Source organism: Taudactylus pleione, unplaced genomic scaffold (assembly GCF_031769625.1).
Source record: "Taudactylus pleione unplaced genomic scaffold, aTauple2 ptg000400l, whole genome shotgun sequence".
Classification (NCBI taxonomy): Eukaryota; Metazoa; Chordata; class Amphibia; order Anura; family Myobatrachidae; genus Taudactylus; species Taudactylus pleione.
The window spans coordinates 4,351,690-4,423,778 of record NW_028284802.1 but is presented as its reverse complement, the minus strand read 5'-3'; the positions used below and the strand labels follow the sequence as shown (position 1 = coordinate 4,423,778).

At 43.8% G+C, this 72,089-nt stretch overlaps 1 protein-coding gene across 1 annotated transcript; it reads left to right on the top strand.

The window, feature by feature from the left end:
- Positions 1-13,455: 13,455 nt before the first annotated feature.
- Positions 13,456-43,036, top strand: LOC148506580 (major histocompatibility complex class I-related protein 1-like). The gene is made up of 3 exons (XM_088446532.1): positions 13,456-13,552; positions 36,599-36,868; positions 42,717-43,036. The coding sequence occupies exons 1-3, from the start codon at positions 13,456-13,458 to the stop codon at positions 43,034-43,036; spliced, it is 687 nt and encodes a 228-aa protein (XP_088302658.1).
- The last annotated feature ends 29,053 nt before the right edge of the window (positions 43,037-72,089 follow it).

Below are 72,089 nucleotides of genomic sequence, written 5' to 3'. Positions count from 1 at the left end.
ACACTAAGAAAACTTTTGTGTTAAAGCACTCCACTCTGCTAAAGACAAAGTTCCAGCACATAAGATATAAATGCCTCGTTCCAACTGTAATAATTCCCAGGTCAATACAGGTGGATTCTGTACACATCAGGGTCCATTCAATTAAATAGGGGCATATTCAATAGGCTGCGAGAATAGCAAGAAACCAGCACCTACGAGGTTTTTCCAGCAGGTGCAGGTTTTTTGCTATTCTATTAGGTGCATGTTTTGTTTTAAAACACGCGCCGAGAGGTATTTTTTTACGCACCTCCTGAGCAAGCGTGATTTTTCCTAAAATCGTTGATTTTAGGAGAAATCACCGGGACTTGCTCTGACCCCCCGGCGGCAACCCCCCTGAGGACTAATTAAGCAATTAGCTTAATTAGTCCTTAAGTACTCACCTTCTGCAGCGCTGCCTTCTGCATCTTCTTCTGCATCCAGCGTCGGGAGCCGGCTCTTCTGCAGCAGCGGTATGGCAGTGTGTGTGCTGTATGTAAGTGCGTATGACTGTGTGTGTGTGTATGAGTGTTGTGTGCGTGTGTCCCGGTGTCAGTGTGCCCCCCCCCCAGTCTCACTGTGTTCCCCCCGGAATGGGCGCTGAGAGAACTACATCTCCCAGAAGCCCTTGCCCCTCCTACCGTCCCCCGGGACTCCCAGCAGCCCCCTCTCCAGTAAGAAGAGAGAGGGGGAGCTACCAGGAGCCGTGGAGAATCCCACGCAGGTAAGTGTTTTTTTTTTTGTAAATTTACGCTGCGCGTGGTTTTCAATGTTGAAAACCCCGCATCCACTATTTTTTAAATTGAATCCTGTGGGTATCGGGAGCGCGCATACCCACGGGATTCCAAAATTGGGCGTGAGGGGCGCGAGGATTTAGCCTCTCTATACCTCGCGCCCAATTGAATATATCCAATAGAGTGTTCAAATATGCATGGAAATACAAAGAAAAGAGCCTCCGATAATGTGTATATGTGTTTAAACATATCACACTAATAAAAAATACAATATAGACTCTTACAATGTTGAAATAAAAATACAGCTTATCTGCCCAGTAGTATGGAGATGCCCATAGGAGGTCCAGCTCAATGCGTTTCGTCCCGCTGTTGTTTCTGGGGACTTCTTCAGGAGTGAAATCAGCAATAGGGTGAACTGTAGTTCTACATCTCCACCATGATTGTTTACTCTTTTGTAGTAGATTGCTTCTGTAGCTGAGCCGGCAGATTGTGAGTGACCGTACTTTGTTCGAGATGCTGTATTCCTTAAGCCCCGCTCCTGCATCTACCGCAACAAATGCTTCAAAGTGCACCGTGCTTGTGTAAAAATCACCATATAACCCTCAACGCGTTTCATCGGCTAGCTCTGTAGCAGAACTTCTTCAGGAGGATATTAGGACGACATTGAAAAAGTCCGCTGGTATGAGCACTAGCACTTTATTTGCGGTTTAAAAGGACTATTGGTATTGTGGAGTTTTTACACAAGCATGGTGCACTTTGAAGCATTTGCTGCGGTATTTTTTTGCACTAGCACGGTGCACTTTATATAGGTTGCTGTTATATACATATTTTTTATATTTTTTTCTTTTTTTTGCACATTTAGACTTTTATATGTTTGAAGTGTGACAATAGTGCACTTTATATACATAAGTTTACAGAGCTGCTGGATGAAGAAGTCATCACTTGTGGGTGATGGTTTTTTGGATAAAAAAAAATATACTTTTTTTATTAATACACATTTATTTATTTTTTTCTTTGTTCGCTGCTATACTGGAGTTCTTCTTGATAAGAGAAAAAAACCTGAATTACAATACGGTGGTGTATTGGACACACTAGAGGGCACTAAAGTCTCACAACTACTAATCATATATATATATATATATATATATATATATAAGGTTTTTTTGCTCTAGCTGGCACGTCAATCAGGAGGGCGTACCCCACTTACTCTTTATATCTGTGATGTAATACACAAAAGGGTTTCTTTAAACTCCCCCTTAAGAACACGGTGCTAGGCCTACCCCAACCCACGGTATAGAGGCAAGTAAGACTCCTATAAAGGTCTCTTTAACTTCACGTCCACAACCATTCACATACGTCCTCTATGGATAATGTGCAAAACCCAACTCACAGTGTCTGGGTGGATGGAACTATTAAGGTATACTGTGCTAATACACAGGGACGCCAAGACCTGCCCACAGTCCTGGGTAATCATGGGAGGTGTGTCCATGCCCACATAAGGGAAAAAAATACTATTTGCAGGGAGAGGGGTGCTGTGAGCCCTTTATCAAGGTGCAAATCCAGGGGAGGGGGGTGATCAGTGTGATAACTCCTCCCACAGGCAGATGAGATCAGACTGCTGCTCAGCGCCAACAGTCTCCCTGCTCCCACCCTGCTGGGCTGCTGACAGGTAAGAGGTAGGGTGTGGTGTCAAACCCAGGACCCTCTAGCAAGCCCGGCCCCAGATATTTAGTACCTGCCCCCCACCCCCTCTCGGCGCCCCTGCTAATACAGTACATAGCCATCCATAGACAAGTTAACTTTGTTCTTTATCAACTTGCCCAGTACTCTGCTAGAGAAAAGCACAGGACCATATGGCTTATATCTTACAGAGTTATAGGACCAGGTAAATGACTGTAGCTACTGCATTCAGTAACAATACAAATCCACTGTGAATAGTTCATCATTAGACACAGTGTTACCCACAAATGTACAGTAATATCAGTGGCATCACTAGGGGGGGGGGGTGCTGCTCTGCTATTCTGGTGTCACCAAGCAGTGGTCACGGGTGAGTGCATCAGCCACACTGTGTCTAGTGAGACTTAAGCTGGGTACGCACTGGCCCATATAATAGCCGATCAATTGATCGGCCAATGTATCTGCTGCACGTCGGCCAGTGTGTACCCGCGATATGTCGGTGAACGTCGTCGTTCACCGACATATCATATTGGCTGTGCTGCACAGCCAATGGACAGATATGTCTGCAGACATATCTGTCCATCGGGAATGAGGTATGGTGTTCGCGCTCTGAGGTCCTATTCTATCATTTTCAATGTTATAGTATATGGACTATGAGGTTGGTATATATGGTATATTGTGTCTACTTGTGTTAGACTTGTGTCTAGATCCTGTTGCCAAAGTCCTGGTGTTAACCACCTGAAACAAACTGTGGGGTGGGTGTTCTTAAAATTTCAGTCCTGGTATTCAGTCACTGGTTTTCAAAAACTCTAGGCAGTTGTGTTCATCTGTATCTCAATTTAGGGTTGTGGTAGGTAATAGTCAATAAGGCACTGATATGCAACAACGTAGTGTAGAAATCTCTTTCCCTCTCCAACTGGTATCTGCGTCGGTAAACTGCCACTTCCACCTCAAAGAATTCTCATAAATCAAACCAGAGTATCAGGTGCTGGTGGACACTATTGTACAGAAAGGTGGGTAAACTGTTACGACTTACCCAGGTCTCGACGCCGTCCTGCTGGTTCACCAGATGCACTCTCTCTGCGCGGTTGTTGTGTGTGGCTGTGGGGAGCAGGGGACACTAGGTCCAATATAACCTTGCAATACACTAGGCCCGGGGAAGGGTTAAAATAGAAACATATATTGCTCTGTCCACATGTCTTGCTATGGCTAAATGTGGTGACAGAGAGTAGCAAAAAAACATACAGGTATAGCTTCAAATTATTTGCATGACAGACATCATGGTCAGATTGGTATGGGTTAAATGATTCAAGAGACCAAAGTTACAAAGTGGTGTTCCTGTGTCTCCCAATGCGATTCATCCCATGTGTGGACTTTTTCAAGGGTAGATATCCATTGGCAGGTGTATAAGGGCAGTTGGCAGACCGCCCGTACACACATAGCGGCAGCCGTGATCCATGGGCACAAGCAGATGATGGCCGTATGTATTCACCTTTATACGCAGTCACACCCCAAATGCCATTCAATAGGGCGTGACCACATCCCTTTCACAAGCACACGCAATGTGGCCATTACAAGGGGGTGGCAATGTGGGTTACACCAAGAGCAGTAATGCACTGAGCAATACATCAATATACTTAGATGAAATTGACAATACACAATACTATAGGATTCAAAGGTGGTTGGGTAAAACACTTAGAGCTCATGCTGAAGCTGTTACATACCTCCCAGCCATACCTTTCTGCTACCGCCTGACGTTATATGGAGACACTGGGCCTGATTCATTACGGAATGCAACTGCGACAGCGTACGCAGAACGGCCGATGGTTCGTACTGCACATGCACCGCAGCGTGCGTGAGTTAGCATTGCAATCGCACCTGCGATCACTTATGTGAATACAAAACCATCGCAGATGGAGGGAAGAGATGTCAGCATTTGGGGGTGGTGACAGGGGATAGGATTAGGCTTCGAAGGGAATGGTTAAGTTTAGGGGTAGGGTTAGGATACTTACCTGCAGATGTTGGTATCCTAACCCAGTTGGGATCCTGAGTGCTGGAATCAGGGCCGCCAACAGGTAGGGACTGCCAGGAGTCTAGTCCTGGGCCCGGTCAGAGAGGGGGACCTGGGAGGCAGCGGCGATGGATACACAGACAGCAGGCACTGGCAGGGAGAAGGAGCAGCGGCATTAGAAATATGGAGCCAGCCGCGAACCAATCACAGCTCGAGGAATGGCAGCCAATCAGGAGTGCCTGCTGTTCCGTGAGCTGTGATTGGCTCGCAGCTGGCTCCATATTTCAAATGCCACGTTGTGCCGATGCTCCTTCTCCCTGCCACCTGTGTATTCCTTGCCGCTGCCACCTGGGCCCCCTCTCGCTAAGAAAATGCCAGAGCCTGTGTTTGTTTTTAAGAAAAGAACAGGTATGCTGACCCTGCCCTGCACCCCCCCTCTAGTCCAGCCAGCCTTTCCTGCACCCACCCTACCCCAGCTAGCCAGCCTACTAGTACAGCAAGCCTGTCTTCCCTGCGCCTTGCCATAGTCCAGTCAGCCTTCCCTGCCCCAGTCCAGCCAGCCTTCCCTGCGCCCCTCCAGTCCAGCCAGCCTTCCCTGCGCCCTACCCTTAGTCCAGCCAGCCTATCTTCCTTGCCCTGCCCTGCCCCAGTCCAGCCAGCCAGCCTTCCCTCTGCACTCCCCCCAGTCCAGCCAGCCCAGCCTGTCTTCCTTGCCCAAGTCCAGCCAGTCTTATCTGCACCACCCCTAGTCCAGCCTGCCTGCCCCTTGCCCAGCCTAGCTGGCTTTCCCTTCCCTTTGCCCCCCCCCTCCTCCCCCAGTCCAACCAGCCTTCCCTAACAACTGCCCCCACAGCCCAAATTTTGAGAATTGTTAAACTGGTTTATGCACCAATTGATGCCCCACCCCCAAATAGCTCCACCCACATTATCCACAGCTCCGCCCACCTCTCCCACATACCTCCGGGGTGGAGGGTTGGGCCCTACCTATTTTGTCAGTACTGGGCCTCATAATTACTGATGGCAGCCCTGGCCAGCATCCCGTACCCGGTTTATGGCAGGTCCCTTCAGACTACTGCCCCCACAGCCGGCCACTCTGCCCCCACCCAGCCGTAGCACCGTCCTTTGTGTTGCTCAATGAAGTGGGTCACTTCAGACTATACTCCAAGTTCCCGATTGCTAGGGAAGAGGAGCAGAGGGAGTGAAGGACAGGCGTCATGGGATTATGTGAAGTCCGCAGTCTGTAATCTGGAAGAGGTTATTCATTCATTCCCCCGGTGACAGCTGTCAGATACACAATGACTGATAGGGCTGAGCATTGCAAGCTCCACTGAAGACAAATGGGGCCGCTGCCTGCCTGCACCAGCCAATGTCAGTGGTGAATTTGCAGGAGATCAACATTTTAGTAACAAGTAATAGTTTCATCTTTTGGTAAGTATTTTATTGAAAGATACTCATACAAATAGAGCACATTTCAAAAATATTTCCAAGGTTTGCGAGTAAGAGGGATAAAAAGAGACAAGGACATAAGAGAGAACAACACAAATTAATAGTCAAAAGTAGGTCAGAGGTTAAGAATAAATTATCAGCAGTTCTATACACAGTGTAATAACAGTAATAAACAATCAGGAAAGATGATAACATACATAACAAATATCTCTTACATTATGTTCAGGAACTGCTTTATTACCCCATCCAATCAAGCTAAAATGAGGGAGCGAAAAATGGGACCCTTTGCCCCAGAAAGTAGGAGGGAGGAGATGGAAGACCACTGAGAATGCTCGGCTACAAAGAGAAGTGACAAAGTGTAGGTGAAAATGATATACCTTATACATCTGAGTTATACGAAGAGTCAGGTGGAAACCATTCTGCAGAGAATCTTTCATGGTGCGGATATAGGTATTAAAGAATTTTTCTGCCAGGCCTTTCTTATTCACCACGGTCACAGTCCAATACATTATAGAGAGGAAATAGAACCTGGGGAACAACAAAACTAGTTTGGGGGGACCCAGGAAAAATCCAGTGGAATTTTGTGAATAGTCTCAGTCAGGAAGAGTCTGTGTAAATATTCCAAAAGGCCCATTCTTTAGTTCTGATAAAAGGATTTAGTGATATAGTGTTGGAGTTTGTTCCAAAGGATTCCAACCTAGGGCAGGACCATAAGCCATACATAATGAAATATGTTTGTACCAGGAGTTGCACATTTATAGCAGTTAGAAGTGGGAGAGGCACCCATAAAGTGATTTAGTTTGGGTGTGTAATATGCTCTATGGAGTATTTCAAGATGCATATCAGCATACGTAGATATCAATTTTGCAGCACCGACATTGCAACCAGCTTGTTATCCACCTACTGTTGTCAATTGCTGATGGACAGCATTTTACCTACAGTATATTAATTCATATTCCAGAACTCACTTAGCTTTGTGCCATATAAAGTTATCTCTCTCATTGAACCTTCGTTTTCATGACGTCTGTAAAGCCGTCCATATATCACATGCAGATGTTTTCACGTAGATAATGGAAAACATATGCTGCTCTCCAGCTAAGCTAAGGCTATGAGCCCCAGGGCCCTATTTACATCATCTGGGTTAGGAATCTCCTCAGGGTCGCTAGTAACCTTCCATAACTTTTCCCAATTTTTCTTCTCCATGTTGAATTTCCATGTACAGGTAGCATACTTTTCTGAGCCTGTTAACTTTGTGAAACTCATACTAGTCCTTATACTGTACAGTATGAATAAAGGACTTTTTCTGTTATTCACAGCTTCCTTTTATCCTTTGCTGCTGCAGCTGTTCTCCCGATATCATTATTCTTCACATGCTGGTTCCTGGGCCCATAGCCTATGGATGTTGATAGGTGTCAGTGGTGTGCAATGGATGTCAGTCCACACTATGAGTAACTTACTCAGGGTGTGGTTTATTAAATGGCAGATCACAGGTTAGCACGGTGGTTATTAGAGGTATGTGCAGTACGCTTGGCAAACAGTGTACACAGCAGTTGCAGCCATGAGTATATATGGTTAATGATAGTGTGCACAGTATCGTACCACACTTATATATCTAGTGGTGACAGTGCCACATGTATATAATACCAGTGGTGGTGGTTTATACCCCTTTTCCACTGACAGCAATAACCCGGGTTTTTGCATGTGAGAGCACAGCAACCACTGCGCAGTGTGAAAGGGCAGGATTGGCCACAAGCAGGGTTGAACATGGGTTAAACCTAGCTCATGAAGCAGTGTGAATGGGTAACCCAGGTCAATGCGACCCGGGTCCGATCCTATGCACAGGGAGAGCCAACGCTTGGAGATGAGATTATCTCCAAGCGCCAGCTCATCTTGTGACCCCTATGGCATCAACGACCTGACATTAGTGCCGGGTCTTGCTGCCTGTCTGAAAGGGGTCTCAGCCGGGTAGCTCCTAGGATGGATGCATGAACATCATCCTGGGTGTGACCCGGCATAGCAGTGGAAAAGGGGTATTAGTGTCAATAGCAGGGTGTCTAACTGTATTCAGCCACCGCACAGGGAGCCACTCCGGGACATGTCTTCTTATAATTTTAAACACCGATGGTTTTGCCATCAGTGGTGGAGATCCAATGGTTTTCCGCCATCGATGGCAGAGAGCCCTGCAATGGTTTTGATTTTTATTTCTCTCTAGCACTGAGATACAGAACCTAACTCCACCCCCAATGCAACCCCCAAAGCCACACCCCCACCTCTGATTGGTTTGCTGTTCAGTGAGTAATAGAGCAGGGATGACCATCGGTGGGTGAAACCATTGAAGGTTCTCCATTGATGGTTTCATACCATCGAGGTTAACTACCAACGATTCCATCAATGGTTAACCCATCGATGGCCATCACTAGAATGAAAGAAGAAGCTGCAAATGTGCAGTAGTGTTTTCAGGTGTGTGGTTGGAGGTTATGCTGTGACGTAACTCCAGCAGTGCTCGGATGACTTACAGGCAGGAGCCAGCATGTAGAGCAAACTCCCTATCCAACATCCCTGACGATACAGGCCAAGATCTGGAAACCTAAACTGCAATCCCTGATATTCTGTGCCCTCCCCCCCTTAATACTTCCTCCTGGCACCTTGCGGATAACTGTTCTATTGCCTCTAGGGGTTACACCACTATCTGGAGATCTGTGGAATACAGGGTATGATTCAGAATTGTATGATATTACATTTGCAGCTGTGATCACGCTCTCAAATTAAGTGCGAAAATATACTATTGCCGGCTAGCAGCCTCCCCGCCTGACATAGTGTGCGACGGACTAAGTAAACGCTGCTACACCCACTTCCCCTATCTGCGGTATGTGCTGATCCTCCGGGAACTGAGCACACTCCTCCACTGACGGAACATCTGGCGCACACTGACTCCTCGAGCTGCGCAGAATCTGGAATTAACTCTCTCCTACAAATGGCCTCTGAGACAGTGGTTCTGCAATTGGGATTGCAGTCACGAGCGCAGACACATCCCTGGAGCTCCCATAACACGCCCACGGACCGGCCCCCTTTTGCAAACACTTTTCAGCCGCCTCCCTGACTCAGGGCCTGATTCAGAGCCGGACGCTATTTGCGGCCGCTCGTTCAGAAAAAGGGGCTGGCTATTTAAATAGAGCGCTCGCTCTTTGCGGTCTGTTGACGCCTCTATGTCTGACCGAGCGAACGAAACATGCGCTCACTATTTTGGAAAAAACGCCCCCTGGCCGCTCGCATCATACGTCATCTCCGCTATTTATTTGATTAATCGAGTACATCGAAAGACGTCTGAACTGCTCGCAGTGCTTGTGGTTGGATTTTCCTACCGCAATCATGCGAGCAGTTCAGGCTAAATTACAACCAAGTGACGTGATCGATGACGCTGCTTTGTTAATTATGCACACCCTTAAAACGCCCGTTTTGACCGTTTGGCACGCCTGTGTTCGGATCTCCACTCCCCGTTTTCAAGCACCTTCCCCTGTTACCACCCACAAACGCCTCATTCTGTCACTCAAATTAGCAGGCATTCGCTATTTTGCGAGCACACGATTTTCGACCGCAATGACTGGTTCGCGCATGCGTACTAAAACCCATATGCATGCGCAGTTGTGCAAACATCGCTCGGAGTGAACGAGCGGCCGCTTACGAGCGGCTCTGAATCAGGCCCTCAGCCAGGAACGCCCATGGATCGCGATGGTCTGCTCAGATCCTTGCCATCAGAGACATTGCAAATGCTCGGTAAAAATAAAAACTCACGTGTGAGAATTTCCTGGCACTTTGCGCATGTGCAGTAACAAAAAACGCTTAACTGCGTGAACATCAGCGCAGCATACAGCTCTGAATAAGGCTCATTGTCCTTCTAGGATAGCTCCAGATCTATATTCATGAATAGGCAATTAGTTATCTCAAATACCCCAAATAAATCATTGTGAAATCCAGCACTATGTATTTTAATCTATTAAGTTACAAATCTATACAGTCTGTATGAGAACTCTGTAGCTGGTAATATTTAATTTTTTTTGCCTTAGGAACAGTTCCAGCCCCTCCGCCAGAAATATGAGCAACATAACTTTCCCTAGCACTGTGCTGTCACTGTGCTCTGAGACATAGGGATGGGAATCATTTGATGTTTCATCGGAAACATCGGTCAGATGCATACATGCCTACCCTCCCGGTTTTCACGGGAGGCTCCCAATTTTTTGGGTAACCCCCCGGCACCCCTGGAAGGGTAGGCATTTCTCCCGCATTCTACCCACTTCCTAGTGAAGTGGGCAGCATGGGGAGAATCTCTGCAGCGATCGGGGGTCCCCGAGTAGGGGGCAGGGCTTAATGACGCGATTCACCATGAATTGCATCATTTAGCCATGCCCCCTATTTCAATTTAAGCCAATGGCGGCAATTTGCAGTGAAGGGGCGGGGCTTAATGATGCAATCAGTCAGGCCCCGCCCCCATCACAGCCCAGTTGTTCCTCCTCCCCAGGCTTCTCCTGAGGAGGAGAAGCAAAAGGTAGGCAAGTATGGTCAGATGGTCCCGATGGTCGATGTTTAACTCTGCAATGTTTAAAATCCAATGGGCAGATGTATGAAGCTCAGGAAAGTGATAAAGTGTAGAGTGATAAACGACCAGCCACTCAGCTCCCAACTGTCATTTTTCAAACACGGCCTGCAACATGACAGTTGGGAGCTGATTGGTTGGACGCTTATCACTCTGCACTTTATCACTTTCCAGAGCTTCATACAGGGGCGTATTAAGAGAGGAGGGGGCCCGTGTGTGTTCCCTGTCCAGGGCCCCCTCCTCTCTTCGGCAGCCTGCAGCTGACTGACTGGCGAGCGCAGCATCACTAGACTCTGGGCAATAGTCTGTGCCCAGAGTCTACTGTGCTTGCGCCATTTTCACGGCAATTTCCTCACTGCATATACGCAAAACGCCAGAAAAATGGCCCTGGTGGCCATTTCCGGCATTTTGTGCAGGATTGAGATACCCGTCATGAGACCCTGGAGTGGTAAGTATTAGATAATATGGGTGCAGGGTGTGCGGTGCGAGACCTCCCTGGACCCAGGGGCCCGTGTGCCCCGCACACCCTGCACCCATCATAGATCTACCCCTGGCTTCATACATCTACCCCAATGATTCATTACCATCCAGGGGTGTATCTATAATGGGTGCAGGGTGTGCGGGGAACACGGGCCCTGCACCGCACACCCTGCACCCATAATATCACTTACCTCTCCGGAGTCCCACGTTGGCGCTGGCGTCCGGCGCTGTAAAACGACTGGAAAATGGCCGCGGCGGCCATTTTCCTGTCATTTGCGCATGCGCAGTACAGGGAAAATGGCCGCCGCGGCCGTTTTCCCGGTGACCTATGCATACACTATAGACTCTGGGCACACTCTAGTACAAAGAGTCTATAACTCCGGCACTGGCCGCACACAGCTCAGTGCGCTGCCGGCCGCCGGGCAGAGAGGAGGGGGCCCATGTCAAAGACTGCACACGGGCCCCCTCCTCTCTAGAAACGCCCCTGTCACCATCGCAGGATTTCTCCCCCCAATGTTTTTCCCTACTTTTCCAATGGGTTTTTTTTCTTCGTGACACTGCGTGGTGCTGTCACTGCTTTGGGCTGCCAGCTGGCTCTCTCCATGTTTGTTTTATAGTCAATTATAATTTAAGATTAGAGTACAAATCAGGCTTACCGACATTTAGCTCCCTCCATGTAGTGGTGTGGCTTGGCCGTTTTCGATTGTGCAGAGGAACCAGTTCCCGGAGAAGTCCTTGGAGACGTCCGGGTTACAGACCGGGTTATTGCCTCTGCTCAATATTGTGCTGTTTACGCTAGCGGTGGCTCTGACCACTTGTTCTGGTACGCACATTGTCATTTTTAAAGATTGCAATAAAATATTGTTATACTTTTAAGCACGATGTGGCCCCCCTATCTATGTTTTCTTTTTAATATATATATATATATATATATATATATATACTGTTTGCCTCCATGAAGAAGGACATAGTATAAGATTATTTTAAAAGGTTATTAGTCTATTACAGAAGTTCTCAAACTCTGGGCCTGAATCAGAGCGTTTTTTTTTTTTTTTGGTGTGGCCTCCTGGCCGCTCACATAGCTGTGGGTGACAACCCACAGCTATTGCGAGCGGCCAGGTGATGGTCGTAATGGTCTCGACCATTGCCACCATCAGGGCTTGCGAAGAGACCCTTGTGGTAGGGTCTCGTTCCCGCAAGCCCCAGTGAGCTTTTGGCTCTTAATAGAGCCGGAATCTCTCCACTGACATCACTCGTTATGTCAGTGGGGCCGCCCCCAAACGGCAGGCATTCAGTCGGGAACGCCTCCGTTTGGCCAGCCACCCCCCCCTGCCCACCTCCAAAACGGGGTGAGGTGTCAATCAACATCGACTGCCGCCCCCTTTTGGTGCGAGTCCCGGAGCGACGGAGCGCCCGTCGCTAGCCGGGTCTCGCACATGCGCACGTCGGAGCCGGCTCCGGCATGCGCAGTGGCCAAACATTGACCTGCTCGCGAGCGCATATCGCTTGCGAGCGGGTCTGACTTAGGCCCTCTGTCCTCAGTTCACACAGTTCACGTTTTTCAGGTCACCTATCAGGTGCACAGGTGTGTTCATTACTCACTGACACTTTTTAAATATCCATAGATGGAGATAATTATTTAACTTGTGATTCTGTGAGGAGACCTGGAAAACATGCACTGTTTGCGGTCCAGAGGAACGAGTTTGAGAACTTGTGGTCTATTATATGTTTAAGTACAGAGGGCCTGATTCAGACCCGCTTGCGAGTGCTATGCACTCGCAAGCGGGTCGATGGTGGCCCAGTGTGCATGCGCACGATGGAGCCGGCTCCGTTGTGCGCATGCGCGAGACTCGGATAGCGATGGGCAATCCGTCGCTCCGGGTCTCTTACCAAAGGGGGCGTGCTATCGATGTTGAGTGACAGCACGCCCCTTTGGTGGGCGGGCCTGGGGCGTGGCTGCCCAGACGGAGCCGTTCCCATCACAAGTGATGTCAGTGGGAGTGCTTTCAGCTCTGTTAGAGCCGAAAGCACTCTGAGGCTTGCGGCAACGAGACCCTACCACAAGGGTCTCATCGCAAGCCCGATGGTCGCGATGGTCTTGACCATCGCGACCATCTTCCTGGCCGCTCGCTATAGCTGTGGGTGGTCACCCACAGCTATGCGAGCGGCCAGGAGGCCACTCTAAAAAACAAGAAGGCCGGCCCTGATTCAGAGCAATCGCTCTGTCAGAGTGGCCGGCTCTGAATCAGGGCCAGAGTTTGCTTAAAAAACAGAAAAATCTGTTTTGTATTCAATGTTAAAAACATCGGTACTTCCAATGTTTTCTATCTATGTCCTAGTGAGACACAAGACAAAACTGAAAGTTAGAGACTAGAATAACAGAAATTGAAAGCTAGTAGCACTGGCCCTCCTACCAGCTGCTTGTCAGACACTGAACACCATTAAGGGGCAGGACTGCAGACTGATAAAACAGGAACGGTACAGATTAAACTCTGCAAGTCATGTTAAAAACAAATCTGCGGCGATTGCTGAATTGCACTAAGACTCTGCTGATTTTATTTGCTATCTGTCTTCTGTTATCAACAGTAAATGCAGCAGGTAAGTGATTACTTTGCAATCTAATATATAAAAGCGAAAATTTGTCCTTCTGTCCTTCTGTCTTTCTATACAAATCCACAGTTTACAAGCAAAGTTCGTGAAATTTTACATACGACCGTATTAAAACACGGCCGTGGCAACTAAAAAAATTCCAAATCGAAATTAATTACTGTTCATTTTGAATTAATTAACAACCATAATTTTTGCTGTACGCTCATTGTGGGGCCTCACGGCATATGGGTAGGGCCTCGGAGCGAGCGTTTTGTGTTGTCATGATCTTAATGTTTATTATCGGAGAGCTTTAGCAGGCTTTGCCAGCATTCTCAGCTCTCTGACTATACCAAATGACGCTTCGCGATTGGAGGTTGTATGTATACTAACTTTGTTTGTTGCCAATATTACTTCACAAATGATTTTTAGTGTAGGTGCACAGGAGAAATAGAGCATAGAAAATCCTTATCCACAACTGATCCACCATGATGGGTTGTATATGGATGTGAGCTGTGATGGGGAGAGTGCTGGAGGCAGCACTTTTATTAAGTATGTATTAAAAGCGTATATGGTCCCTCTATGGTCCTTGATGAAGCCGCAGGCGAAATGCACATCGGGTCTATGCTAGGGGCCCCGCTCACTGCATGTTAAAGAAATTATGCAGACTACGGCTTAGATAATGTACACATGCTGGGCAACAACCTCCTGTATTTAAAAGACAAATCAACTTCTGCTCTGTATAATTATAGCATCTGCAAAGAGTGTGGCATCCATGAGCACTGATGTAATGTGCTTTGGAAGCATGCATGCTGTCTGATGTTAACAAATGTGACCATAATCAATTGACTCAAAAAATCCTTTAATAAATGTGAGATATTAAGTGGTAACACTATGGGCCTGATTCAGAGCCGGACACTCTGACAGAGCGCTCGCTCTGAATCAGGGCCGGGCTTTTGTTTTTTTAGAATGGCCTCCTGGCCGCTCGCATAGCTGTGGGTGACCACCCACAGCTATTGCGAGCGGCCATGATGATGGTCGCGATAGTCAAGACCATCGGGCTTGCGACGAGACCCTTGTGGTAGGGTCTCGTGGCCGCAAGCCCCAGAGAGATTTCGGCTCTAACAAAGCCGGAATCTCTCCACTGACATCACTAGTGATGTCGGTGGGGCAGCCCCCAAACGGGAGGCGTTCTCATGAAAACGCCTCCGTCTGGCCGGCCACGCCCCCGGCCCGCCTACCAAAGGGGGCAAGCTGTCACTCACCATCGACAGCTCACCCCCTTTGTTGCGAGTCCTGGAGCGACGGAGCGTCCGTCGCTATCCTGGTCTCGCGCAAGCGCACGACGGAGCCGGCTCCGTCGTGTGTATGCCCAGTGGGCCACCATCGACCCGGTTGCGAGCGCTCAGCACTTGCGACCGGGTCTGAATCAGGCCCTATATACACTATCAATTGTTATGAACACATGAAAAAGAATTAAATTGAGTTTATTATCAGTGTCATTAAGTGGTGAATCATCTATGAATAAATCCTCAGATACCAAGGCAGTATAATAACACTGCACTAATTAATATGTGAAATTAATGTCATATATGGCATAATTTATATCAATTTATATTCCCTGTATGGGAATGTTATATATGATATAATCCATATCAGCTCACATCCCTTGTTGGCACATTATGAGTGCAGTAATATAAACAGCAGACACAGATTGATATATCAGCGCTAGGAAGCGATAAATCATTGATGAATAAAGATCAGATGTCAAAGCAAATTAATAGCACTGAATTGACTATCATGTGAACAATGAGGAATATGTCACATATGATATAATGTGTACCAGTTTATAATCTGTGTTGGGGAATATCACATATGAGATAATATGCATCAGCCTATATCCTTGGCCAGCACATTAAAAGTGCAGTAATATAAATAGCAAAGATATACTGACACATTATTGCTGACACTGCAGGGTGAATCTAAACTGCGACAATTGGATACAATTATACCACTTTTCCACCAAAATTCCGGGTCTGACCCGGAGTTGGAACAAAGGGCCTGATTCAGAGCCGCTCGCAATTTGCGGTCGTTCGTTCAGGAAAAGGGGGTGGCTATTCAAATGAAGCATTCGCTCTTTGCGGTCTGTTGACGCCTCCATGTCTGAACGAGCGAACAAAATCAGCGTCCGCTATTTTGATAAAAACGCCCCCCTGGCCGCTCGCATCATACGTCATGTCCGCTATTTAACAGATTAATCGAGTACATCGAACAGCGTATGAACTGCTCACTATTCTTGTGGCTGGTTTTTCCTATCACTATATTGCGAGCAGTTTTGACTATAAAACAACCAGGTGACGTGGTCAATGACGCTGCTGTTTTAATTATGCACACCCATAAAATGCCCGTTTTGACCTTTAAGCACGCCTGCGTTCTTAATTCCACTCCCCGTTTTCAAGCACCTTCCCCTGTTACCACCCACATACGCCTCCTCCTGTCACTCAAAATAGCAGGCACTCGCTATATAGCGAACAAACGATTTCTGGCCGCACTGACTGGTTCGCGCATGCGTACTAAAATCCGTACGCATGCGCAGAAGTGAAAACATCGCTCCGAACGAGCGAACGGCCGCTTACGAGCGGCTCTGAATCAGGCCCAAAGTTCCTATACGGATCAGACCCAGAATTTAGCCGGCGCCGACTCGGGATATTCCTGAGCTGGCGCCGCTCACACCGCAGTTGGGTCTGCATAGACCCGGCTTTTCCGGTGTGAAAGTGGACGCTTGGAGATTACGTCATCTCCAAGCGCCACTGAAGCCGGACCAATCGGCCGGCTTGCGGCGCACTGCAGGTCATCAAGACCCGGAGTGCGCCGTACACACAGCAGGGTTTCACGGATTACTCCCGTGTTAAACCCTGCTATTTACCTGGGTTGGATTGCCGGGTCACTTGACCCGGCGATCCAACCCTCACCCCTTTTACACCAGGGAGCTGCCCGGGTTAACCCTGCAATAACCCGCGTTTTAGCTCCGGTGTAAAAGGGGTATTATACACCAACAAGTTTGCTATCATTTATTTAGCTGCACTGTGCTGGCAATTACAGTATGATGAGCAACTGAATACTAATCTCATATATTCACTCTTCTTGTATTATTGATGACACTGCAGAGTGAATCCAAATTGCAACAATTCTAGATACCACCAAGGTTGTTCTTCTTCATCTAGCTGCACTGTGCTGGCAATCACAGTATGAGGAATAACTGAATACTTATCTCATATATCCACTTCTGTTGTATTGACAATCTATGCAAAGGATGAATCATTGGTGCAGTATCTGAGAAAAATAACCAGCTTCATACATAAAAGAAGCTTTATTATACTATATATAATATCCACCTACAGCATATGGTCATTATTGTATCTGCTGATCTAAGGATATAAATAAACAAGACAACTAAGAATCTGGGTAATATTTATTCATATGAGCTACACATATAAGTAAGAGACTTTATACTCCAGATAACACAAACGCACAATTAATCATTTCCTATAGACATAATAGTTGATTCTGGGAGCGGTGAATACTAATATAAGTCTGCCCAATTAAGTGACATAAACCTTAGCATATTATTTTAATTCTATTTTCTTTCTTTAATCTTTATTTTAATACTTCGCCGTTCATGAATCTTTAGAGGGACCATATACACTTTTAATACATACTTAATAAAGGTACATTTTTAGTAATTCATTATAAACCACCTGTCTGGTGCACCTATATACTACTCCTTCCTTTTGTTGTACCTATGATCAATGGTAGTAGGTAGCATAGGTAGCATAGGTAGCACAGCGCCTCAACAAATTATCAAGACACAATATTTATTTCATATTTACAAGGTGGTTGTCGAGCAGAATCTTGGCCTGATTCAGACACGCTCGCAAGCGGGTTGATGGTGGCCCAGTGCGCACGCGCGGCGTGTGCACTGCGAGTGCGCGAGCCCCCGAGCGAGCACAAAAAGCACTCGCTCTGTGGCTCACTACAAAAGGGGCGGCTGTCGATGTCGATCGACAGCTCGCCCCGTTTTGTAGGCGTGGCGGGGGGGTGGCTTCACAAACGGAGGTGTTCCCATGCGAACACCTGTGGTTTGTGGGCGGCCCCAATGACATCACCCGTGATGTCAGTGAGAGAGCTTCCGGCTCTATTAGAGCCAGAAGCTCTCTGGAGCTTGCGGCCATGAGACCCTACCACAAGGGTCTCGTCGCAAGCCCAATGGTCGCGATGGTCTTGACCATCACGACCATCATCCTGGCCGCTCGCAATAGCTGTGGGAGGCCGCAACTAAAAAAAACAGCTCCCGTCCTGATTCAGAGCGAGCGCTCGCTTTTTGCGGGCGCCTCTGAATCAGGCCCTCTGTGCGGTGTTTCAAATCTCTATACACCAAGGATTTGGGCATAAATAGGGTGGTAAAATCTGGTGCCTGCACCCGCTTTGTCATTTTGAATAAGTAGCTGTAGTTGTTCAAGGGTTAATAGCAACACATTTGACACATGGGGGTGTCAAAGTCAAATAATTGGATATGATCGCTTTAGAATTATTATCTGATGATATAGTTGTCTATAGTCTGATGGCATCACTAGGACGCTACTTTGCGTCGGTGCAATCCAATGCGCACAACTGTGAATTCACAACACACATACACTGACACATATCGCATACATATATTCACATACATACACATAGACGTTCATTTGCGTATTCACATACACACATACAGATGCACATTTGCTACTTCAATACACAGACGCACATATGCGAACGCATACATATAAATGGTTACCACACATTATAGTTAATAACCAGAGTTAGTAAAGGTTTTGTTATCTAATAATTATGATGTGAGATGTACTTAAAAGAGATCTAAGGTTCAGAATACCGTGGACATGTCATGTTTGGTATCATACTAAATCCCTGTTTATTTGCAGACATCCGTTTCTATCGGCAAAGATGTCGCATCATGCGTCCACTAGTTATGGATGATAGGGAGTTATTGAATAGAATGTTATTTCTTGTATGCAGTGTTGTAGCCAGTTTTAACCAGTTGTTTGGCGGGAAAGATACACAATGTAACTGTTAGAGAACTAATCCATACCCCTGATGACACCGTATGAACTGACCAATGACCGGATTGACCAGAAGCAAGAACCAATGAAAACCTGTCAATTTGTCCCTTTGTTAACTCTGAAACCTGTAAGGTATATAGGCTGGTGTCCTGACCTCAGTGCACAGACATCTTCTTGCGACCGCAGACTTCTGGATTGATGACTGTTGTCAAAACCGGATAATTGGCGAAGACAGAATCTGTTTGCAATTGGAATCTGCGCAATGCTATCTTGTAAAGGGCGTCAAGACTCCATCTTAGAAATAAAATCTCACAGCACTATTTTGTAAACAAAATGTTACACCCCTATTCAGCTAATACGCAAGACTGGGATTTCTTGGTTCTCTTCTTGTTTACAGAGAGGTAAAGAGGTAAGTATGCAATAGATTTAGGGCAAGGTATGATGTCATTTATTGCAGTAAAAGAAGTCACAACACTTCGCTATACATTTACAAGATAAGAATTACAAGTTCCAATACAATTTCAACTGCAGTTACAATTCACAAGAATCGCACAATGAAACAAGTATTATTATGTCAGGAACACAGCCGTCTTGCCAACGGGCAGTATAACGCGGCTCCTGTTGATGCAAAGATTATGACATGCAATACGGTATAAACATAGCTTATCTTAAATACTATACTAATTATCAATGACAATGAATTACAGTCTATCAACACTCTATCAATATACTAACAATTCCTAAACTTTTCTGGCCAGAAAACTAGTAGTCCCCAAGTACCGGTAATACCACGTCCCTATAGTGTGCACAACGTTGCCCGGGTGAATGCTAGTCACTACTGACTATAGCTGTCCTTGCTTATATGCCTCCACCGAGTTTACAGTATGAGATAGGCTTTTGTCTCCCAGCAACTTTCTCTCACTAAGTCCCGGCTGCCAACCTCAGCTATTCTGTTAGTTTCCAGTAACGTAGTTTATTTTATATGGCAACTGTATCACTTTCTGTTCTGGTCAGATGCAACAACTTGTCTATATGCTTTAGGTTAAAACTGCAGCAATCCTTAAGACTTTCCCTATGACGAATCACAGTCTATTACTTTAGTTCCTTTTCCTAGGATTATGGGTTGTAATTATTCTAGATCAGATCTAGTCCTGACACAGCTGACAGCTAGGCTTTGGTACTGTATTTCTCCTGTACTACAAGGTCTCTAAGCCAAGTCTTTTCTTAGTAAGGAAACCTTCCTTTATTTAAATAGGCTGTGTAATGTGGCAAACAGGGATGATGCGCAACGGGCGGGCTGCTGTCACTCTCTTTTGTATTAAGGCTTATGTGAGTAAGGCAACTATGTATCCGATTGTCCAGATAGACTGCGACGAGACAGGCCTTTAATCGATGCTGTGGGGACCCATTACTGTCAATGACTATTGGTGAATAGGTGCAGTGGAGATGCGGAGCAATCGCTTACCACCCGGACCTCTTCCCTCGCTTTCTCTCCCGACTCTGCAGAGCCTGTCACTCTTTACAGCCAGACGGATTGAACTCATCTCCACCTCCACTATGAGCTACGAAGCTTCCTTCAGACGGAGCATCCGCTTCCTGCCGCCAGCCAGCTCTGCTCACCGCGATGTCTCCCGACTGTAATGTCGTGCTCCCGGCGAGTCCCCGAACAGACCCCAGCCACCTCAGGTAACAGCAGCGTCTTTTTCTTGTCTCCTCTAACCACCGTTGCCTCTCTCCAACCGCGCCACCGCTCACGCGTGCGGGCCCTTTTTAAAGCCGATCAGCCCCCCTCGTGCTCCTCTCAATGGGCCTCCCCAAGTACACGTGCTGCCCCTGCACTCCTCACAGTACAAACGGGGCATCTTCCTCCCTGCTCAATGCCCCTTGGTAGCTTCCTATCCTCGTGCCCCCCCCCCATAGTTCTCAGGGTATTCCAACTGGACAGTACCAAGTTCTTCCCCGATTTAGGGGTAGTTCAGGCAGGCATATTTCGGTCACTAGTATCTCTAACCTATTTTCCTTACACTATAGACTAGGCGATACTACACATGCTGGCACACTGCTTGGTTTCCCTATAGTGGAGTCCCCTAACTTTTCGGGGTATCACAAAAAGGTACATAGTCAGCCTTCCTCAAACACAGGCAAAAACACTAGCTTATTAGCATTTGGAACCCTATACAAAGCCCATCTTCAACCCAAAACAGGCAGAATAAACAGGGAGGCTCCGACAGCACAGCTGGAAGCCTCCTTCCTGTATGAGGATTAAATTCACTGTATAAACACATTTTTACAATTGCAGTTTAAAAACATCAGAAAAATACATGTGTGCTTGTGTGTGTGTATATATATGTATATATATTGTGACACAGTCAGGTCAGGGGGTCCCTCTCCTGGGTAGAAGGACTCCTTTCTTACACACACCCACAGCAGCAGGGAAGCAGCACACCAGTCTGGATGCAAGTACAAGCTGGTCGGCGCCAGTCTTTATTGTACAATGTCAGAAATAACATAAAGAAAACATAAACATAAACATAAATCCTAGCCCTGTCGGGGCACTAACTTCACAGGTAGTTCCCTCACTACCAGAACCTGGCAGGGCCTAATGCCCTCACCAGCAACCAAGGCACAGCAGAACACTCACAGTTAGGTTTTCAAGTGTCTCTGAGCAAACTCCCTGTCTGCTCTCCCAGGTGAGACAATCAGCCCTAAACACACTAGGCTTATATTGGCCACTCTCAGGTGGAAAACCTTAACAAGCCTGTTACCAGGCTGCGAGAACCAAAACCTGGAGTGGCCGTGGGTGGAGCCCTCCCTCTCCTCTCACCCACAACCCCCAGCTCCCAAACCGGCTTTTCAAAAAGCCGAGACTCAAGCCTGCTACACTGCAGACTTTCACCTGGGGATTTAAAACACATAAGACAGGAATCTGGGATAAATGTCCCGGTCACAGACCACTTTACCAGTGATCCTATCACAATATATATATATATATATATATATATATATATATTTATGTGTATATATATATATATATATATATATATATATATATATGTGTGTGTGTGTGTGTGTGTGTACATGTGGCCCATCATGCGTGGACTTATGTGTATAATATCACACACAGACTTATATTTGAAAAGTAGCAAAATTCCCTACAACTCATACACACAATGTTAAACAGAATACAGTCAGTTTTTTAGTGATCCTTCCCAAAATCATACTGGCATGGCCACACACACATAGATGCCCTTCCAGCTTAGTGCTGCTCGCTGAGTGCCCCACCGACCCTCAGACGCACAACGCAATTCAGTGCTGTTTCTCCCCGCATACATACATTTAAAAGCAATGGTCCCGTAATGCAAAAAGGATAATTATATACAATGTCAGTATATAAAGAAATTAATGTTTTCTGTAACTATGGCTTAGTAAATGACATTTGGACTGTTTTTGGTACCGTATTGATCTACTCTGTTTCCACAGCGTTCCGGTGACATCAATATGAAGATCAGAACATGCGGCTATGAAATATGAATTTTAGAGAGAATATCTATTTAAAATGTTGTAAGCCGTAAACAGCTTAGATTTGCATGTGGGGGATGCAAAGGGAGGTTGGAGACCTTTTGTATCCATTTGAAATTGTCCAATAAATGCCCTGTAACAGATTTCTAACCTTTATCAAAAGACAAATGACATTGTGTAGGCTTGCTTACATTTGTGTCCAAAGGACTGGTTATTCCAGTCTAATCAATAGAGATAGCTAACTGGGACTAGAACCTAATTAACAGTAGTTTTAGGTTCTGATGACCTCACAGGTAAAAGGGGGCGGGAACATAGCATGCACATTCTGAGGACACAAAGGCAGACACACACACACTGGCAGATCTTTGGAGGAGAGAGAGGTTTCCTCTCTCACAAGACAACGGAAAATGGATCTCAGTTCCCCTGGGTTATAGCTAAGTATAAATTGTGCAATATTTAGCCTATTTGGGTGTCTGTGGCTATTTTTGGTGTTATTCTGTTGTTGGCTTGGCATGGTTTGTGGCTTTCTGGGGATATTCATGGGTCTGTGTTGGCATGCAGTGGATGATGTGTTGTCTGGTCTGTGCTTTTCATCTGCACTGTAGGGTACAGTGGTCTGTTGTCAGCATGCAGGAAAGGGATTGATTGTGGAGTTTTTGTTGTATTTGTGGATGATTGATGCTGGTTGATTGAGATCCTCTGATGTGCTCTGTGTTGGGGCTTTCCCATGTGCTTGAACGGTATCTCTGCTTGGGAGAGATGGGCTTGGTGTGTGTTGTATACTCATGAATGTGATCATAGGGTGGTGTCAGTGTTGTATCGTGGAGGTTGAATTGATGGCAGCTTTGAATGGTCGTGGGTGGTTGCCGTGTGGTGTTGTGTGGGTCAGATGGGTATGTTGTCTGCGGTTTGTTGGAGATGGCTTGCCTCCATGTGGGGTGAACAAGGGAAATTGTGATTCTGCCCAGTTGTGGTGTTGTGTGGGTCAGATAGGTATATTGTCTTTGTTGTGGTTGTGGTCATTGATGGATGTATGATTTGCGGAGTTGCAGCTTGGTGTGAGTTTTCAGGGTGGAGTTTGCCTAGGGATCATGAGGCTTGCAAAAAAAGGAAAAATATGTGCTTCGGCCCTTCCCCACGGTCTAGTGACTACTGGATGAGGTCTGTTGTAGGATGGTATTGTTGTATATTGGAATCAGCTTGTGTTGTACATGTTGGAATATTAAATGGTGTAGTGTTTGCCTGATGTGTTGGCATATGATATCCAGCGTGCATATTTAATTAACTTTGGCATTATGGGAGATTTCAATGAGGTAGCTTCATAATGGAGTTTGTTTGTAGACCATGCAGTTTGGACAATAGGGCAGGAAGCATTCCCAACCCCCCCCTCACACACAAACACACACACACACACCATCACCAGCCATCTTGAACATGTGCTCTCAGCAGACATTGATATCTCTCTCATTGTATTTGATGTCTCTCTCTCTCTCTCTCTCTCTCTCGCTCTCTCTCTCTCTCATATTGCTCATTGTATTTTGATCTTTAATAACCGTTTCATGTATATTAACTGTACCTTATGACCTAATGTTTGTACAATTTATTTGCGCTCATTATTAGATCATAGCATTGTAACATCTGTACTTTTACCTGAATAATAATCTTTAGCGCTTTGGACCGCTATTCAACTGTCTCAGTATTTAATTAATGGTATAATCAAAATTGTGGTTTTAGAAGGTACAGGCAGGTTTTGTCTTAGAGGTTCTAGGCAGGTGAATCTTAGAGGTTTATAGGCAGGAATGTATTAAAAGGTTTATTTACAAATTCAACACTGTATACTGGGACCAGTGCGCATGCATATGTATTGGCTGTACTTGTTGTTTATTTACTTGCTTTTTACTCTAAATTGTTATACTTACATCATGCAACCACCTGTTTACATAAATATCTTTTGTGCTTTGAACCACACGATTAGACTGGAAAGCAATTCTTTCTTAAGCGACTTGCACTGCAAAATTACGACTGATAGGAATCAATAGATGGGGGTTTGCAGCTGATGTCACGCTACCACAAATTGCGCAAAGCGACCGGATTTCAGTTCCTCAACAAAGGGTGGGCGCGTCATATACTGGTAAGAACGCAATGTGTTTAAAACCTGTTTAGTACTCTATGTTGTGAAATCGAATGTCCATATTTGTGTAGTTTAAGGAGCGCTGATTAGGACCTAGGGACAAGAGAGAAAAGTCTGTTTATTTTATTGTAATTTTTTGCGCTGCAATAGGTGATTCGCACATAGTGTATGCATCTTCCCTGTATTGCTGCCACATGTTTGAACAACTGTTGTGATAGATAGTCTTATAGCGTGATCACTTGTTAAAGCCTCTGAATATGTATTGTCATGAGGGAAAGCATTTTTCTGGCCAGAAAACAAAGGTATATGAATGTGAACGTGTGCTTGTGATGTGAAAAGGATAAAGAAAAACGGAAAAGGTTTTTGCTTTTTGAACTGTTGGAAATAGACAGGGCCGGCTAAGGTGTCCAAGAGGCTGGTAGGACAGCCATAGCAGTATACATAGCAGGTATAACTGGGCGAGAAACCAGAGGGTGTTTCTCGGTCGACTTCCAATTGTAATCGCAAAGTCCATTGATAAGTTAATGTCTCTGGGTAATGTGATCAGACCGCATGGTTGTGTGAACCGTGATTGTGAATTGGTTGTGGTGGAGGAAATCACTTGCAAGGGTAAGTGTTATTGTTCTACCAGTGGAGAGTAACTCAAAGTAGGAAGCAGCAGATGAAGCTTGTTAATTTGTTTGGAAAGCATAAGCATAGCATAGGCTAAATTCTGTTACCTCATTGTGTAAAACTGACAAAACACGCTTAGCGGTCGGTTGTGCACAATGGGTGGAAGTGAGTGGATGCAGCTTGTTTAATTCGTCCACTGGTCGAAATCTCTAGCGAAAGTAGCCAAAGCGTTGTCCCAGATGGGTGCTAAGCAGTCGCTAGGGATGGTCGATGAGGTGCTGCTTATGGATGGGCTGACCGGTTTGGCAAGGTATATAATGAATGTGAAGTATGGCACATACGCAACAGCGTACTGCGACATATGGGTCAAGATGACCAAAGGATGTATGAAACCCTTTCCCAAAGTTGGCAGTTTCGATTCGGAGGTACTAAGTAATGTTAGAGATAACATATGTTTAGTAAAATTTTTGAAGAAAGGAGTAAAGTATACTGATTGTTTAAAGTTGTGGCAGCACGAGGGGAACACTTGGCAAGGTGGTGTATGCACGCCGCAAAGTAGCGTACTCACACCGCTAGGCAGTGTGCATGCGCCGCAAAGTAGCATGTTCATGCCGCAAAGTAGCGTACACACGTGGCACAGTAGCATGCTGCAAAACAGCATACTCATGCCGCAAAGTAGCACGCTGCCAGGTAGCGTACCTACGCTGCAAGGTAGTGTCACCGTGCATAAAGAAGAGAGCGCATGCGCACCTCCACCACCCTATGCGGCCCCAGGTGATACAGCCAATACCAAAAAAAAAGTTACTTATATCCTGTTGTAAGTCACCTTAAGGAAAATGTTGTTGTAGAAGATGATGAACCCACTGTAATTTCAGCCATTGCTCATGCTGTTCATATGCTAGATGTTCCACAGAGATGGAAAAGGCAGCGGCTGAAATTAGTGAGATTAAGTGTATCATGGCCATAAAGGGGCAATTGTTAACATTTTAGATAGTTAGGTAATCATTCATAATTTTGGAATGTTAGCATTAAAAGGTGGTTCTGACCATAGTGGATGTTTTACATACATAATTTGAATGTACTGTATGTGTTAAGTGTACGCAGTCTTAGTCATTGTGCATTTTGGTAAGATCAGGTGTCCTTGTTTACAGTAAATATTGAGATTGAGAACTGAAGTCAGAATAGTTACTATATATGTTAATAAGAACAGGTTTTTCTTTGATCTACTTTGAAGTCTAGACAATAGATCCATTTGTTGTTTAACAGGAGGTTCACTTTGATCAAGTATTGACCAAAATTAGGATTCTAGGTTATGTAATAGCTTTTTTTTACCAAAAAGAGTATTTTCACAGGACTGAAGTCACACTGAACAGCAGGCTCTATTGTTAAAGAAATTGTGGCATCTGGTTATTAACACTTTCTGTGCTGCCTATATCATATATGCAATAAACTCACTCACACTTGGTACAATAGATCTCTTTATACCATCATGGCTGCATTACCATGAGACCACACCAACCCACACATTCACATATATACACAAATAATTATTTTTTTCTGATAGATTGCTCTCTACTATTTATCTCTAGACCATTAGTCGGGCCGGAAGTGCAGGTGAATAATTAACATTCCCTTAAAATAGACATACAGAATATCATATATTCCCCCTCATACACACACGCATGTACACTTCTCACACATACATTCACGGTATATTACTCCATTTATTCTGTTTAATAAACCCTGCAGCATATCTACAGTGAAACTTATGCATTAAGGTACACATTGGCACATGTACAGTGCATGTTTTAAAGTACTGGAGAATTCATAATTAATCACAGCAAACCCAAATATGAAAGTTCTCTGTGTATAGTTTGTATGTGCTTCATATGAAAATTTTCTGTGTGGAGTTAGAATGTACTTCTGAAAAATCCTTGCAATACAGCAGTTTAAGATGATTTGTTGTTGTGCTCTGATTCAGTTATGTCATGTCTAAATGATACTAAACTGTTATTGCTTCATCTCTCACAAACAGGGCACAAGGTTGCAAAGGACAAATTACAGCCATGTCAGACTAAGGTTAAATTCTTGGGACACTGTCTAACCCAGGGGCTAAGACACTTGACAACGGACAGAATTCAAGCCATACAAAATGACACTGCCGCAAAACCAGCAGCAAATCCATACGTACTTGGGCATGTGTGGATACTGCAGGACGTGGATCCAAGGTTTTTCTATTTTGGCATTTCCATTGCAGGAATTAGTTTCCTCCTCAAAACCCAACCATGTCACACACACTGAGGAGACAGAGCAGGCTTTCCTTAAGCTTAAGGATAGTCTGACAAGAGCACCTGCCTTGGGAATACCAGATTATGAAAAACCCTTTGAATTTTATTGTACAAAAGCTGATGGCTGCGCAGCAGGTGTCCTCACACAGAAACATGGTGATGCTAGCAGACCTGTAGCATACTACAGTGCACAATTGGACACTGTGGCAAGATCACTCCCGACGTGTTTAAGAAGTGTAGCTGCAACTGCTCTTCTGGTAAGAGCGAGGATGTAGTATACCATACATGACATGTCCACTGTATTCTGAACCTTAGATCTCTTTTAAGTACATATTACATCATAATTTTTAGCTAGCAATACCTTAAATAACTTTGGTTATTAACTATAATGTGTGAGAACCATTGTATAGGTATGCGTTCGCATATGTGCATCTGTGTATTGAAGTAGCAAATGTGCGTCTGTATGTGTGTATGTGAATACGCATATGAGCGTCTATGTGTATGTATGTGAATATATGTATGCGATATGTGCGTCAGTGTATGTGTGTTGTGAATTCGCAGTTGTGCGCATTGGATTGCACCGACGCAAAGTAGCATCCTAGTGACGCCATCAGACTATAGATGACTATATCGTCAGATAATAATTGCAAGTGATCATATCCAATTATTTGACTTTGACAGTCCACACTTTGATAGCAAACATAAAACTATCACATTCTATTCTTAACCTTTTTAGTCATGCATAATAAATTATTATTCAATGTTCTATACGGTATGACACAATTTGGTCATTGAACCATCAATAATGCATTTCAGGATAGGGTAAACAACCCTTATACGCACTTAGCAGATCTATAGGGGACCATTGGTAGGATGTGGGATATCATCTAACCTATAAAGGAAGTTTGGGGGATTTGAGACTATATTATCTATGATGTTTAATGGAACATTTACAATAATTATTATTATACATGACTTAGCCTATTCACATGTTATTATCTAATGGTACATTCAATTTCAGGATCATAGTGCAGTTCTTTTTCAACCTTAGTACCTATACCACCACTACTCACCACCATCATGATTTCATTTTCACTGTTTACCTTGGTGGTACATTTTCCACACTTCAACACAGTAAGAACACATCTGACACATAAACCAATTACTAAAATGTAGGGATGTGCAGGCTCGGTTCTACTCGGTTCCGTTCGGTTCTTTTTACCAAATCTTATTGGCTATCCAAAACTCGTGACAGCTGAAACCCAATAAGATCCGGTAAAAAGAACCGAACGGAACCGAGTAGAACCGAGCCTGCACATCCCTACTAAAATGACAATCAGTATAAGAATAAGGAGCTTACTTATACTAGCAACCATCTCCTGTACCCACTCTCCCAGACCGGCGAACCATTTTACAGGGTTTAACCATGAGAACCATTTCTCTACCTTTACCTCTGTCTCATATAAGGAAATATTATGGTCCTTCTGAAATTCCCACTTCAGTTGTAGGATTTCATTCATTTTCCGGTCAATCACCTCTTTGGGGTCATTAGTATTATTGGTGATGTACGTGCAACACTTGACACCAAATTGGGTGGCCAAAGTCACACAATATCCACCAGTAATAGCTGTTAGGTAGTTTAACACTAGCCTATGTTGTACCAATTCCTTTTTATAAGCCTGTAGCTCCTTACCCGTATACCTGAAAGTGTCATCATACATCTCGGTGAGGTTGTCTATCAATTTAGCCAGGTCTTGGATAGATCTAAAATTTAAAGTTCCCCGAGTGATCCTGGTGGGATCTAATGCTACCAAAATTTGGAAGCCAGTTGTTTCACTAATCAACTGTGTGGCTATATGTTCTTCACCAGGAATCTTATTTCTTTTGTTACGATGCTCATACTGCGTGTGTATGTATGGAGGTGGTGCGGTTTTATGGATACCAATCATTTCATCATGTGTAAGGGTCATAACCTCTGGGACCAATTTTCCTATAAAACATAAACTCTCGGTACTCAGGGATAACCAAGCCCTTCTTCCACAAACATAGTATACATTATCTGGGAGGACATAAGGTATATTACGATCCTGCACAATATCACATAAAGTTTTAACAAAACTACCTATGCCTATTGTCCTCATCTGCTCAAGGCATGTTTCAGCCTGAATAACATTTCGACAATACCCCATAGGAACTTTTCCAATAGATACCACATTTGGTTTGTTCCTACATCCTCATCTCTGGGGTTCGTCACTACTGGTGTGGCGAGCCATTGTCTGATCCAATAAATCTGCTTCCCAATTCTCCAGTCTCTCTATGTATGAAATGTTCAGACACAGCAAAGACCGATCTATGGAGTATTGGCGCAGCTTTAAACTAGGGGACCTAGTAATGTTATACTTCCCATCTATGGACCTCCCTCCCCGTAATTCAAGGACCTCAGAGAAATTTAATGGGAATGGTACTAATCCTACATTATCCCTGAGGCACGTGAGTACACATCCAACATTCAGCCTGGATTAAGACCTTACCCACTAAGGAATGGTAATCCTCTAAAGGAATGGTAATCCTCTAAAGGATGTCTGCCCAAATACAGATTCATTTTGGACTGGCATCGTTGGATGCATTTCTCATCAACTAGGGATCCACAGTACTCACAAATACAATATTCCTCAGATAATAGCCCCTCACACTGTCTCCGAGTTCCATGGCTAACAGATCTCTTAACAATTCCTAAACTGAGTTTGACCATATGTTGCCCTGATCGTTTTATTGCTCTGTCCTCCGACTTCACTCCATCAACATCACTATCGGCCTCCCTCTCCGTCATCTGTCCTCCGTCACAGAAATAAGACATCCTGAAACAAATAAACATGAGAAGAACCCTGGAACGAGATAAAGAAACAGAAACAGATCACCACTCCATTGCTGGAATAGTAATCTGCACGCGTCTCTGGCTTAGGTGTTTTCACTGCATTCTTTAGTTCTCCCGGAACAGGCTCACAATCGACAGGTCCATGTTGTCTGTCTCGACTTTGCCTTGTACCTCCTTCGGGTGGTTCACCTTTCTTCAGTGAGTGGAATGGACCCAGGTATCTCTTTCTGCTACTTTCAAAGATGTGGTACTTGTCATCAACACCCGGTCTGTCAAACAACCTGAGCATAAGAAATTTTGGATCATAACATATTCTCCAGGTTCAACATCATGACAGTCTGTTTCTGGCATATCAGGTAACAACATTTTCAGTTTCTGTTGCTGTTGTTTCAGCTGTCTACTCAGTTTTATAAGATATCACACAGTAACCTCATTATTACTCTTCAAATAATCCTGTGGATTTATAATCAGATGAGGTTGCCTCCCAAACAGTATCTCAAAGGGGGACAGATTAAGAGGAGGTCTAGGAGTGGTTCTGATGCTATGGAGGACGAGCGGTAAGGCTTCTGGCCATCCTAATCCAGTTTCAGCCATGATCTTACTCAGTTTGTTCTTAATAGTACCATTTACCCTCTTCCACCTTGGCACCGGCTTGCGGTTGGTAGGGGGTGTGAAGTCTACTATTGATAACCATAAGCTTACACATGTTCTGGAAAACATCACCAGCAAAATGAGTACCCCTATCACTTTCTATGATTCTAGGGATACTGTATCTGCATACAAACTCCTGAACAATCTTCTTAGCAGTAAAAACAGCAGTATTAGTGGCAGCTGGATATACCTCTACCCAATTAGAAAATACATCTGTACAAACTAACACATACTTGAGATTCCTGCAAGGTGGTAATTGGATGAAGTCAATTTGTATTACCTGAAAAGGCCTGTGTGTCAGAAGGATATGGGATGGCTCGGTGGGTATTGTCTTCCCGTCATTTTTCCTCAAGCAAATCAGACAGGACATTGCTCTCTTTCCAGCTTGAGAAGAAAAGCCTGGTGCCCACCAATATGCTCTGACCAACTTGCACATACCTTCTTCTCCCAGGTGAGTCAGACCATGTGCTTCCTCAGCCAGGCTTGGGTAGTATGCCTTGGGAGCAACAGGCCTACCTTCTCCATCTCTCCAGAGTCCGGAGTACTCCTGACCATATCCCTTTGATCTCCAGACCACCTTTTCCTGTAGGGAACATAAATTTTGCATTTCAATTAATTTCTGTGTGTCTATTGTCTGGAAGACCATCACTTTGTTAGTTGGTATATTTATGTGTAACCCTGCTGCCCATTTGGCAGCTTCATCTGCTCTGTTATTGCCCATTGACACTGGGTCTTCTTCGCATGTGTGGGCTTTGCATTTGATGACAGCTACTGACTTTGGTAACTGAATTGCTGTCAGAAGTCCTTTTATGTGTTGTGAATGTGCTACTGGTGTGCCTGCTGCTGTCATAAAGTTCCTAAGACGCCAAAGAGCCCCAAAATCATGCACTACCCTGAAGGTGTACCTAGAGTCAGTGTATATGTAAGCTGATTCACCTTCTGCTAACTCACACGTTCTCCTTAATGCCACTAGTTCAGCCACCTGGGCTGAGTGAAGTGGACCAAGAGGTTCAGCCTCTATGACATCCTCATAATCTACAACAGCATTACCTGTGCATAATTCTCCTGTGTCTGTCTGTCTATGACAACTCCCATCCATGAAAAATGTCAGATCTACATCTTCTAATGGTGTGTCACGTATGTCTGGTCTTGCAGTAATGGTCTGATTCAAATATTCCACATACAATCATGTGTGTCCGTATACCTGCAAAACTCACCTTCCTCCACCCTTTGTGCATCTCGAGGCACATATGGTAAGTACGGTGCTGGATTTAACGTATTGTACAATTTAATGGTAATATTTGCAGGTGCCATCAGAGCTAGTTCCCATTTCGTGAACCTTGCTGAAGAGACATGTCTGGTTTGGGCAGAATTTAACAAAGCAGGTACTGCATGCAGTGTTTAGACAGTTGTATCAATCCAATGCGCACAACTGCGAATTCACAACACACATACACTGACGCACATATCGCATACATATATTCACATACATACACATAGACGCTCATATGCGTATTCACATACACACATACAGACGCACATTTGCTACTTCAATACACAGATGCACATATGCAAACGCATACCTATACAATGGTTCTCACACATTATAGTTAATAACCAAAGTTATTTAAGGTATTGCTAGCTAAAAATTATGATGTAATATGTACTTAAAAGAGATCTAAGGTTCAGAATACAGTGGACATGTCATGTATGGTATCATACTAAATCCCTGTTTATTTGCAGACATCCAGTTTTATCGGCAAAGAAGTCGCATCATGCGTCCACTAGTTATGGATGATAGGGAGTTATTGAATAGAATGTTATTTCTTGTATGCAGTGTTGTAGCCAGTTTTAACCAGTTGTTCGGTGGGAAAGATATACAATGTGACTGTTGGAGAACTGATCCATACCCCTGATGACACCGTATGAACTGACCAATAACCAGATTGACCAGAAGCAAGAACCAATGAAAACCTGTCAATTTGTCCCTTTGTTAACTCTGAAACCTGTAAGGTATATAGGCTGGTGTCCTGACCCCAGTGCACAGACATCTTATTGCGACCGCAGACTTCTGGATTGATGACTGTATACTGGGACCAGTGCGCACGCGTATGTATTGGCTGTACTTGTAGTTTATTTACTTGCTTTTTACTCTAAATTGTTAAACTTACATCGTGTAACCACCTGTTTACATAAATATCTTTTGTTCTTTGGAACCACATGATTAGACTGAAAAGCAATTCTTTCTTAAGTGACTTGCACCGCAAAATAGCGACTGATAGGAATCAATAGGGGTGTGACCATCGCCATGGGTTATTGCAATTCCTCAAAGCCACGTGTCCTGACTGTATGTATTCTGTGTGCCCTGGTAAAGTGTCATGTTAATCCAGACCTAGATTTAACATTATGGCCCGTATTCAATTACAGGCAAAAAGTAAGAAAAGTTTTGACTGTCTGACTTTCCGGCTCATTCGCCTGTTTCAGAGGCGAAATCTTTCAGTGCGCGTCCTCATTTTTCGCCTAATTCAATTCCAAAACAGACAAAAACAGAAAGCGGCGAATGCGGAACAGGCGGAAAGTACTGAATAGATTGGGGGAATCAGTCTGTACCCCAAAATAAGATGCACTGACACTGGAAATCAGTACGGATATGTACTATTAGCCCTAATAAAGGTACTTTGTGTCATTAATTTGTGTTAAAAGCTTTATCTGCTTATTTCTAAAAGTGCTGGAAAATGGTAGAAAACTGCATTTTTTGGTGAAAATAAATAGTCCTGTCAAATTTGGGGTACTTGAAAATGGGTGCTAGCATATTTTTGTGTCTCTAACGTTAACTTTTAAAAAACGTGAAAAACCACCCTCATACATGCACCTCCAATCCCAAAAACACTTGGCCTCTCCTTACAGCACCCCCAAGAAATCTATTTTGCTAGTTTTTATAGTTGCCCCCTCACTTTTTTTTTACTTTTTCGCTGCAAAAATGGCATGTCTTTTTTGGGGTGCTCGAGGTAATTTTTTTATTTATTTGGCTATCTTGTCTTTTGGGGGGCTGTCCCAAGGGTTCTGAGTTGTTTCCCCAAGTTTGCACCCCAAAATAAAGATTTTGCACTTTTTTTCACCTGCTATTCATTGGAGATACTTTTCTGCCTATTACAATGCATTGAGTTTCCGCTTAGACGAAATTGTCCTGGAATTGAATATGGAGATACTTTGAAAACAGGCGGAAAGTCCAAATTGACGAAAACTTATCTCCAAATTGCACTTTTTGCTTCTAATTGAATCCGGCCGTCAGTTTAAATATTTAGGGGTCCTGATTCTAGTTCCTCATCAGATTATATCGCTTTGAATTTGATGCCTCTATTCTCATATTTACGTGATAATATAAAAGCATGGGGTAAGCTCACGGTTACGGACAGGGTACATTTTCTTAAAATGATAGTCCAACCTAAATTTTTATACATTTTGCAGCAGTCCCCGGTATACATACCGGCCTCCTCCTTTAGGGAATTGAAAAGTATGCTCAATACTCTGATATGAGCAGGTAAACGGCCCTGAATAAGATTGGATGTGCTCTCCAGACCTAGGGCAGATGGTGGCTTATCGCTTCCACACTTTCAATTTTATTATGCTGTCCAATTGTTGCATATTCGGTCATGGGTACAAGATGGTTTTGCTGATTCATTGTCTGACTTTTTAGTTTTGCAAATAAATCCAGGACACAGTCCTTTGCAGGCGCTGATGGGTGGTAAGATTTCTGTGCGTAGTCCTCCCTTGCTTATACAAGCGGAGAAGATTTGGCGTGAGGTGCATACACTAGTTGTGTTTACTGATCTTGATCCTGACACCCCCTATGGCATTCTTGTAGGCTTACTGATTTAGATGCTCTCAGGTGTGGGGCACCAAAGCTATTGTTACAATAGGACAGTTATACTCCAATGGTGTTTGAAATTGTTTCAGCAATTGAAGACAGAACATGACCTGCCATTTACTTATTTTTACAGGTTTTTGCAAATCCGACATGCCCTAAACACTAAATTTGGGGATGGCCCCCCAACTATTTCTTCCTCTCCAGTTAGAAAAGATGTGATTAATTTAGGACAAGTGAAATTTATCTCCCTTACGTATTCCTTTAAAGTAACCTCTTATTACAAGGATGCTTTACCTGTATTGTGTAGTCGATGGGAAGACATACTGGGACCCCTTAGTGATGAGAAGTGGGATGCAGCTCTGGATTTTCCCCGTACAGAGTACACGTCGTCTGTCAGATTTCAAGAGATCCAGTTGTTTCTGTTGCACAGAACTATAATTAACTCCTGTTCATTTAATGCAATATGGTCCCCGGATATCCGATCACTGCCCCAAGTGTGGTGGTCCCCAAGGGTTTTTCTGGCATCTTGTTTGGGAGTGTTCTGTGGTTCAGTGGGTTGGGTATGGATTGCTAGCTTTCGGTATGCCGCTGGTCAGAATTAGAGATGAGTGGGTTCGGATTAGTTTGGATTTTCCTGACAAATTTAGATTGTTCCCGACAAAAATCTGGTCTCAGAAAGAGGCAAAATGTCATCTTTCATGGACAAACATCATCATTCCTGGACTTTTGTCCAGAAATGATGATGTTTGTCCATGAAAGATGATGTTTTGCCTCTTTCTGAGACCCAATTTTTGGCAGGAAAAATCTGAATTTGGCGGGAAAATCCTAACTAATCTGAACCCGCTCATCTCTAGTCTCCCCCTAGTGCCTAACCCTAACCCCGCACCCTAACCCTCCCCTAACCGCCGATACATACCTTCGTGATGCCGGCGATCAGGAAACTGGTGCCAGGATCCCAACCTGTTGGGATTTCAGCGCCGGTATTTAGACTGTCGGCATCCCTCACACCAGGATGCCGACTACATCCTGGTTCAGTTATTCTGGACTCAGGTGATATCTGCTAATTCCAATACTGGCATTCCTCTTATGGCTCTTACACCAAAATTCTGCACTATATGTGCTGGGGAGGGTGATGAGATTAATGGCTATGACACCCAATATACTATTAATCTATGTGCGTTGGCTAAAGTCTCCCTGGCCCATTCACGGTTGGCCTCATCTGGTCCTGTTTTATCCACGTTGATTGTGCTGGTGAATGTCACAGTGGAACATGAGCACTATATGTGTCTCGCAAGGCTACTTCTAAATTTGAACGAATATGGTCCAGATGGTTAGAATCAACCTATCCAACCACCGTTCATTCTGTCTAGTACACTTTTATACGGTATGTTGAAATTATATGGTTAATGCATGTGTGGTACACTTTTCTACTTACCTTTTTGAAGGGTTTTTTTTTGTTAGGGGGTTTCTATTTTATACTTTTTTATTGTTTTTTTATATTATAAAAAAAAGTGAATTTGGAATTGTATGGATGATATTAAATCAGCTCATTCAGAAATTAATGTCAATTAATTTACTTTGGTTTTGTATTATTAATATTTTGTAATATGTATGTGCAATTGTGTTTTGCTATGGAATGTTATTTTGTAATGTCTGTATAGGTTCTGGATATAAAGTTTTTTGGTTTTTTTTCTTCTAGTTTTTGGTATTTGCAGTGAAAACTGTACAATTATGTTGGGTTAATAAAAATTACTTTATTTTAAAAAAAAATCTTTTTCGAATTAATGAACCTGGCATTCTTAAACATTGAGTGGAAAGGATTTTGCAGTGAGGTTTTACCTCTTTCCATCCAGAGTTAGTGAGAACTTGGAGGGTTTGGTGAAGCAGAGTATAGTTTAGAATGCAGCGTCTATAATAATTATACCAGAAAGTAATGGTATATACAGTGGTTATAGTTTGGTTCTTTGCTGTAACAATGTCTGTCTTCTCTTTTACAGATCATCACAGTCTTAACTATTATTTCACAACAATCTCACCCCCTGGTCCTGGACAACCAAACTATCACGTTGGTGGATCTGTCAATGATGTGCGTATTGTGACATACACCAGTGAAACGCGTAGGGTGCAGCCTCTGCTGTCCTGTTTGGAGGAAGCTATGGACCCTCAGCACTGGGTGAATCAGACTCACATTGCTAAGTATTATGAGAACAGGCACCAGCAGATCATAAATTATATGAAGAGAAAGAAATTGCTCAACCATGAAAAAGGTAAAAATAAATAAATGATTCTGTACATTTTGTGAACGACAGTATATCTAAGATGTATTTTGTGGCCCCCATAAGCTTTAGTCACTACAATTCTGCAGTTCTGCTACATATAAATACTACACGCTGGCAGTACGGGGTACATTGATTGAAAAAAAAATGTCTTTGGAGCAGGTTAACTGAGAAGAACGAATGTGCATATATACAGTGTAAGCCATCAATGAATTTTATTATTTGCTTACAATTTTATGAGTTACATGAATTGAAGCAGAAAAAGCAACCGCACTAGTCTTATGATATACCCTCCAAGAATAGCTATTTGTAGCTTCTTAATTCCAATTTATATGGGTGCTGAAATGTTACTGTACTTACACTGTCCTTATTCCATCTAATATACAATTTATATCGGTTACAGTGTATTACCAGTCAATTAACTAACGCATGAATAATCTCTGTTTTCTTATTTAACCTACTACGATTGATATGCACTTTATTTCCTATACCGTGAAAATAAGATGTATATTTATTAACATATACATTAGCTGTGTCTATTATAATATACTGAAAATGAGCACAAAAAAGATGATCCCTCGTCACTAGGACAAGTTATTCTGCTAATTCAGTGTGTGCCGACAAAATAATAAGAGTACCTACTTATTAATAACCTTCCACACCAGCACCCACACAATAACCACCTACAGCAGCTCTCACATAACATTACTAACTGTCTACACCAGCACCCACACAATAACCACCCACATCAGCCCCACATAACATTAATAACCTTCCACACCAGCACCCACACAATCACCACCCACAGCAGCCCCACATAACATTAATAACCTTCCACACCAGCACCCACACAATCACCACCCACAGCAGCCCCACATAACATTAATAACCTTCCACACCAGCAACCACACAATCACCACCCACAGCAGCCCCACATAACATTAATAACCTTCCACACCAGCACCCACACAATAACCACCCACAGCAGCCCCACATAACATTAATAACCTTCCACACCAGCACCCACACAATAACCACCCACAGCAGCCCCCACATAACATTACTAACCTTCCACACCAGCACCGACACAATAACCACCCACAGCAGCCCCCACATAACATTAATAACTTTCCACACCAGCACCCACACAGTAACCACCCACAGCAGTCCCCACATAACATTACTAACCTTCCACACCAGCACCCACACAGTAACCACCTACAGCAGTCCCCACATAACATTAATAACCTTCCACACCAGCACCCACACAATAACCACCCACAGCAGCCCCCACATATCATTAATAATGTTCCACACCAGCACCCACATAGTAACCACCCACAGCAGTCCCCACATAACATTACTAACCTTCCACACCAGCACCCACACAATAACCACCCACAGCAGCCCCCACATAACATTACTAACCTTCCACAGCAGTCCCCACATAGCAGCGTACCATCTGTAGATACAAATATTCCTGTGGTCACCGTACACCATCAACAGAAAGAGGGATCCCTTATGTAAGGTGCGAAAAGTGTGCGCATTCTAACCATCAGAAAAGTATCGGCAATGGATGCCTGGTGGAAAAAAGTGAAGAATTGGGGTGAAAACCCTTTTTACACCCCCCTTGACGCTAACTGCATCAAAAAACGCAAAAAATACACAAAGGACATCCCAAAAAATCACTTTGAAAAATTGGGGGAAAAAAAAAAAAAGTTGGGGTACAAATTCAAAAACTAGCGAAATAGCTTCTGGGGGGGTCTGAAATATGGTGGATGCTTTATTAATTGCAGGTGCTTGCTGAAGGTGCTTTTTTGTGCACTTTAAAGCTTTATTTTATTGACTTTGAACTATAGGCCTAATTCAGACCCGCTTGCGAGCGCTGAGCACTTGCAAGCGGGTCGATGTTGGGCAAGTGCGCATGCGCACGACGGAGGCGGCTCCGTCGTGCACATGTGCGAGACCCGAATAACAACGGCCAAGCCGTCGTTATGGGTCTCGCACCAAAGGGGGCGTACTGTCGACGTGTGCCCCATCATTGAAGGAGCCGCAAGCCAATCAGCGGGCATCTCCGTCAGAGCAGCTCGCTGATTGGTTGTGAGCGGTCAGCCTGTCTCCCCCATAGACTTCAATGGAGAGAAATCTCCATTGAAGTCTATGCTGGGAACCGCTACATTGTATCATTGATATAACCTCAGGTAACCTTGTGGTTACATCAATGATAATATGTAGCGGTTCCCAGCATAGGGCCATATTCAATTAGAGGCAAAATAAATTATCGCCGATGACGTCATTTTCGCCTATTTCAATTATCCCCGTATTCAATTTCACCTTTACTCATTCCGGCTTGGATTCGAAGCACCCTTTTTTTGTTTTAACCCCATGGATGCCTACTTGGTGAAGAGGACGTGAACTACGCTTAGGGGAGGATGTTTTTTTTTTATAGGTACACCTATGGATTACTTTGGAATTTTGGATACTAGGTGAGTATGTGTGATAGTGAGTGTTAGTGTGCAGGTATGTTATAATAAAAGTTTACTTTCACAGTGTATGTTTTTTTTTTTTTCGTATTCCTTTTGTTGTGAAACTAGAAGTACCAGTGGGCCCGTAATGCCCCGCATGCTGGTATTTGTGGTTCTCCAAATACCAGCATGCGGGGGAGGCTTGCTGGTATGTGTAGTTCTACAACTAAAGACAATATTTAACCATTTATTTTACACTACACACTAACACTATCAACCCAACACCCACCACCCTAGGGTGCCGGGGATAGCCCCGGGCTATCAGCCTAGGACAGGGGTGCCCTGGAGAGGGGGACCCCTTTATTAGAGGGGTCCCCAACTCCCCAGGGATACCTGGCCTGGGCTGACTAGCAGTCAGGGCTGATCCTGCGGCTGGGGGGCCCTGTGAAAGGACACCCCTGGCTATGGCATCAGTCCCTCACTAGAAAGGGTCTGGAGCTGGTTTTAAATATAGGGGTAACCTTACGTCAATTTTTTTCTCTTTATATTTAAAACCAGCTCTGTCCCTGCTGCGCGGTGCTGGTTCTTAAATTACAGTGGAACCTTACACATTTTTTTTCCCTGTAATTTTAAGAACCAGGACTGGCTGGCAAGTGTGGGGCTGGTTAGTCTTTTGGGGGGGACCACATAATTTTTTTTTAATTAACCCTATTTTAACCATTTCCAGAAATAAACATACACAAATTACAATGATTCGTGTATGTTCCTGACCATCTCGCAGCTCAGGGGTTTGAGAGATTGAAAAGTGATTTGTACAGAGAGTTTGCTCCTATCTTACCCAAGCTTATCATCCCGATTCTTGGTAAATTTGAGAGATGTATGTTTTAGGTGAAAAGTACTTCTGATTTGGCCCGATGGTGATTTAATTCAAGATTGCTATCTCACCCGAGTTTTACGAGTGAGATGAGAGAAATCTCTCTCTAACTCACCCGACTTTTGCCTTTAGTAAATTTGCAAGCAGGAAAAAAATGAATAAATCACCCGAGATGGTCATCTCGACTTATCTCGAGTCTTAGTAAATTTACCCCATGGTGTCAAAAGTCTGTTGCATCTGGAAAATCCATGTGGACTTAGGAGTCCACTGTTTGTATTCACAATTTCTCAAGATTTGACCAATGTTTTTAGTAGTAAGTTAACTAACCGCCGTGAACCTCTGTATTGCATTGAGCCCTCTGGGCACCGGCCATTCAAGCACAGTAGAGAGGTTCTATGGTTCCATTTATCTGCCATGTGCTGAAATGATGTGTCACAGGAAATGCACTCAAGACTGGTTGAAGGAAAAAAAATCCCTATTTCAGCAGAAAATCAATTATTCAGGAACTTCTACAATGCCTTTCTCACGTTGTTGTGATCTTCAAGCATATTGGAGAAAATGAGAATATCAGTCAGGTAGATAAGTAATGATGTCACAAGTAGGACAATACAAGGAGCTTGGAAGGTAACTGAGACCTGGCCATCTTTTGTGTTAAAGTCTGTCTTCCAGACGCCTCCCAGCTGATGGTGAAGCCTGAGGCATGATGGAGGCTCCCCAAGAAGTACGAAGTCAGTAGGAGAGAGGGTACCAATTCTTGATTGTGATTTCATTGAACCCCTAATTGGTGATGCTGTGACTTAATGAACATCATTTAACTTAAAACAGAACTTTGCCATCTCCCAGCCACATGTAATAAGTGTTATGCCTGGCCTATTTGCGCAATCAGCCATAACTTTCTGTTGAAACCCACTATTTTAACGTTGCCTGGTATTGATCAAAATGGTAATAAGACCCTCTAGGGAGTAGTTAGGGTCTCGGTAAGTGAGCTTGACTTCACTGTAGTCCACCAATGTTGTATGAAAGGAGATGAGCAGTTTAAGCTTCTAGAGCTTAGTGTCATACTAGTCAAGTCACTGACCACATTGTTCAATCCTGGCCAGTATTGCAGATACATTAGTTGTATGACTTGGAGAGTCAAAGATCTGCTTCAACGTGTCCAAACAAAAATTACTGCCACTACCCATCAAGGAATGTTGCTTAAATTGCAGTCAAATCTGGGTCAGGAATTATCTGTATCCTGAAGGCTACCATTAAATTTGGTATTCTTTCATCTGGTGATTGAGTTGGCTGACCAACAATTCATAAGGGGCATCTACCGCAAGTTACTCTTACTGCAGGAAGCTAATCTCAACACTCCATATTTTCTTCCCCAGACTGTGTCTCAACCCAGGTGTGGTGTATGTATGGGCATGAGCAAGAGGTCACAGTTCTGGTTTTTCCATGTAAGAACCACTTGGATGGGGCTGCTATCACACAATATCCTGCAAAGCAGCTTAGTTTTGAATGGATGGGTCATGAGAGACAAAGCTAAGCTGGGTGGAAGAGAGTAGAACAATGATGGATGAAGAATATAGAACAGTAAAAGACTCTTTGAAGCATCAAGGGCTAGATTTACTAACCCTTAGGGTCATAACAAGGGGTGTGAGAACAGTGCCGTCACCCAGGGCCTATGGGGCTGAATTGTCTTCTGCCTCATGGCACCTGTATATTGCTTGAAGGGTTCCCGAATAGGAACCCAACAGTCTGACGAGGATGGCTCTGCAGTAGCTCTACACTCCTCTTCTTTCTGGTCCTTGTTTACATGACATTACATGTTCAGGGGCTGGTCCAGTACAAGGTGGATTGTAACTCTGCTGTGGCCCTGCTGCTCTGCATAGCCCATAACCATTGCATTGTTTTTTTAATTTATATTGTATTTTGTTGCGCAAAATCACCTTTGCCCTGAACCCATTACAATGATTGAAGAGCCATGGGCCAGAGAAGTGGAGTTGGGTATGGGATACCGGCGCTTAGGATCCCGGTGGTCAGAATCCCGATGCCAGCATCACAACAGAGTTAGGATACCTACACCTGCCGCTATGTATCCTATCCCCAAACCTAAGCCTCCATCCCCGCAGCCTAACCATCCCCCTAATGTCAATACTTACCATCGAGATGCCGGTAGAAGCATTCTGAGCACCAGCTTCCCGACAGCCGAGATACAAACTAAATCTCAAAAAGTGGTCCTCGGGATCACATGGCACTGGCCACACCCACACAACACTGGTCCCACCTCCTCTGCTTCTCTCAAAAGGCCCTTGATCATTTGCAGCCCCAGGCCCATGCTGCTCCTAGTACCATCGGGAACTATGAACTAGCACCAGTCTAGCTGAAAGTGATAATGGAAAATCTTATCTCATGCTGCCCGTAGTTGCTGGTATTACATGCACACATACAAATTACCTGTTGTGTGACTCTATGTGGCTTTCAAAGTCCAATAATTATACTCTGTTTATTGCAGGTCACAGGGACAGCTATGTTTTCCAGGTGAAGTTTTGGTGTGAGCTGTCTGGAAATAAAAGCATCAGTGGATATGAAGAGTTTGCAGCGAATGGAGATTACTTTATTGTACTTGATACATCTGAACTTAAATTTGTTCCATTAACTTCTGAAGCAAAGACCTTAGCAAAGGACTGGAACAGCAGGTTTTTCGGGGCTAAGAGGCAAAAGTCCTACATGGAACAGGAGTGCATTATGTGGTTAAAGCAGTACTTGGAGTGTGAGTGTGTGACGGAACGCTTGCGCAAAGGTGAGAGGACAACGTGGAATCTTTTCCAGTAGTTATAATTCTGTATTAGAACTGATGAGTTCATGGGCGCAGGTCTGGCTGGAGCCCAGGGTGATGAGCGCCTTTAATCATCCATATACCTTCCAAAAAAACGCAACTCTCTCGGGACAGTGTGTCCAAGCTTTCTAGTTACTACTATGTGTAGTATATTTACTAGTTCTCATTCCATAATGACAGATTTGGTTATTTGCAAACTAACCATAGATACAGAGTAAGAGCATTCGGAACATGGAACACACACAATATACAGAACACGGGATGCAACAGAGCATCTATACGTTCATAGTAAAAGGAGATGCCTATAATTTCCATCATCCTTCAGTGCAGGGGATATATATAGGTTCTGGGATTTCGGAACCAGCAGGATTTCAGCGAGTTCGCCTTATGATTGGTTGCCGTTTTAAATTTAGTGGCGAACGTGCTGAAATCTCGTTGGTTCAGTAATCCCGGAGCCTACTGCAGAAGCTGAAAATTGCACCCAGTACATTGACCATTTGCTCATATATTGGTATTGCATCTGACCCATTTCCCACTGAGGTGGTGCAGCGGTGCTCCTCTTCCATGACTAGCTCCAGCCCCCACCGGGCTCCATACACAAAGGAAGAGCAGTTACAGGGCGGGATTTATGGATTGGGTATGAAGTCCCGGTGGCTGAATATTTCAAATCCTGACTCCAGCAGCCCAAAGGGAAAAGATCCCGACAGGGCGGGTAATTACCCTATCCCTACCCCTCCCCCCCTAACCCTTCCGTAGTGGTGCCTAACCCTAACTTTCTCCCCCTAGTTCCTAACCCACACCTCCCCCCGGGTTTGTAACACCTTATACACTGTGGCCCAGTGCTGTGATCTAGTAGAATATTCCATAACTATAATTCCACCCAGTGTCATTGTGATGCATTTTCACTTCCGCTACTCTGCCGATAAATGGGTGGTCGAGGAGATTTGTTATTTTTCTTGATTTTTTTACAGGTGCACATGAAGTCCCAGGCGCACTTGATTTTAAGATACACGTTGTTAAAGGATGTGTATATTAATATCACCATTTGTAGACTAATTATTAATCAATCGATTCTATATATATATATTTATTAAAACAAAATCAGGGAGCACACCATCGTGAACCATATAACAAGTATATTTATATAGCATCAATGAGAACACTCACACTGTAAATGAAATAAGCAAGCATAGTAACCAGGCTCCAGCAATCACCGCACTACTGTAAGAACGTGTGCTCCGACTGAGTGTCATGGCTAGAGGCGAGGTCTGGCCCTTCTCCTTCGTGCTGACTGGAAACACAGGTAGCACCACTCTAAATCCCAAATGCGTTTCGTCACACAATTGGACTTCGTCAGTGGGCGTGCCTAGGATCCGATGGATTTTGTAGCAGGCATCATCAATCTTTTAACAGTTTCCGTTACCATTACCAGGCTTTGCATTACAAACAATTAGCACCACATAGTTATAGTCTAACAAAATAAAATACCTAAACAATTTCAATATGCCATTCCGAACAGGATTAATTTAGAAAGTCACATTACATTTTGTGGTTATATAGCCGTATTATAAAAAAATATATATATATATATATATATAACCATACAGAGTGTCCGCACTTGCAGCACCAGAATCAACTTGGGGGTGCTCAATTAAGGACAAAACAGCCCATGAAATATAAAAAAATGAGAAGAATTGGCACTCACCAGGTAGCTGACAAGAAAATTGGTTTTTAATTACCCATCTTGAGGGAGAAAGTGCATAGAGCCATAAAGTGCAATAGTCATAGTCTACGTTTCGGTCCTATGTAGGACCTTCTTCAGGACATCACAGCAGACATGTTTCAGCTTGAAAACCTGTCTGTCTTTGGTTTTCAAGCTGAAACATGTCTGCTGTGATGTCCTGAAGAAGGTCCTACATAGGACCGAAACGTAGACTATGACTATTGCACTTTATGGCTCTATGCACTTTCTCCCTCAAGATGGGTAATTAAAAACCAATTTTCTTGTCAGCTACCTGGTGAGTGCCAATTCTTCTCATTTTTTTATATATATATATATATATATATATATATGTGTGTGTGTGTATGTGTACATATATATATATGTGTGTATGTGTGTGTATATATATATATATATATATATATATCTCTCACTTAGGAGTATGTACAAAAGTTTACTTATTGGAGTTTGCACAGGACAAATCAAAAACGGGTAAGTGTGAGATCTATATTTTAAACCACCCTAGTATGTTCATAGTGACAGAGAATCGGTGTGGTGAGAAGGATAACAAAAGGAAGCCAACTAATTACATTAACAATACCAGATTTGGTGGATAAATCTCTAGGGTTGGTGGTGCTCCCCAGAGTCAGAACAACATGTGAGTCGGAGCGGCTGTGTGAAAATGTGGCCGTGGAGGTTTCTACTGCTGGTCAGTGATCAGGTGGCATTGGGAGTGCACGGGAAATCCTGTATGCACGTCTGGTGGGAGGGTACCCCGTCTTCCAGATCACATGACATAGAGTGATGACGTACGTTTCGCCTTCAGGAAGGCTTGTTCACATCCAGTCGGATGGACCAGTGTCAAATGGACAAATACACTGTTTTTTCAATATTCGCCGTCATCTAGATCTAGCTACTCATCTATGAGTTTCTGATTCTCAATAAAAAAATGGCAATTTGTCCGCTTATTTAATTTCTCCCAATTGTGATCTAGTATTTTGAAATACAGTACTGTTTAAGTTCCAGAATTTTTTCATGTGGCATCTATGCCTGCCTAAAAATCACCCCCTGTTTTCAGGACTCAGTTTTGTTGTATACAGCACTGTAACCCTTACCATATATTGCATATTATATGTTGTATGTTTTGTGTGTTAACCTATATTCTAGTCCCTATAACTATTAAAAGTTAAATTTTAATATTATCATATACAGAAAAAGAAAAGGCAAAAGAAATTAGATCATAAGGCAAACTACTAAACATAACCTCAAAAATGTAGGCTACTGGGGACAAAAAGGAATCCAAAGATTCAACAACAATTTGACCCAGCCTAACATTGTTAATATACTAAAAAAGCGATGATAGCACCCAATCAATACTATTAATTAATTTATTGTCAGAAAGGGAAACAAGTCACAACCTTCGTTCAAATTTGTGTATCCAGAAGGTCTCTCGTCTGGCCAATTTCTTTAAAACATCACCACCCCCTCTCATCTGGCACAATGTGTTCAATAGCTTTATAAGACAAATTTTTTACTGTAGAGTTTTGACAATCGGCAAAATGTCTCGGAATGCTGTGATTTTTTATATTATTTAGAATGTTTCTCATGTGCTCTAGCACATGTAATTTTATTTGCCATTTTCTTAAAAGCATTGCACTCAATTAGATAAACAACAAAAGTTGTTTGACAATTCATTAGACTCTTAATATCATATTTATTAGTCCCACGTGAATCAATGAATGATCTCCTATCCTTACTACAGAATTGGCACACCTTACAGTGATTACAAGGGTGAAAGCCTTTAATACGTTCCCTATCTTCATTCATAGTAATCTTAGGAAGGGCACTCGGAGCTAGACAATTTTTTAACGATCTAGCTTTTTAAAAAATCACCTGGAGGTTAGTAGGCAAGACATTCCATAAAATAGGATTTAGGGTTAACACACCCCAATGTTTCGTAAGAACCCTCTTAATATCCTTCTCCTTACTGTTAAAAGTAGCAACAAACAGTGCAAAAAACTAATTCTTTTTTAAATAATCAGTCTTGTCCTTTTATTCCAACAATTGCTGTCTGGGGAGCACCTTAGTTCTCTGTATACTTCCATAATTAATTCATCAGGGTATTTTTTCTCCCTGAATCTTGCACCATACACAGCAGATTGTTCATCAAACATTTAATCTCGCACACAGTTCCGGCGTAGACGTACAAATTGGGAGAATGGTATATTAAATTTCCATTTTGGTAGATAGCAACTGTTAAAATATACATGTTGCTATCTACAGTTTTCACATAAGTATACGTATCTATATTTTCTCCTGATTTCCAGGCCAACGTGTCTAGTACGAGATCCAGGAATTCAATTCTTTCCCTCTGTATATTTGATGTAAAATGTAAGTTAAAATCATTAACAGCCAGGAACGCCAGGAGGTGGGCTAAGGAGGTGAGCCGCACACATCGACGAAAAATTCCTTGTTTAGGGAACTGGCTGGCTAAATAAGTTCCAAAGCTACAGATGAACTTTGCGCGACTGAGATATATATATATGTATATATATATATATATATTATATATATATATTGTGATAGGATAACTGGTAAAGGGGTCTGTGGCAGGGACATTTGTCCCAGATTCCTGTCCTATGTGTTTTAAATCCCCAGGAGAAAGTCTGCAGTGTAGCAGGCTTGAGTCTCGGCTTTTTGAAAGCCGGTTTGGGTCCTGGGAGTTGTGGGTGAGAGGAAGGGCTCCACCCACGGCCACTCCAGGTTTTGGGCCTTTCAGCTTAGTAACAGGCTCATTAGGGCTTCCAGCTGAGAGTGGCCAAGATATGCTTGGTTTGTGTGGGGCTGAGTGTCTCACCTGGGTGAGCAGACAGGGAGTCTGCTCAGAGACCTTGGGAAACCTAGCTATGAGGACTGTGCAGTGCTTTTGTTGCTGGAGAGGGCATTAGGCTCTGCCAGGTTCATGTAGTGAGGGAAATCACATGTAAAGTTAGAGCCCAGACAGGGCTAGGATTTATGTTTTCTTTATGTAATTTCTGACATTGTACAATAAAGAGTGGCGCCGACCAGCTTGTACTCGCATCCAGACTGGTGTGCTGCTTCCCGGCTGCTGTGTGTGTAAGAAAGGAGTCCTTCTACCCAGGAGAGGGACCCCCCAACCCGACTGAAGGCCACTATATATATATATATATATATATATAAAACTGAAAAACTGCGGCACTCAGAAACTGATATGAAAATAAGTATATTAAAAATAGTCACAAAAAATTCGGGGCTCTTGGGCTCCTTTGTCAAGGTGACAAAGGAACCCAAGAGCCCCGAAATGTTGGAATTTTTTGTGACTATTTTTAATATACTTATTTTCATATCAGTCTCCGAGTGCCACAGTTATTCAGTTTCTGTACAAATTCCTCTATCCGGAGGGCACCAGAGCAAGTTGTCTTTGTAGCAGATGAGTGCTGGTCCATTTGTAGTATTTATATATATATATGTGTGTACATACATACATACATACATACATACATAGATGAGCGGGATCCGAGCCGGGAACCGAGTCCGGCTCTGGTTTTCCCGCCAGACTCTGTGCATAAAGGTGGGTTTCGTTCTGATCGAAATGAAATAGTATACACATGTGACCAATATGAGTGAGTAACAAAATGAACACACTTTATTTACAAGTAACAAACAAACAATAAACAAACAACATACAAAGTATACTGTATACTCAACTTTTGTCTATGTATTCAGATGACACCGGTAAATCATCAGCATCAGCATAAGATGTACTTCATCTTATCTTCTTCTCTTCTGGGGAGCCCTCATTTCACTACGCCCAGATAATATATATAATATTTGTCACAACACGAAGAAGCTAGGGGTTGTCTCAAATGGCGCACATACAGGAATAAAGATAAAAATTAACTTTTATTGATTTTTTAAAATCTAGTACTGAAGCGAAATATAAAAACTCATCACAAACACACATATATAATAATGGTGACAACTTGAAATAAACAAAAAAATTTGGAATTAAAAATAGAATCCCACTGTATATCTCGTAATAGTAATCCAATATTATGATCCCATGTAGAAATATAAATGGCAATGTGCTATAATGACAATTGAATGCACAAGACTACATAATAGACTGTGATATTCTCTATATCTATTTAAGGCACCCTTACAAATAGACCCCCTATCCAATCATATGGGAACATATGTAATTGTTAGTAAACCCATCCGGGGTGCAAAAAACACATAGCCTTGATTGAGTGGTTTTCATCATAACCTTACAGTCAATATATTACGCATCACCCACATATCGATAGTATGTAATTTGGGGGTGCGTTGTAGATTTGATAGATTACAGCTTTTCAATGTATTTGTAGTCGAGGGAACAGTGTCCCTTATTATATAAGTAATCAATTGTTTATATGCTAGGTCACCACTCCCTATATATTGCATTCAGTTCCACATCGATATAAAAAAATCGATGGTTAGAGTATGAAAATATTAATTGCTTCTCAGCAATACGGAAGCAAATATATATATGATGAAAATTAGCACATTGTCAGATCTGAGATATAGTATGTCAATCTGCCATATAGCGCTGTCAAACTATTCATGTGTTTGTCCTATCACCTATATTAGTAATAGTGTACAGGGTAACTCCAATTCATGATTCCTTCATAGTGGGTTTATCAGATTATATATCGTCCACTACTTATAGTAGGTAATTGTTGAATCCTAACCCCCACATCAAAACAAATTACCGGCGATTACTGACAATATCCCCTTGTACGGGTAGATGAAATCATATTATAGGTTAGTTGTGCCTGTATATTCAGCCAGAGTGGTTGGTATTACCATTATATAGATAGACACTACCTGTTCAATAAGGCTAATGCGATTAACTAATTGTTCCCTATACGTTTGGGCCGGATAACTTAGTTCTGTGAGTATTCTTAACACACAAAAGTGTCAATTAACAGACTGCTAGTGGAGAGCGACAATGTTACAAATTATCAGCTGATAGAGATATTCGGCTGCTAGACTGTAACGCTATGCAGCCTTATATTGTATCCCTCTCCACTCTTACACGCAGCCTGACCAGACAGCTGAGATAATCAGTATGTCTGTCAGTATAAGATAATCAGTATGTCGCTGCTATGAGCTATAGTAATCTATACTGGCAGACAGGACACTCCACATTTCAACATTGGAATTCGTCATACATTTAGTAACATCATAATAATATTTAACAGTGGGACATTAAGCCAGCCAACGCGCGTTTCGCTACAGACTTGCTTTTTCAAGGCTAACCAGAATGCCTCATTCTCCAGCCTTTAATTCTACAAGAGGACCTATCATAATCCATTCTCTAGTCACATGTTAAATTCAACCAATGATATCGTCAGTCCCTAATACTGACTGCTAGATACCTTTCCGATAATATTCAAACGTGGGTGATCCTTTCTAATTCCCCAATCGGGGTTCTCTAATTACGCTGCATGTTGGAATTATAATGTTATATCCCAATATATCCCATATATTTAATTAAACATTTATAATTTCTATTGGAATGATTTCCTAATACTTACGTATAATCATTACTCCTTACATATAATAAAGAAAAAACATACATAATACACAACATAAATTCACCTAATCATTATATAATAATTAAAATTACTACCTATTATTTAAATTATTAACATCAACTAATTTCCTTCATATATATCTCAATGACTAATAGTGTGTCATCTGTATAATTCAATATATTACAAATATAATCTTAAATATTGAATAAAAATTATCCTAATTTACTATAATAATATTCAAGAATCACCTCTTTATGAAAATTAATATTCCAACAACACCAAAAACTATTATACCAATAACAATATTACTACCTATGTAGATCTTGTACCTTTATACTCCTATAAATATTTCTATCAAAAAAATATAATTATTAACGTACCAAAGTGACATTATATGTGCTGGTGCTCTCAAAAGTGTATCTGACAATGGCTAACATGCTATGTGCTCTAAAAATAGTATGAGAAAATGACAACTAAAAGCGTTTTCAATTGAGTGCAACTAAATTAAATATTAAATTGTGCAATACAAAAATATACAAAAGAAATTTTTTTTAAATAATATAATAATATTAGTGATGATCAAATAGTGAATTAAATGTAAATAAGATCAGTTATTAATCTGAATTAGAAATAAAAGTGAAAAACACCCAAAAAGTGAAGAAAATATTAATGTATATGCATTATAGCATAAACATAGTGAAGAAAATACATTTAAAAAGTATATGTGACAATATATCAATTGAATTGCTCTGTTCCAAACAGAAGTGTCCCCAATATTACAGTATCTTTAAATTAATATGACTTCCACCCTTATAATTACTACCCTTAAATGATCGTTATTGTCCTATTAATACATGGTATTATAAAATAAATAAAAATATTGAAATACAGATATCTCACCATCATTGATAAAAATATAATCAAAAGCCACCATTATAAGTGTATAAATCCAACATATATATATATATAGGGATAATATACAGGATATTAGTGCTACTCCAAATTCCATGCCATTAATAGAAAATACGTAACAGTTATGGAAGGTCTTCCTGATTAATCTAACCATATAGTTCTTCATAAGAAACGATCTCCATAAGAAGAATAATAAACCTCACAAAAAGGCACCATAACTATTCCCTTCATTTAATCCTTTGGGATATATACAGTCCATGAGAAAAATCATCTTAGTTTCCCATTGTAGGAGCTGTTCATCAAGGTCACCCCCTCTAATTCCCAGGTTAATTCTTTTCATACCAAAGGCTCTCAATCCTTGAGGACTCCCCTCATGGTATTTCAAAAAATGTCTAGCCACTGAGGTTAGAGGTTTAAATTTCATTTTATCCTTTCTTGAATTTCTAATGGTACCAACATGTTCCAGAATTCTGATTTTTAGGGGTCTGCTAGTTTTACCTACATAGCTTTTGCCACATGGGCACTCCAAATGGTATACAACTCCAATAGTATTGCAGTCTATGTAATCTGCAATCCTCCAATTCTTGCCATATTTATCAAGAAATTGTTCTTTACGTGTCATATATTGGCAAGATTTACAGTGACCACATTTGTGAGATCCCATCTTGTTATACCTTGGCATTTTAACTGATGTAAGATGACTATGTACTAATCGATCTCTTAAATTGTATGACCTCCTCCAGCTCGTTTGAACTTTTGTAGGTAAGATCTTTGCCAAATCTCTATCAGAATGTAAAATAGGCAAATGTTTCTGCAAAATTTGATTAATCTGTTTCCATTGTGTATTAAAAGTCCCTATGAATCTAACAGGTTCATCCTCTGAATTCTTCTTTTTAGGTATTAAAAGAGATTCCCTAGAATATTTCTTAACATCTTTTACAGCCCGTTTAATAATTGTTTTGCTGTAACCTCTCTTCTCCAGTCTACTACATATTTGATTGCTCCTTTCTTCATAAGTGTTCAATTGTGAGCAATTACGCTTCGCTTGTAGTAGCTCTCCTTTCGGGATGGCCTTAATGGTTGTGGGAAGGTGGGCACTGCTACTATGGAGTACACTATTAGTGGCAGTACTTTTTCTATAAATATCAGTAGATATCATTCCATCTTCTCCTACTTGAATTGTTAGATCCAAAAAATTGATTTGTGACTGGTTCATTTCCATGGTCAGCTTCAGATTTAATTCATTGTGGTTCAGCATACCAATGAATTGTTCACATAGATCTTTGTCCCCCTCCCAGAACATCAGGATGTCATCTATGTATCTCAAATACAACAAAATGTGGTTCGTATATACATCATGTGACTCTTTAAAAAGTACCTCCCTCTCCCACCATCCCAGGTAGAGGTTGGCGTATGTTGGGGCACAAGCTGTGCCCATCGCCGTCCCTCTTACCTGGAGATAGTACTGTTCATTACATAAGAAATAGTTCTTCTTCAATATGAAGTCTAATAATGTAATGAGAAAGTCATTGAAATCACTATGCGTCTCCATATCCAGGAAGTACTTGGCCGCTGATATACCTCTGTCGTGATTTATGCTTGTATATAAGCTTTCAACATCACATGATACCAACCATACTCCTGGATTAACTGACAGATCCTGTAGCTTTAATAACACATCCATTGTGTCTCTGGTGTAGGATGGTAAAGCAAGCACATGTCTCCTTAGATGTTGATCTACATAAGTACTCGCTTTCTCAGTCAAGCTTTTGACGCCCGAGACTATAGGTCTGCCAGGTGGTATCTTATCATTCTTGTGTATTTTGGGGAGTAGGTACAAAGTAGGTACCTTAGGTTTATCCGTTCTTAAATAATCTCTATCATTCTTATTAATTATTCCAATCTCAAATGCTTAAGTAATTAATCTATTGTACTGAGTTTTAAAGTTCTGGGTAGGGTTAAAAATTAAACGTTTGTAACATTTAGTATCCTCAAGTTGTTTATTAAGTTCATCAGTGTACATTTGTCTTGGCCATAAAACTAGGTTACCCCCTTTATCTGAGGGTTTGATGATAGTATCATGCCACTCAGCCATTTCCTTTATCGCCCGTCTTTCATCTCTGGTGGTGTTGTCATTGAAAATGGGAGAGTATTTTGTTCTATGGTATAATTGTTCTAAATCTTTCGAAACCAAATCCTGATACACTTTTACTGCTGGACAGATTTTGAAATCAGGAAAAAAGGAAGATTTTTTCTTAATCTTACTCTTGTTATATGATTGTGTATTAATAATCATTGGGGGATCAATGTTATTTTCCAATTCCTCCAATATTGCCACCGCTTGGAGATCTTCCTCAGTTAAATTCATTGTGACCTCTGAAGACATACTATCAGATTTGTCACTAAAAGTTTTATTTGCAAAAAATTTTTTGAGGAGAATTTTTCTCGTAAAAAGATTAATATCTTTTTCACATTCAAAGATATCCATTTTCTGTGCAGGTGAAAATGACAATCCCTTATGTAGAATACTAATCTGGTCCTTAGTAAGGATCCTATCTGTTAAGTTAATGATTTTCATAGAGTCATCTGTTATTTCATCCCCTCCACATCTGATTCCACTTATTTTCTGTATCTTCTCTGCTCCCGTGGCTCCTCCCTCCAATCTCTCATATCTCTTTTCCTGATTATTCCTCCTGCCCCTCCTGATCTTATACTGTCTCCGCCTATATTTTCTTTTGCCCCCCAAGGGGTTTTGCCAAAAAAATCCCGTTTGAGGCTTTTGTGAAGTGTATCTCCACTTACATCTTCACCTTCCGAAGACTCTATGTCTGAAGTCGTATAATTCAGGGAAATAGGAGGTTTTCTCCGTCTTATTGTGTTCCATTTGTATACCTTATTTTGTAAATAGTCATCTTTGTCCCTATAGAACTTTTTCCTCTTAATCTCAATGATTTCATTCTCAAAATCGTCCACCTCTTTCTTATATTTGTCATATACTTGACGGAATTTCTCCAAAGTTTCATAATTTTTAAGTTGTTCTCCTAACGTATTAATTTCATGTGCAATTTGACTCAAAACTAATTCGTCATGTTTAATCAATATATTTATTAATTCTTTAGAACATTGGGTGAGGGCATTCTCCCATTCTTTTTTTAAAACATCATTCACTAATTCAAATGAAGGGAATAGTTTTGGCCGTAATCCCCTGGGGATCATATCATTCTTAAGATAATTATCGAAAGTTGTACGATTCCACCACGTTTTAGTTTGCTTTTTCAATAATTGTTTTAGTGCGAATAAATTCTCTGACCAGTCATTATTGCCCTGGTTAAACTTGTCCAAATTAGTTTTAAAAAAACTTTCTGGATTCTTTTTAAGTCTCTCTTGTCGATCTTCCAAATCTTTACTAAGGCTAAATGAGGACATACTTGTCTCAAAATAAATCGATTTCTAAAGTAAGTTGTTATTGGTGTAATGACAATTATTCAAGAATTATTACCCTATATATATCTCGGGATTAATTATTATAAAGACTGTGCTAGTAATTAGAAAGAATGCTGTATTGCCAGCTAGTTACTTTTAAATCACAAAAAGAAAAGAAAAATTACTGCACCAGTTATATCACTTACTTTAATATACATTGGCAGCACCCTACTGCAGTCTCAGATCTACCACGAGCTAAAAAACCTTTGTGTACCTCTGATTTATATACCCTAGTCTGGGGTGTTGGCTTTCCAGATATTAAGCCCATATTAATTACATACAGTGCTAGGTATCAAGCACTCATTGGTCCAGCATAGCATTGACCAAACTTATCTCTCTTGCACATGCTCTGTAAGCACTAAAATATACTCAGACAAAGACATACATTAATGACGTATCCTAATGTCTGGAGATGAACTCTATTTCAAGGCTCCTTTGTATAGAGTCTGGACATCACTGCTAATTACCCATAATGCTTAGCATCTCTACAGAGCTTATGAATGTAGCTAACTGATAAGAACATGTAAGGCATGAAAGGCTCATTATACACATGGCAGTTACAAGCTAGGGCCCCTCAAATTATGGCTTATTTGACCCCAAAAGGTAATTTGACCATTCTATGGAAAGACTGCAATTGTATTAAGACAATCTAATTTCAAACCTCAACAGGCCTAGCAAGGGGTATATGTGTTTGTAACTTATATGCCTATGTAGAAATGAACTATTTAACCCACTGATTTCACTCGGTTCCCGTTCCGAGGCAAAACGTCATCATCCCGCTGTCGGATTCTCGCGGGTTTTGGATTCTATAAAGGTCCCATGATCGCCACCATTTTTCATTCCGGCTGTGGAACGTGCAGAGGGAGCTGGGCGCTGTTGGCTACTGTTGTGTCACTGTGTTAAACAAATTTATAATAAAGTACTTATATTATGGATTCCCACACAGAGCCCAGAGACTCACTCTGCTGCAGTGAGACCAGCGCAAGGATGGCTCTGAGTACACCAGGAGAAGTGGCTAAGTATTAAACATACTATGGCATGGTTAATGATTTGTTTAATAATGTAGTGATCTGTACAGTAGTTAGTTTATACGTGCAAGTCTGTAATGATTGGTGTTAGCATACAGTAGACGATGTGGTGTGATCTAGGCTGGTTTAGTTGTAAAGAGAATAATGTTTGTGGGCAGCATGCAGGATAGAGATTCATAATGGAGTTTTGGTACTATTCTGGGAAACAGCACTGGTATTGAATAAACAACAAGATATGCTGTTTATTGTGAAGTTCTGTAGTGGTTAATTATATTGTAATAGGCTCATAAGTACTATATACTATTTTCTGTATATTGTCAAAATGGCTGCCCACAGGTGGTTTAAACAATAGGTTCCATGTGCTTCTTCACCCTCCCCCTATTGAACCATGTGCTTGGAACAATAGCATAGCCTGGGATGGATAGGGATGTGTTATATTCTTGTGGTTTAGCTGTAATATGGTTAGAATTAAGATGGAACTGTTTGATATTTTATACCTTCTGAAATATTATAAATATAATGGACTCTGTAGAATGTGTATATTTCAGTTTGATATCAGCTGGTGATTGTGGTTTGTTGAAGGAGAATGGTGACTGCCATGTGCTTTTCCCATTGGTGATAAGGCTTTGAACCATGTGCTTGATTCAATAAAGTTTGTGAATTACTAATATTGTGATCATAGTTATAATCCTAGACTTTAATTAGTGTAATCAATTGTATAGTTCATATAGGCTTGTTAGAAGTAATAACTATGTGTGGAATGGAGACTGCTGTATGTTAATATGGCTGCCACATGGTTTAAACAAAGGATTACATATTCTTCTTCTGTACTGTATGTAAACTATATGAGCATCAATTTGATTATATAAATACAGTTTTACTGTAGTACATCTGGTGTGCAATGTCTTATTGAAATGAAATTATCCTAATGATTCAAAGGGAATGGGTATATAATACCACTGGACCTAAGTCCGGCGGTTCAAATCCCGACGCTGGCAGACCAGCAAGAAGAGATCCCAAGAAGGTAAGTTTTTTTCTTTTTTACTAAACCTCTCCCCCCCTAACCCTAACCCACCATTAGGGGTGCCTAACCCTAACCTCCCCCACTAGTGCCTAACCCTAACCTCCCGCTGTAAGTGCGTAAACCTAACCCCCCCTCCCTGCTGCCTGAACCTAACTCTCCCGGGGGTTGCCTAACCCTAACCTCCTCCCCGGGGTTGCCTAACCCTAACGCCTTTCCCCTAGCCTATCCCTAACCCTCCCGGGTGGGTGCCTAACCCTAAGTCCCCCTGGGAGCCCTAAACCTTTCCCCCCTCCCACGTTGCTGTCCGCTTACCTACGATCGGTAAGCCGGGTGTTGGGATTCCGTGGTGGGGCTAAAGATAGGCACCGGGATTTCAACACCAGGTGTCGGGATATACCGCCCGCTGGTATCCTAACTACATCCCGATTCAAAGGTATATGAATCCTGGGCAACACTTTGCGAGTTAAGATATTATTTATGATCTGTTATTAAAGATTAATAATAGAATATTTGCTTCAGACATATGAGATTAAAACAGGCAACCTGTAGGTACAAACAAAAATCACAACCCTTTTACACATGTATATGTGCATAGATCACCACACAATAAAATATATAAATATACAGAAATAATATATAGGTAACACCCCTTTAGAACAGTATTGCCAATGGGTGGAGTGGCAAATGGACTTTACGGTTGTGTCACTGACCTCTTTACTCTCGTGACCGGAGTCTTTGTTTCTGGTTCTGGGTGGGAATGGATAAAACTGTCTTCCACAAGGCGACTCAGGAGATCCACTTCTCCACACCAACCCAGTAGGTGATATCACACTATTACGTCAGGTTCACGTATAATAGCCACCCTGGCACATTTATATAATAAGGGTGAAGGTTTGGGTGAAAGAAGGTCACTGTAAACTAGTAAGCAATTCTATGGTGGCTAAGCAAAAGGCTACCTACACAAACATTTGGTATAAAGTGAATAACTGTGCAGCAAACATAAAATATGGAATATAAACAGTCAAATAATAGAATGGATGTAACGCAATAATCACATGTACCAAGGTTTGTCTCACATAAACTCAGTCTCAGTATTATGTCACGACCCAGGTTTCGCGGCATGGAAGTTTGCGGGCCTTACTGGTGAGGGCGCTGTGTGGAGATTGCCGTTGCATGTACACAGAGGTCTGCCAGCGTTGTGCCATCCTGACAGGGGTAAGACTAGTGGCATCTCCACGTCACTGCTGTCTGGGCGCCACCATGTTGTCTTTGGCCATGTGACATAGCAGGCCAATCATCTGTGGGTCACCTGCTCTCTCTGGCCTGTCATGTTCTGTTGCTGGTTACTTAAGGGTGTTTGGGGCACCCTGTAGTTGCCAGTGCAATGTGTTTCACAGCATCAGCTGTGAGAGAGAGTTCCTGCACTCCTGACCCTGAGACCTGTGCTGCGGTGCTTGCCCTAGCTCCTTGTCTGCCTTCGGCTCCCTGCAGCCTGCACCGCTCTGCCTTGCCTTGCCTTGCACTCTGCTGGAGATCACCCTGCACCTTCCACCAGACCCACTCCTGCCTGAACCTGTCTCCTCAGTTAACCCATTCCTGTGCAGCCAACATCACAGCATTTCAGGATATCCCTCTCAAGTCATTACTCTGCATACCTGGATTTCTATTTCACCTTTACAGTCTATCTGGATTCACCTTATTCATCTCTGTCACCGTGCTGGACATTTATTTATTCCCACTCACTACAGTTTCCTCCTGCTACAGTTATTAGTTTGTTATTACTGGACTTTAGTTATCTTATTGTTCATTTCTAACAACATCCACATTAAATAACCTACTTTTCAGTTCAAACTAGGGGTGTGCACCGGACACTTTTCGTGTTTTGTGTTTTGGTTTTGGATCTGGATCTTTCTTCGTGTTTTGGATCTGGATTGGTTTTGCCAAAACCACCCTTCCGTGTTTTGGGTTCTGGGTTTTGTGTTTTGGATCTGGATTTTTTCTTAAAAAATAAAAAAAAACCGCTAAAATCACATAAATGGGCCTTTTTTTGTTCCTACGCTATTAATAACCCCAATAACATTAATTTCCACTCATTTCCACTCTATTCTGAACACCTCACACCTCACAATATTGTTTTTAGGCCAAAAGGTTGTACCGAGGAAGCTGGATGACTATGCTAAGCGACACAAGGGGGCGGCACAAACACGTGGCCCATCTAGGAGTGGCACTGCAGTGGCAGACAGGAAGCCAATCAGCGTTATGGTGCCCATTTGCATGTAGCACGAACCCGGGAGATCCGTGCTACATGCATCTGTGTGATTGGCACAGAGCAATGACAGGTCCGTGAGACCCGTCTGTGCTGCTGTGGTAAAAAAAAAAAAAAAAACCTGTGTAAAAAAAGAAAAAAATGGCGTGCACCCCCCCAAAAAAGAGCAACCAGCCCCGGGCATTAGTAACCCAGTGCTGGGTGTGCTTAAATACAGGGGACAAACGACGTAGGGGTCCCCTGTACTTAAGCACAACCAGCACCGGGCTAGTCAGAACCAGCGCTGGTTGCCAAAATACGGGGGACAAACGACGTAGGGGTCCCCTGTATTCTGCGCAACCAGCTCTGGGCTCTGATCCGGTCCTGGTTCTGGAAATATAGGGGACAAAAAATGAGTAGGGTTCCCCTGTATGTTCCAGAACCAGCACTGGACTTTTTCTAGCGGGGGGCTGATGCCACAGCCAGGGGAGCCCTTTCACCGGGCCCCCCAGCCGCAGCATCAACCCTGACCGCTAGTCAGCCCAGGCCGGGGATCCCTGGAGAGCTGGGGACCCCCCCAATAAAGGGGTCACCCTCTCCAGGGCACCCCAGGCCCAGGCTGATAGCCCGGGGCTATCCCCGCCACCCCTGGTGGCGGTGGGTGGCGGGTTGATTGTGTGGTGTGGTGTAAATAAAGAATATCAAACATTGTCTTTACAAGTAGAACTGCAAGTCCCAGCTAGCCTGCCCCGCATGCTGGTACTTGGAGAACCACAAGTACCAGCATGCAGGGCATTAAGGGCCCACTAGTACCTGTAGTTCACCTGTAAAAAAAATGTTTAAAAAAACACAGGACACACACACCGTGACAGTATAAGTTTATTAAACATACATACACACACACACATGTACACATACTCACCTATGTAACCTGTAGCATCGGTCCACTTGTCCGGTAAAGTATCCCTAGGGGACCTGTGAAAATAAACATACTCACCATCTCCTATGCGAGGTTCTGTCCTCTTCGTTCCAAAGTAGGCATCCCCGGACTTGGCAAAAAAAAAAAACGAAAACGCGATCCACGAACTTAGTACCGTTCTATAGAACGGTACTTCCCGAATGAGAGCTTAGCGGCGGGGTATCACCATGGAAACCCCGCTGCTAAGCGTTCATTGGCTGAGAGAGGTCATCTCCCGTCTCTCAGCCAATGAACGGCTCCCTCCATTGTAGTCAATGGTGGGAACCGCAGGGTAAACTTTAATAACCTTGCGGCTCCCAGCATTGACTACAATGGAGGGAGCCGTTCATTGGCTGAGAGAGACGGGAGATGGCCTCTCTCAGCCAATGAACGCTTAGCAGCGGGGTTTCCATGGTGATACCCCGCCGCTAAGCTCTCATTCGGGAAGTACCGTTCTATAGAACGGTACTAAGTTCGTGGATCGCGTTTTCGTTTTTTTTTTTTTTGCCAAGTCCGGGGATGCCTACTTTGGAACGAAGAGGACAGAACCTCGCATAGGAGATGGTGAGTATGTTTTTTTTCACAGGTCCCCTATGGATACTTTACCGGACAAGTGGACCGATGCTACAGGGTTACATAGGTGAGTATGTGTACATGTGTGTGTGTGTGTGTGTGTGTATGTATGTTTAATAAACTTATACTGTCACGGTGTGTGTGTCCTGTGTTTTTTTTAAACATTTTTTTACAGGTGAACTACAGGTACTAGTGGGCCCTTAATGCCCTGCATGCTGGTACTTGTGGTTCTCCAAGTACCAGCATGCGGGGCAGGCTTGCTGGGACTTGCAGTTCTACTTGTAAAGACAATGTTTGATATTCTTTATTTACACCACACCACACAATCAACCCGCCACCCACCGCCACCAGGGGTGGCGGGGATAGCCCCGGGCTATCAGCCTGGGCCTGGGGTGCCCTGGAGAGGGTGACCCCTTTATTGGGGGGGTCCCCAGCTCTCCAGGGATCCCCGGCCTGGGCTGACTAGCGGTCAGGGCTGATGCTGCGGCTGGGGGGCCCGGTGAAAGGGCTCCCCTGGCTGTGGCATCAGCCCCCCGCTAGAAAAAGTCCAGTGCTGGTTCTGGAACATACAGGGGAACCCTACTCATTTTTTTCCCCTGTATTTCCAGAACCAGGACCGGATCAGAGCCCAGAGCTGGTTGCGCAGAATACGGGGGACCCCTACGTCGTTTGTCCCCCGTATTTTGGCAACCAGCTCTGGTTCTGACTAGCCCGGTGCTGGTTGTGTTTAAGTACAGGGGACCCCTATGTCGTTTGTCCCCTGTATTTAAGCACACCCAGCACTGGGTCACTAATGCCCGGGGCTGGTTGCTCTTTTTTTGGGGGGGAGGACGCCATTTTTTTCTCTTTTTACACAGGTTTTTTTTTTTTTTATTTACCACAGCAGCACAGACGGGTCTCACGGACCCGTTAGTGCTCTGTGTCAATGACACAGATGCAAGTAGCACGGATCTCCTGGTCCGTGCGTGCATCTGTGTCATTGAAATACACAGCAGCACAGACGGGTCTCACTGACCCATCTGTGCTCTGTGTCACTGTCAATCACACAGATGCATGTAGCACGGATCTCACGAGTCCGTGCTACATGCAAATGAGCACCATAATGCTGATTGGCTGAGAGCCGTGACAGACGGCTCTGTCAGCCAATCAGCACTTTGCCCATTAAAGGCAAAGGCATTTTTTTTTAAATGGCCGCTCGAGGCAAAACCTCGAGATCCGACAGCAGATCTCGAGGTTTTGCCTCGGGAGAGGGATCCGGGGCAGACAGGGAGATCCGAGCTTGGGCTCGGATCGCCCCGGATCCCCGAAGTTCGGGTGGGTTCGGTTCTCAGGGAACCGAACCCGCTCATCCCTAGTTCAAACCTGTTCAGGTGTTTGCTCCTGCTTCAACCCCGGGTCCACAACAAACACAGACGCTATAAGCTATTTCACACACTCCGGGTTTTGACCGGTGCGGCAAAAAAACGCCCGGTTTTCAGCCTGGTGTAAACTCTAATACATGCAGGAATTCAGCGGGTCCTTTCACACGGTACGGCCACGGCACGGTCGCCGTGTTATAGCCAGAAAAAACTACTATGCAGGTCGGTGCCGTGCCATGGCCGTCCCTGCACGCCAGTAGTGTGAAGGAAACAATGTGAAAGAAACACTGGCTTCTGCCGGCCGGGCTTGTGCAGCAGCTACTGCTGCGCATGCCCAATAGGATAGAAAAATAAATAAATAAATAAAAGCGGCTCAAAACCGCTGCTTGTGAAAGGCACAGAGTGCCTGAAAAACCCCGGCCAGCGACCGCCCGGTTCTTGCCTGGCCGGCCAGAACCGGAGTGTGTGAAATAGCTTTAACAGTTTGCACTGTCCTAATGAATTCGGCCACTGGACAGGAGTCCAGACAAATTTAATTCATGGCATGGCTTCTCGCCTGGAAGGATTGGGAACCATGCAACAGCAATTAGCACAGTATGTGCAGGAAATTACACTCCGTCAGGATACCTTACAGGCTGCACTAACTGCTCCAAGTGTGCCTGCAGTTACTCCTGCCTTCACTTCTGTGGAACCTGCCTCTGGAGCTTCTCCTCATTTGTATTTACCTACACCTGGCAAGTTTGATGGCAATCCTAAACTGTGTTGTGGATTTCTCAACCAGTGTGATGTACATTTTACTTTACAACCCTCCAATTTCCTTACTACTAAAACTAAAGTGGCCTACATTGTATCTTTATTGTCCGGCTCAGCCTTAGATTGGGTTTCTCCGCTCTGGGAGCGATCAGATCCGCTACTGAATAATTACCCAGAATTTTTAACATCTTTCAGGAGGATTTTTGATGAGTCCGGAAGAACCATTTCTGCTTCTTCCAGTATTATGAATCTGAAACAAGGTATCCGTCCTGTCAGTCAGTATGTCATTCAGTTCCAGACGTTGGCATCAGAGCTCAGATGGAACGAAGAAACCCTAACATCGGCCTTCTGGCATGGACTATAGGATCGTATAAAGGATGATCTAGCAACTCGTGATTTACCCTCTAGCCTTAATGATCTAATTTCTCTCTGCAACAAAGTGGATATACGCTTTAGAGAGCGCCAAGAAACACAGAGCTGATTGTTTTAGACCTCATCCTCTACCCGCTCCTACCCGTTCTCCTCCCTCCTTTACAAATGAAGAACCCATGAAGGTTAATCATACCCGTCTTCCTAAAGAAGAATGACAGAGATGCATTCAAAGAACCTTTGTCTATACTGTGGAGACACGGGTCACCTGGATTTTGTGACGGACCTGCCAAGTTCTAATGGCTATACCACCATCTGGGTGGTAGTATATCGTTACTCTAAGATGGTCCACTACATTCCGTTAAAAAAAGTTACCTTCGGCACCTGATTTGGCTCATCTATTTGTATACCATATATTTCGTCTACATGGACTTCCTTCAGAAATCATTTCAGACCGGGGGATCCAATTCATGGCAAAATTCTGGAGAGCCCTCTGTTCTGTCCTACAAGTGAAACTCAACTTCTCCACGGCCTACCACCCTCAAAGTGATGGATCCACCAAGAGGGTGAATCAGGATCTCGAGACCTATATGAGAATCTTTATGTCTTCATACCAGGACAACTAGTCTGAGTCCCTTCCCTGGGCCGAATTTGCGCACAACGCATCATATAATTTGTCTACTAACCAAACTCCTTTCTACATTGTATATGGACTTCATCCTACGGTCCCTGAGTTCCGTAGTTTGCCCACCTTCAATGTGCCAGCTGTGGATGCCACTGTATAGAGCTTTGCTTCACTTTGGTCCCAAGTGCGGGCTGCTCTTGTTAAAACCTCCCTGTGGTACAAAAATCAGGCATATAGGAAGCGAAAAAAAGTTCCTCAGATGCGGGTCGGGGATCAAGTATGGCTTTCTACCCGCAATCTTAGCCTCACAGTACCGTCTATGAAGTTCGCTCCCCAGTTTATTGAACCATACTCCATTACAGAGATAATCAATCCAGTCTCTTATCGTCTTCAGCAGCTCCACTCCACTGAAACTGCCCTCACAAAAGTCAGCAATGACCTCCTTGCTGCCAAATCCAAGGGCCACTACTTCCTGCTCTTTCTCCTTGACCTGTCTGCTGCTTTTGACACTGTGGACCACCCTCTGCTGCTGCATATCCTTCACTTCCTTGGTCTACATGACACTGCTCTCTCCTGGCTGTCCTCTTACCTCTCTGACCGCTCCTTCTCTGTTTCCTCTCATGACAACTCCTCCCCACCACAGCCTCTTACAGTAGGTGTTCCCCAAGGTTCTGTTCTTGGACCCCTCCTATACTCTCTCTATATGTCCTCTCTAGGTAAACTCATCCGTTCTTTTGACATCCATTATCATCTGTGTGCTGATGATACTCAGATCTACCTTTCCTCACCTGATCTTTCCCCCTCTTTACTGACTCATATCTCTGTCTCTCTGCTATTTCTTCCTGGATGTCCCAGCGATTTCCCAAACTTAATATGTTTAAGACTGAGCTGATCGTCTTCCCACCCTCCCACATAACACATGTCCCACTATTTCTTTATCAATAGATGGCATAACTATCTCATCTAGTCCCAAAGTGCGTTGTCTTGGAGTCTTCCTGGACTCTTCCCTCTCCTTCAAACCACATATTCAGAACCTCTTGCAGTCCTGTCATTTCCATCTCAAGAATATTTTCAAGATCAGACCCTTTCTCACCCAAGATGCCACTAAAACCCTCATACATTCACTGGTCATCTCCAGATTGGACTACTGTAACCTCCTCCTATCTGGCCTCCCAAATCCCTTCTCTCTCCTCTCCAGTCTGTGCTCAACGCTGTTTCTCGGCTCATCTTCCTCTCCAAACGCTCTACATCTGCCTCCCCTCTCTTACAAGCCCTCCACTGGCTCCCCTTCCCTTTCAGAACATAATTCAAGGTTCTCACACTCACTTACAAAGCCCTCACCCATTCCTCTCCCATTTACATCTCTGATCTCCTCTCCCTTCACTCTTCTGTCCGCCCTCTTCATTCACTTAATACACGCCACCTTTTATGCCAATTGATTACTTCCTCCCACTCCTGCTTCCAAGATTTTGCCCGCGTTGCTCCCCACCTTTGGTACTCCCTCCCTCTCCCCATCAGACTCTGCACCTCTCTACAATCTTTCAAATGAGCTCATAAGACCCACTACTTCATTAAAGTCTTCCAGCTCTCATCCTAACTTGCTGCTACATCTTCCTTCCTCCCCGCCTACCCCATCTGTGTCACTCCTGTTCGTCTGCCCCTCCCTTAAAGAATGTAAGCTCTTTCGAGCAGGGCCCTCTACCCTCTTGTGCTTCTCCCTACTGCAATTTAATTTATCTCTTACTCCCTACTAGGGCAACCAACACTCGGCTGCTTATGTGGGCGTAAAGGTCGCTAATATAGCAATGTTTATTATACATGTCCATGTCCTGCTTTGTATTGTAAGTCACTGGTTACTTATTTGTTCATGTACTTTGTAAGGCACTGCGGAACACTTCTGGTGCCATATAAATGATGATAAAAATAATAATAATAATTTATACTCCCAATTCCTTTCATATATCTTTGCTGAAGCCGCTACTTCTCAATAAATTCCTCAGTGTTCTCCCTGTTACCCGCAGGGTCCAAACTGAAAAGGGAGTGGAATTTGAGGTGTCTCAGATTCTGGATTCTTGTATCAGCCATGGTCATTTGCAATGCCTGCTTGATTGGAGAGGTTATGGTCTGGAAGAGCGATGTTGAACTAGAGCTGAGGATGTCCATGCTCCCAAACTCGTCAGAAAATTCCCCTTTCATCCCAAAAAGCCTAGAAAGTGTCCTGAGGCCACCCGTAAGGAGGGGGTACTGTCACAACCCAGGTTTCGTGGCATGGAGGTTTGTGGTCCTTACCGGTGAGCAGGGCCGGCCCTAGGCCAAGTTTTTTGGTAAGCAAGTAGGTTTTTTGGCGCCCCCCCTATGCAGTGCCCGCGGTAGTGGTCCCCCCTGTGCAGTGCCCCTTGTGCCCCCATTAGTAAGCTTATACAGTGCCCCCAGTAGTATTCCCCCCTCTTGTAGTGCCCCTAGTAGTCCCCCCTTGTAGTAGTACCCCCCAGTAGTAATCCTCCCTTCAAGTGCCCCAGTAGTGGCCCCCTTCAAGTGCCCCCAGTAGTAGTGCCCCAAATAGTAATCCCCCATTCAAGTACCCCCAGTAGTAATCCCCCCTTCAAGTGCCCCAGTAGTAATCCCCCTTCCTGTGCCCCCAGTAGTAATCCCCCCCTTCAAGTGCCCCCAGTAGTAATCCCCCCTTCATGTGCCCCCAGTAGTAATCCCCCCTTCATGTGCCCCCAGTAGTAATCCCCCTTCAAGTGCCCCAGTAGTAATCCCCCCTTCCTGTGCCCCCAGTAGTAATCCCCCCCTTCATGTGCCCCCAGTAGTAATCCCCCCTTCCTGTGCCCCCAGTAGTAATCCCCCCCTTCATGTGCCCCCAGTAGTAATCCCCCTTCAAGTGCCCCAGTAGTAATCCTCCCTTCTAGTGCCCCCTGTAATCCTCCTTCAAGTTCCCCCAGTAGTAATCCCCCCTTCAAATTCCCCCAGTAGTAATCCCCCCTTCAAGTACCCCCAGTAGTAATCCCCCCTTCCTGTGCCCCCAGTAGTAATCCCCCGCTTCAAGTGCCCCCAGTAGTAATCCCCCGCTTCAAGTGCCCCCAGTAGTAATCCCCCCTTCCTGTGCCCCCAGTAGTAATCCCCCCCTTCATGTGCCCCCAGTAGTAATCCTCCCTTCTAGTGCCCCTGTAATCCCCCTTCAAATTCCCCCAGTAGTAATCCCCCCTTCAAGTTCCCCCAGTAGTAATCCCCCCTTCAAGTTCCCCCAGTAGTAATCCCCCCTTCAAGTACCCCCAGTAGTAATCCCCCCCTCCTGTGCCCCCAGTAGTAATCCCCCCTTCCAGTGCCCCCAGTAGTAATCCCCCCTTCAAGTGCCCCCAGTAGTAATCCCCCCTTCAAGTGCCCCCAGTAGTAATCCCCCCTTGTAGCCCCCCCCCCAGTAGAGACACACGTTATAAAAAACAAAACAAAAAAAAACACTTACCTGAACCCCCCGCTCCTGCTCCCGCCGCCGATATCCGCTACTCCCGACCATTCTCCAGGGCCGCTTTGCATTATGGGAGAGATGTCGTCATGACGACGTCTCTCCCATTACCAACTGCGGAGCCGGAAGATGGCTCCCGCAGTGGGAGCTACAGCAGCCGATGAGAGTCTGACAGACTCTCATCAGCTGCTGAAACAAACACACAGTTGCCGGCTCCGGCAACTGTGTGTTTGGCACTGTGTAGCGCTGACCAAACTCCGTCCAGTCAGCGCTACACGCGCGGTGCAGCTGTGTCACAGAGACACAGTCTGCACCGCGGTAATTCTGCATTGTCGCGGCCGCGGCGCCCTTCACTACGTGGCGCCTTACGCGGCCGCGTACCATGCGTAACCATAGAACCGGCCCTGCCGGTGAGGGCGCTGTAGTGTAGTCCTTCTGGCAAGGGAGCTGGCGTGTGGAGATTGGCATTGCGTGTATGCAGAGGCTGCCAGCATTGTGCCGTCCTGACAGGGGTAAGACTAGTGGCGTCTCCAAGTCACAGCTGTCTGGGCACCACCATGTTGTCTTTGGCCATGTGACATAGCAGGCCAATCGTCTGTGGGTCACCTGCTCTCTCTGGCCTATCTTGTTCTGTTTGCTGGGTTCTTAAGGGTGTTTGGAGTGCCATGTAGTTGCCAGTGCAACATGTTTCACAACGTCAGCTGGGAGAGAGAGATTTCCTGTGCTCCTGACCCTGAGACCTGTGCTCCGGTGCTTGCCCTAGCTCCTTGTCTGCCTTCGGCTAACTGCAGCCTGCACCGCTCTTTCTAGCGGTACACTCTGCTGGAGATCGCCCTGCACCTTCCACCGGACCCATTCCTGCCTGAACCTGTCTCCTCAGTTAACCCATTCCTGTGCAGCCAACATCACAGCATTTCAGGATATCCCTCTCAAGCCATTACTCTGCATATCTGGATTTCCATTTCACCTTTACAGTCTATCTGGATTCACCTTATTCATCTCAGTCACCGTGCTGGACATTTATTTATTCCCACTCACTACAGTTTCCTCCTGCTACAGTTATTAGTTTGTTATTACTGGACTTTAGTTATCTTATTGTTCATTCCTACGAACATCCACATTAAGGGCTCTGTTTACTACAATCCGCATATTGAATGCGGATTGTAGTGTGATATTACCGAGTGAATTCGCATTGCGAATTCAGGCAATATCACAGGGATTTACTATAAATCCCTTGCAGGGACAGAGCTTGCGATAAAGCTCTGTCCTTGCGGATCCCATCCGCACTCTAGTCACGGTATTTTCGGAAAAAATACCACGACTAAGAGCCCGCGCATGCGCCGACCCACCGTCGCTGCTACCCCCCACCTACGCTAAGCCCCACCTCCCGGCGCTAAGCCCCGCCCCCTGTGATCGCGGACCCCCATGACCCCTCCCCCCTCCCTTCATCCTCCTGGCCTCCGGTGATCTTCTCTGGGCTTCCCAATCAGGTGATCTCCCATACTGCACTGGGACCCGATCACCTGATGACCGGGCCCCAGTGTACTATGGGGTCCGGTCAGCTGACTGGAGAGGAGCCATCACCGGAGGCCCGATCACCGGTCCCTGGATTGAGGTAAGTAAAAAAAAAAAAGTTTAATTTTTTTTTCTTTTTTTTTACAGCAATCAGCTTGCGGTCTGATTAGACCACATAGCTGATTACTGGTACCGGCTCCCGCCTCTGCTCTCCCCGTTAGAGCAGAGTGGGAGCCCGGTAACCGGGGGAGACCCTCCAGGTGGCGTTATTATCACAGGGCTTCCCCCGGTATTTTTTTACAATTTATTTTTAGTAACTGTGGTCGGATCACATTTCCCATTACAATTATGGGAAATGCAATCTGCTTTACTAAAAATAAGTGATACTGGGGGTTGGAGTAGAATTTTACTAATTCTACTCCAACCCCCAGTAATAACTACAGGTGAAACTAAAAATGTGAAAAGGGTGTGAAAACACCCTTTTTCACTTTATTTTAGTAAAACTAATGTTAATAAATAGAGCCCTAAATAACTTACTTTTCAGTTTAAACTAGGGGTGAGCGGGTTCGGATTTCTGAAATCCGAACCCCCCCGAGCCCCCCCGATCCGAGGCAGATCCGAGTCAGGCTCGACTTTTCCAGCCTGACTCGGATCTGAAATCGAGGCAAAACGTCATCATCCCGCCTTCCGAGTCTCGCGGGTTTTGGAACCTATATAAGGTACCCACGTCGGCGCCATTTTCTCACTCGGCTGTGGAAAGTGAAGAGGGAGGGTGGGAGTTAGGGCTGGCTGGGCTGTGTAGTGTAGTGTAGTGTAGTGCAGAGTAGTGTTGTGCTGTGCTGTGCTGCGCTGTGCTGCTGTTGTCCACTACTTCAAAGTCCATAGGGGCTGGCTGTGTTGTGCTGTGCTGCTGTTGTTAATAGGGGCTGTGTCCACTACTTCAAAGTCCATAGGGGCTGGCTGGACTGTGTTGTGCAGTCAGTTCTCCATAGGGGCTGTGTCCACTCCAAAGTCCTGTGCAGTGTCCCAGTCCTAAAGGGGTGCTGTAGTGTTGTCCAGGGGGTGCTCTGTCCATCAGGGGTGCTCCCCCCAAGTGCTAAAAAAATTATATTTTTTGTGTGTTTGTGAATTGTGTGCGCAGTAGCCGCACGTGCATCAACAAAGTAGTGCCAAGCGTGCGCCTGTGTCATAAGTAAAGGGCCGGCTGGCTTGACCGTTAAAGGGTGCTGTAACCCCCAAAGTACACTCCAGTCCAAACCAAAAAAAAAAATATTTTCTGTGTTTGTGAATTGTGTGCGCAGTAGCCGCACGTGCATCAACAGAGTAGTGCCAAGCGTGCGCCTGTGTCATAAGTAAAGGGCCGGCTGGCTTGACCGTTAAAGGGTGCTGTAACCCCCAAAGTACACTCCAGTCCAAACCAAAAAAATATATATTTTCTGTGTTTGTGAATTGTGTGCGCAGTAGCCGCACGTGCATCAACAAAATAGTGCCAAGCGTGCGCCTGTGTCATAAGTAAAGGGCTGGCTGGCTTGACCGTTAAAGGGTGCTGTAACCCCAAAGTACACTCCAGTCCAAACCAAAAAAATATATATTTTCTGTGTTTGTGAATTGTGTGCGCAGTAGCCGCACGTGCATCAACAAAGTAGTGCCAAGCGTGCGCCTGTGTCATAAGTAAAGGGCCGGCTGGCTTGACCGTTAAAGGGTGCTGTAACCCCCAAAGTACACTCCAGTCCAAACCAAAAAAATATATATTTTCTGTGTTTGTGAATTGTGTGCGCAGTAGCCGCACGTGCATCAACAAAGTAGTGCCAAGCGTGCGCCTGTGTCATAAGTAAAGGGCCGGCTGGCTTGACCGTTAAAGGGTGCTGTAACCCCCAAAGTACACTCCAGTCCAAACCAAAAAAAAAATTATTTTCTGTGTTTGTGAATTGTGTGTGCAGTAGCCGCACGTGCATCAACAAAGTAGTGCCAAGCGTGCGCCTGTGTCATAAGTAAAGGGCCGGCTGGCTTGACCGTTAAAGGGTGCTGTAACCCCCAAAGTACACTCCAGTCCAAACCAAAAAAAAAATTATTTTCTGTGTTTGTGAATTGTGTGCGCAGTAGCCGCATGTGCATCAACAAAGTAGTGCCAAGCGTGCGCCTGTGTCATAAGTAAAGGGCCGGCTGGCTTGACTGTTAAAGGGTGCTGTAACCCCCAAAGTACACTCCAAACCAAAAAAATATATATTTTCTGTGTTTGTGAATTGTGTGCGCAGTAGCCGCACGTGCATCAACAAAATAGTGCCAAGCGTGCGCCTGTGTCATAAGTAAAGGGCTGGCTGGCTTGACCGTTAAAGGGTGCTGTAACCCCAAAGTACACTCCAGTCCAAACCAAAAAAATATATATTTTCTGTGTTTGTGAATTGTGTGCGCAGTAGCCGCACGTGCATCAACAAAGTAGTGCCAAGCGTGCGCCTGTGTCATAAGTAAAGGGCCGGCTGGCTTGACCGTTAAAGGGTGCTGTAACCCCCAAAGTACACTCCAGTCCAAACCAAAAAAATATATATTTTCTGTGTTTGTGAATTGTGTGCGCAGTAGCCGCACGTGCATCAACAAAGTAGTGCCAAGCGTGCGCCTGTGTCATAAGTAAAGGGCCGGCTGGCTTGACCGTTAAAGGGTGCTGTAACCCCCAAAGTACACTCCAAACCAAAAAAATATATATTTTCTGTGTTTGTGAATTGTGTGCGCAGTAGCCGCACGTGCATCAACAAAGGAGCAGCGCCAAGCATGCGCCTGTGTCCCATAAGTAAAGAGCCGGCTGGCTCATTTCTTAAAGGCTGGTGTAACCCACAAAGTGCACTACTCTCCAGCAAAAATAAAAAAATATTTTCTGTGTTTAGCCGCACGTATATATCAAATCGATATAACATAAATGGAGGACCAAACTTTCTCCGATAAAAATAAAATAGAGAAAGATCAAGAACCACTTCCTCCTAGTGCTGAAGCTGGTGCCACTAGTCATGACATAGACGATAACATGCCATCAACGTCGTCTGCCAAGGCCGATGCCCAATGTCATAATAGAGGGCACATACAATCCCAAATGACAAAGTTCAGGAAAATGACCTTGAAAAAAACATTTAAATCAGCTGAAGAGAAATGTAAACTTGCCAATATGCCATTTACGACACGGAGTGGCAAGGAACGGCTAAGGTCGATCCCTAGTATGTTCATGACTAGTGGTTCAGCTTCACATGACGATGGAAGCCCTCCTCCCACTAAAAAAATCAAAAGAGTTAAGTTGGCAAAAGCACAGCGAAGAACTGTGCTTTCTAAGAAGATATCACAAATCCCAAAGGAGAGTCCAAGTGTGGTGGTGGTTGCGATGCCTGACCTTCCCAACACTGGACGGGAAGAGGTGGCTTTTTACACCATTTGCAC

Coding starts and splice junctions, on each gene's coding strand:
- LOC148506580 (XM_088446532.1), top strand. CDS start 13,456: ATGTTAAAAACAAATCTGCGGCGATTGCTGAATTGCACTAAGACTCTG. Junction 13,553..36,598: donor ATCAACAGTAAATGCAGCAG/GTAAGTGATTAC, acceptor TCTCTTTTACAG/ATCATCACAGTCTTAACTAT. Junction 36,869..42,716: donor ATTGCTCAACCATGAAAAAG/GTAAAAATAAAT, acceptor TGTTTATTGCAG/GTCACAGGGACAGCTATGTT.